Below are 72089 nucleotides of genomic sequence, written 5' to 3' on the forward strand. Positions count from 1 at the left end.
GAACAATTATTTCAAGAGAATCGCATCACTGTTTTGGAGCTCCTTCCGCATCAAAAAATTGAGATATTTTTTCACCAACTCCTGCAAGACTTTTCATTTTCTTTATGCCTTACATTGTTGTAATTGTACCATCAGCCTCTAGACTTATGTCACTGAGGAGTGGGTTGAGATTCTTCTATGCAGGCCAAAGAATGAGAAGTCTTCTACAAATTTATTTCCATAGTTATACTACCCACTCTCTACCACTGTGTGACCATTCTTCTCATATTGTTGGTTCTCTCATAAGAAACACTTTGCAGAGTAGCAGCAGGTCCTCCTATGTGGGATTTCAGTGGCAACTTATTTGTGAAACAAATGGCCATTGCGTTTTCTTTTTCTTTCATCTGAAGAGAGGAAAATTTCAAGTAGAAGAAGATGAAGGAGTCATTCCAATATTTGGGACTTTATGAATGATTGTAGTCATGATCCAGAGGTAAACCTTAAGCTTTTTGCACACCTCATTCAATTCTGCACTAACTGCTACATTGGATCAAACATAATTTGAATCATTTAAAAATAGTTCATATTCTTTTCCTTTGAGCATTTTGCACACCTCATTCCAGTTCTGGACTTGGTCTGAAAGGGCCTGAGTATGAATTTTAACTTGTTGGCTATCTAATTTACTTGATGATACATTAAAAAACTCTTGCACTTCCAATGTTTTCTTTGGAATAATATAATACTATATGACATGTAATTTTGGAAAAGTTCAGAGCATCTTGAGACACTACTTCAAGACCTTTCAGGTTAGTAAGCAAGAATGTAACACTGATTACTGGCGTATATGTTGCTAACAAAGCTTCCTCTTGCTTTGAATGTACATGTGCTTTATGTGTGCTATTCACTTTCTTTGTGAACATTCATTCTTTGAGTAACTAATAGATCAATCCATATTATAAATACTTTCTAGCATTTGCAATAATGTCAAATCCTTTTTCTTTCTCTCTTTCACAAAAAATACTACTTCATTTGAACTAATATTTGGATGGCTATTCAATAATGTTTCAAACCACCCACTTCCAGATCTTTGCATGGATAAAGTTGCAAATAATTGCACTGGTGTACAAGCAGATTCCTCACTATTGTATGTTCTAGGTTGGGGATAGTGTATATATACATTTTCCTATGATACTGCAGGTGATATCTGGCAAGAGCCATTTATAATTTTCTCTTGAGAAGGAAGTACATATTTGATTTTAACATTTTTATTACTTTTCTTACTAAAAATAAAGAATATGTACATCCAAAGTAATGTTGTGAAAGCCAGTAATATCATTCTCCCTAGGAGGTGATTTCTTGGATGTTTTTCCCACTAGAAAATCCTTGTACCATGGGCAAGTACAACTAAATTAGCATCTACTTTTAGACCATTCTTCACTCATGGATTCCAATTCCTATCTGCTATCCTTTCATTATTTCAAAGTGGAATAGAGACTACCATGGTTTTGTATTTGCAACATCAGTTGCTTGCAACATATAGTATGATAAAAAAAACTATGATGTAATCCAATCATATAAGATAATTGGCAAATAGGCAGACACAAATGACATTAAAATAGGACTCTAAGTCCAAAGCGAAGTGATTTATTTTCCTCTTCTCACCCTTGCAAGCTCCACTTTCTCCACCTTTCTATTGCATAGATTTTACCAAAATCACAAAGTTCAACCTTCCTAGGCAAACTATTATATTCAATTTTTTTTTTAAAACAATCTCCCATCAATATTGTTCCCTACTATAGGAGAAAGATTACTGCCCTTGTATTCAATTGAGTAGGTTTTGATCAACAATGGCATTGGATTGTACTAGATATTAGATAAATATGGGAAACATTTACAAGAAATTTGCAGTATATCCATCAATTACTAAAATTTAAAATATGGTTTGCACTTGATTTTGCAACATGTGAAATTCATAGAAGATTTCATGCCTTTTTTTTAATGTCATAAAAAACATTTTTTTAATATATCATTAACATAGTAATGTATCCTAATCCACATATAGACAACTTCTAAATCTATTTTTGTGAATTTCGCTGTTTGCTGGAGGTTATTGTTTCTACAAAGATTTCTCTGATAAATGAATTAATGTAATGCTATAAATCCTAGAAATTGTGGAGGTGATTTCAATCTTTGGTTTCAGGTGAAAGGAAAGGCTATGCAAGGTTGGAGATCTTTTCCTCCAGCTGCTAAACAGATGGACACTCTAAACAATTTATTGTCAGTAGGTGATCTTGTGTTGCTTTACTTTGCCATCACAAATGAAATGTTTCAAATTATTAATGCTAAAACACTGCAACACATTAAGCCAGGTGATGCCATTTTGTTTCATGCAAGTACTTTCTCAATTTATTGCTTTCTTAATTTTGTCAGCCATTTGTTTCCATTAGACAATGTTGAGTTAGTGTCATGTTTTCATCATATTAAGTACCATTGTTTTTATGGCAAGGCTACTTCATCTCAATTTGGATTTTAGATTGTGATTTTATTTATATTAGTTATAAATGCTAATAGTGGAGTGTATGTTGGCTGCAGGGGCTTTTATTGTGAATAGCAGTAGCAGCCATTTGGTAGATGATTGTACATTAAAGAAACTTTTGATAGATGAAACTGTGGCAGGGTGTGCACTAGATGGTGCAGAGGGTCCACAATGGATGGAAGCTTGGGTATGTGATTTATGCAAGTCCTTAACTTTTCAGATTAATGCATTTGCTAAAGAAACAAATTCCTATATCTAAAGTTCAAATTCACCTTTCAGTTTGTTTCAGACAATTTAGGAATTCACTCATTTCAATCAGTATCAGAAAGTGAGTATAGTCTATGTAATCTTGTTTTGGAAATGTTATTGCCTTCCAAATGTTATCTATGTCAACATCTTTCTAGAAGTCTTATCCAGTGAGGTTGAGTGGCTACTTGAATTGGTATGGAAAATTCAAAACATTGATGATTGGCTTAGAGAGTGATCATATTTAACAACTTTACACACAAGTTTAAGGAGCTGCAAGTTGGACATTAGCATTAATATGTCTAAATTGTTGAAGATGGGCCCTGTGGTGTCTCAATAGCCTTTCGCATAGACTAGGGGATTAAATATTGAGCTATCCCATCCAATTGGAAATGAGTTTTTACCCCTTTTTCTTGTTGGTTTTTTAAGTGTTTAGGTGTGGTTCTTTCTTTGGAGCTTTAGCTATCTGCCAGATCTTTGATTCCCGTTAACTAGTGATTTTGATAATCGTTAAGCATGACTAGAGACTCATAGAGAGGTGGTTGTACTTAATATTTTGCCTGCCTTTTTCCATGGTAGGGTTCTTGCATCTCCTACATCTTGAACTGCTTCTACTACCTCTGTTATTGGCTCTGTTGGGTTTATAGGCAGCTCTCAAACTAGTGGAAGGGGTGCTAGGGTAGTGCTTTGGTGACTTAATAAGATTTTCCTCTACTCTTTATTTCTTTATGCATGCACAGTAACAAAATAACCAGTGAGATTGAGGTTGCACCAACTCAGTCTTTTAGCCAGTTAGCTGCATCACAGAAATTGATGCTTTGGTGATTTTTGTCCCTCTTAGCTTTTGTACTGAATAGAAATCATGAAATCCCTTTATGCACTATTCTCTCAATTTGAAGGGTAGTGGATTTGGTTGTTTTAATACTAGATAAAGTTTAGAGGGTAGTCATTCATCGTTTATATTGTCTACTAGTTTCCTCCAATTCTTTGGATAAATAGTTGAATACTTTATTTAGATATTGTTTTGGTCGTCAATACATATTATGTTAGAGTAGTGGTTTTATGTTTCCCAATGTTTGTCACGGTCCAGTTACCCTGATTATTATAGGAAAACTAATTTTCAAATTGTAAATTAATAAGAAAACATCATGAATATGTTGAGATTGAGAATGTGTTATTAATTTTTTTTTTTTGATTAATTATTATTATTATTTATTAAGTGAGGAGATTCAAATCTAAGACCTCTTGGATAAGATGCCCACAATTTACCATTGTGTTGTAGGCTCTTGCCTTTCATTTCGATTGAATTATAAGAGTACTAAATTTAATTCAATCTGCCCCAAGCTAATGTATAACTATAATTACAAGCTTAAAATGTATCAAATCTTTTCAAATTTCGTTGTAACTTTTTAAAAATGCTTTTGCTACTTTACATTATTCCTTTATTTTATGTCATTTCTCTAGTTCCTAAATTACAGTTGTTTCAATTTATTTTTGGAAGATTTTTGGTGATTTATTTTGGATTCTATTTTTCCTAATCCATCCATATTTTTGTTCTTTGTATTAGAGAAAATAGACTCTAATAATTTCTTAGTTGACAACTGGAAAAATGGATCCTTTCTCCAGTGTTGAAAATAATTACTTCGATGTATAAACAAGGGCCATCTACAAGTCAGCAACAATCCTCTTTCCCTTGGTGCTGAAATTAGGCACTCTCTTCTTTCTTTGCCCTATACCCAGGTCATCTTCAAAATCACAGGAATATACCCATTTCCCAAAATTTTAGTTTCATCATTCTCTGTTAGTTTATGATTTTTATTTATTTATTCATACTTTTAGATCTAAATCACATTCTTCACATAATGAAGTATGCAAGAGTAATATACATGATATGATATAATTTTCTCTTCTAGCTTCCTATAAAAGTTGGTCATTATTTCTATTAGAGTGAATGAAAATTGGATGCATGCCCCTTTCCAATGGACACTGCCATTTCTTGCAGCCATAGTTTTGAATATTTTCCAAATTTAATAAAAGTCTGAGGTATTTGTTTTTTTTTTTATTGATTCAGCATATTAATTTTCGGTGATGAGGCTCATAAGAGAACTTTATATTCTCAAATAGCTGGAGCACCTATAGTTAAAGATGCTATCTTCATACCTACCTCTTTCAAAAAATTTATAAACTTAGAAAAAATAGGTTTGTCCAACTAGTGTAAAATGTTCCAGTTTGTTTGACGTGGCTAGCATTAATAAAAATATGACATAAATGAACCTCGATTTATTGAGCATCATAGTTTCCTATTTTGAGACTTTTAAATAGTTGTTTTCTCAAATTATTTGAGTATCAAGAGTTGAAAATGCCATCATTTAGAACCTAACTATTTAAGGATCTGACTAACCTATGGTATATTTATTTGCCCAGTTAGATGGAATTTAAGATGTCTTGAGTTTCTTTTAAGCAACTAACATTTCTGCCACCCTTAGAATTTTGGAGTGAATTGGAATTCTTGAGCATAAGCAGTCCTCCATTCAAAATCTTGACACACTAGTAAATTAATTCTTCTTGAATCATCTTACATTTCTTGCTTCATACTATTGGAAAATCTCCACCAAGGCAATTAATAGATTCTAAATCTTCTAAATTATCTAAATGTAGTATTGTTAGGAGTGAAGTCTTTATATAAACCTTTTCATTAACTCACCATTGGTTCTTGGGTCAAAGTGGTCTAGATTAGGAATCTTGATGAAAATGAGACGCAAACATTCAAGGAATTATTTTTTGAAGTGAGTCATTCAAGACTTGAAATCTCCCTTTTCTTGAAGAACACTTAATTGGAAAATGTCACACATTTGTTTCATTTGATGTATTTCTACATGCTTGATAATTTAGAACTTTAAATATCAAGTATGGTAACGATTGTGACTTACTAGTTTTGCATTCTCTTCACTTTCTCTATGATCTATATTTTAGCTATATCTAGTTATTTCAAAGTTTTCCCATTTTTCCCATGCTTCAGAAATTCTTTGGTCTCAAACATTGCTGAACAATTAATCATAAAATTAATTTTTTTTGTTCAATGTGCATCAAGTACTTATGTTTTGGCTTACTATGTTAAAGACAAAGTTTGATAATTTCCATACAGTATCTACACTATCTTGAACATATATAATATCAGTTCTAGTATAGAACATACATGCTATTTATGTTATTTTGAACATGTTACTAATGACAATCAATCAAACATATTTCAAATTATATGCAATGCAACAAATCATTTTGATGATATGTTTCTAAGAATGTTCCAAATGCTCTTTCTACCATTATACTTGACTTTTATGTACATTACAATCATCATGATTCTAATGGTAACAAAAAAATTTATATGTGTTCCTCTCAATACATTACATATATAATAATGTTGCAACTAAAGCCTTGTTAGAATAAATGTTTTTCCTAAAGTTTTTTGTCCTCTTCATGTATTTTAATATTCCCTGCCTCACCCGTTTCATTCTTCCACTTGCAGAAAGCATCAAGTTCAAATGCAATTGCCTCAATTATGGGAATGACATGAATAATCAGGTACTCTATTGTAGAGATCCCTTATCTAATGTGATTTTTTTACATGATAATGTCTCCAAAACTCCTTACTCACAAACCTCCTTTGTATATCTCAATGATCTATAGAAAAATCATATTGCACCCACCACCCACCATCTAGAGACTATCAACATTCATCAATCTAATGCAATCACAAGCACATAAAGTACTATTTATTTGTCGATTAGTATTACATTATAGTTTGATTTACACACAAAAAAAAACTAGATTTGCACAAGGTTATTTCATATTCCATCTCACTATCACACCTAGACTTCTAGCTTGTCATATACTACAATTGTTGCTCTTTAAAATAATTTTGCATAAGAACTTATTCTTTCACTTGCAAGAGAATACAATGTTTAGAATTTGAAGCTATATGACTTTTACTATCTTGTTAGACTTGTTGAATTTAATGTCATTACACTTTCATGACACTTATGTAAGAAAAACAATATTGCATCAAACTGTTACAACAACAGCAACAACAACAAGGTATTTACATCCAACTTAATAAAGAAAATTGAAGCAACCTCAATGACCAAAAACTGTATTGAGCTTAGAACTGTGTTCTTTTGGTTAATTGAATTCATGGAAATTTGAAAATACAAAAACTTAAACTGCATTATGTTTAAACATATGTTTTTAATGAGCAGATCTAGCATGCTAATCTCACTCTTCTTTGTGCAGGACTCCAAGCTCTTCATCTAATTAAATAATTATTAACAAGACTGGATTCAAAGTTCTTACTGGGAGAATCTTGTTGTTTACACTAATGTAAAATAGTGTTGACAAAATAGCTAATTTAAACTTTTGCATCAAGTAATGAAGCATGCATCCTTTCTCAACAAGTTGTCTCAAGTATTTTGCAATTGTACTTATAATACTCTCATTTGGACCTATTCATGTAGATCATCTAGGAAAAAATGCTACAAAGTGCTAAATTTACTGGAATACAAAGGTTTGTTATAAAATAAATAAAATTAGTGTAACTAATAGCCACTTGTGATATGAGTATGACCCTCTCTTTTATCACACTTCAATGATTATTATTGGAAAATTACGTGGAGCTTACACTGCATCTACTTGAAATTACTATTGTTGAAGCTTCTTTTATCATTTGAAATGCAATTGCTTTTCATGTGGATTTTCAAAGATTTTATTTAACAAACTTATCACATGTTTCATGTTGTAAATATTGTAAATATTCTCATAACTATCTCATCTATGTCTATCTCAAATAAACTACTAATTACCCCACCACAATGAAAGGCAAAAACTATGGCACTTGCGCCACTTGTTAACAATATTTTCTTTCTTTATTATAATAATTTGAATAATAATATTTCATAGTGTATTATTATTTATTTGATTAACATGAATTTTTTGATTTTTTTTTTTTATTCGTAAGAGGTTGAAGCTAAGATTCATTATTATTATGTGATGTGATTAATTATTATTATTTATTAAGCTTGTGTAGAGTTGAACCCAAGACCTCTCCAATAAGAGGCTCACAATTTACTATTGTGTTGTAGGCTCAAGAGCCTTATTTTATTAACATGATTATTATAATGATCATGATTATAATATTTTCTTTAATTTATTGTTTAACTTTGTATTTAGGCTCTATTATCTTTCAAAGCTAGCTCTGAAAAGGGGACATTACATTATGGTTAAGGATATGAAATTTATGGTTATGATCAACCATCTCAAGATCCATCAATGTATGGTTCTAGTGCTTATCCTATAATTGGGGTTATCAACAAGTGAAGCATAGCCATTGCCTACTAAACTTTACTAGTCCATTATTTCCTTTTGTTATAGGTTTTTTCAAGAAATTTATCATAAACATATTATTTAGTTCTTTGTTACATTTACAAATTGAGCACCACTTTCTCTATTACTAGGAATAACTTAACTATAGAGCATTGATAAAAAAATTCTTTTCATATGCCTTATTTTAACAAATTCCCATTTTTATGTTGTTTGTAGATTAAGGTTCAATAAATGTCAACATCAGGTGTAATGAACACTTTTATCACCCACCTGAGCATAAGGAAGAGGAAATATTTGATCTTTTGGCACCTCCATATGTTAAAAAGTGAGTATTTCAATTGATTGTGTTTCATATTTTCTAATAGATGTGATTTTTTAATGGGGTTTGATGTTTTTATTTAATGAAAAGGTCTATTTTCTTGACATAAATTGCCTAATCATTTGTATCTTTTTTTCTAAGAAGTTAGCATAGGAAACAATACTTGTGTGTGACCAAAGTGCCCCAACTTATATTTTATAAGAGTCTATCACTATAATAGTTTAAATAAGTGTAACTGACATGAAATTTAATTTTAAAATGCTTGAACAAAAGAAGTTAAAATTGTTGAATTGTTATTGATAAGTATTTAGATTATTGTTTTTGATAATAACTAAAATTTGTGTTCTTTGAGAAGAATATATCATGTTACAGTGACCATGATCATGGTAGATCTAATGTTGGGAAGACAAATTTGTCAATTTTTTGCATAATTCTTTAAAGGGTACTAGCTCAATGGAAGAGCACCTACTTTATAAGTAGGAGGATGGTGGTTCAATTCCATCGTGCCCTAATATGACTAAATTAATGATTAAATAAACTACTAAATATACTACCAAATACACTAGCAAATAAATTACCATATATACTACTAAATATACTACCATATATACTATCCAAAAAACTACCAAATATACTACCAAATATACTACCAAATCAACTACCATATATACTACCCAAAAAATTACCAAATATACTACCAAAATTATGAAATAAACTACTTAGTAACAACAATAAATGACTAAATTAGTGACCTAATCAATGATTAAAATAGTTTAGTCATAAATTTGGTTGGGAGATAAATGTCTGGCAATAAACTACCATTGGTCATGTGATCAAAATTAGTCACATATCTACAATTTTTAGTAGTTTATTTAGTAATATATTCTTGTTTTTGTACTAGAGCAAAACTCACTCTCATTTTTTTTCCATACACACAACTTTCTCTGAAATCCATATTAACACATTTCAAACCTAGTAAAACTTTCTTTGAATGAAGTGGTTTCATACCTTTCTCACTCATGTGCCCAAGTCTATTGTGCCACAACGCTGTATCAGAATCTATAGTAGCTATTTGTTCTCCCTGCTCAACTACAACAAGTATTCCTAAACATTCATTTTTCTCAGAAAGAATCAAAGTAGAAGGAATAGTATGACCTGTACAAAGATATAAGATGCCTACTTTCACACCTTTTGCTACTACAAGGGAACCTTTTGAAACCTTCCAATTTTTATAATTATAAGTAACTACACAACCCTCATTACCGAGTTTCCCTACTAAAATTAAATTCTTACTCAGCCTTGGAATATGTCTTACCTCATGTAGTAGCCAATCATTCTCATTATGCAACTTAGTCTTAACTTTTCCCTTTCCAACAATCTAATAGCGTTCATTATCCCTCAAATAAACAAGCCCAAAATCCCCTTGGACATAATCAATGAAATAACCTTTATGACGTGTAGCATGAAATGAAGCACTAGAAACTAAAACCCATGAATCATCAACACTTTCTAAAGATAGAAGCAAAGCATCCTCTTCAAATTTGTTACATACCACAATTTCCTCCTTGTTCCCTTCTAGTTTATCTCCTTCATTGTTCTTTCGAGTCCAACAATCTTTATTCTTATGCCCTGGTTTCCCATAGTACCAACAATCTCTCAGTCCTTTGGATTGAGACCTCTTCCCCTTTGACTTTCCTCTTGATTTCCCATGATTTCTAGAATCATTTCCTCTCTTAGTTGTTCTACCTCTGCTTTGTGCATTCAAAGCACTTCTTGATGTAGATCCACCTGAGGTTTTCCTACGAGTTTCCTCACTCAAAATAACACTGATCACATAATAATATTGTAGGGTATTAGATCTAGAGATATAATTTCTCATAGCCATTACCAAGCCATTCCATCTTTCAGGCAAAGAACACAAAATCAAGAGATCCCTAATTTCTTCATCAAAATTAATACCTACAGAAGATAACTGACTAGTAGCAGTATTAAACTCATTTAAATAATCCACAACAGATCTACCTTCTTCCATTTTCATATTAAATAAATGTTTCATGAGAAATACCTTATTTGAAGCAGAGAGCTTTTTATACAATGTCGCTAGAGTTTTCATCAATTCTTCCATCGTCTTCACTTTTGTAATGTTAAATGTCATTGATGGTGCCAATCATAATTGAATGCTTCCAAGTGCCTTTCTATCTAAAATATCTCAGTCCTCATTTTTCATAGTTCCCTAATTCTAGGATTTTTCTTCCAACAACTTTCATAAATCCTTTTGATAAAGATAGTATTCCATTTGCATCTTCCATAATTGAAATTTCTACCCATTAAAGTCGTCAACCTTCAGCTTACCCTCATCTACCATTGCTCCCACTCAACTACGAGACTTTCCTATAGAGGATAATTGAAAAACAACCTTGCTCTGATACCACTTGTTAGGATCAACCTTATACAGAAATAACAATTATATGCAAATATAAACAATATCAGGAAATAATAAATCACATAGAAGAGAACACAAGACACCAAGATTTAACGTGGTTCACCCAAACCCTAGGCTATGTCCACAAAACAACAAGTTTAATATTATTATGATCTAGTGATTACAGCCTGATTATAATCTGTAATCCCTTACAACTCAATACCGCTACAAGAAGCAATTTTTGCATCACACCTTATGAAAAAGATACCTAATCCTAAGCCCTTTTATACAAGTATTTTTGCCTCTTTAAGGTTACAACATGTCGACCATACGTCAGCCACAATGTCGGCCATTTTCCAAAAAAAGTTTTGAACCCCAAAGAATTATGAAGTATGTGCAGTACTTCTCTGATCACAAACTAACATGTAGAAGTCTAACCACTTGGGAGTTAAGGATCTTGAAGATCTAAGCCTACAAACTGGGAAAGATCATTGAAAACCATAAAATTTATGTCCAACTTGCATATGAACAAGCCAAGGTTGCAAAGGATACATTAAGGTAATCCTTGAAGAGAAGGAAAGAGATGGAAATTCAAAAAAATGACACCCAATACAAAGAAGAAACTATTGAAGAACTATTTGATGAAGGAAATTCTAGTTAATTTGATGCAACAATAGCATATCTATTGAAGAGGAAAAACATTCTAAATGAAGGAGTCAAAGAATTGAAAAGAGAACATGAGATACAAGTAGTAAGGCTATGTGAAGTGACCAAATAAAAGAAAAAGGTTGAGGAAAATAAAGCAAAGGTTGAAGAAGACAAAACAATGGCTAATGAAGATAAAAGAAAAATGATTAAAAGACTTGATGAAAGGATAAATGAACTATAGAAGCTAACCCACAATCATTTTGACATGAACAATCAATTACTAAGTGCAAATCATGATATTGCAAGAAAAGAGCTAGAGATTGCAAATTTAAAATTTGAGGATGACAGATTGAAAAATGAGTTGAAAGATGAAAATAACTTTGTTGAGAGGTTGATCAAACCTAAAGAGGCTATGATATTTCTGAATGAATGGATGAATGCACTAAAACCTAAAGAAAACCTCATGTACATGTGTTCCTCATAATATTCAGTTATACTTTTAGTATTAAGTTTTTGTTTTTCTTATAAATTCTTCTAATTTAGTGAATGTACTTGCAAAGGGAAGAGTGCACTAGGCACATGGATTTCCAACATGGTCGAGCATCTACCAAATGTGTCATCACAATGCACCGTATGAGGTCTAATGTCATGTGACAATAAATAGATTTTATTGTCACACACTCCAAATATTTCAAATCCCCTAAAAAGATGCAACGAGTTAATGTTTTTTGTCAATATGTAATCAACCTACATGAGTCATCTCAAAACATCCATGACTTCCATAATTTGAGAATTGTACTTGCAAAGGAAAGACTATACTAGGCACATGGATTTCTAACATGACTGAGCATCTACGAAATGTGTTATCACAATACACCACATGAGGTCTAACGTCATGTGACAATAAATAGGTTTTATTATTATACACTCCAAATCATTCTAGTACTCTAAAAAGTTACAATGAGTTAATACTTGTTGTTAATATGTCACTTTGCAATCTCTAATGTCTTCCATAAAATCTTGTTCGTATTCGTGAATGTGTACACAAGCTAAAAACTAACAAAGGTGGTGCTCAAATTTTAAATGGAAATATTCCATATACATATGACTTAAGACAATTTTATTTCTCTTATTCATTTTCCATTTCACTATATGATTGCATTCAACTTGTGGTGACTGTAACATACATGTGGTTCTATTTTTTAACCACAATGATCTCTATTGAATTAGTATATGAACATAGTGAGCCGAACCAAAGAATTGTAGTGCATCTTCAACTACGCTTCCATTCATTCATTGGTATAATATTAGATGATGCCCTTAATGCACTTTTTGTATGGGTTATGAATTATGTGCTTCAAGGATTAGGGTCTATTTGGGTGACAAAGTCCTCTCTCCAAGCTCAAAGCATTTGTTATATTCTCTCTAGTTGGCATCCATCTTCCTTTCAAATGCCATGGACTTTCTTCAATCTAATATTGATCTTCTGGTTCATGTTAATCAATTCCTTAGAGATAGATTGTTGTCTGGAAACATGCTAACGAATACTATGGAGGGATATTGGCTATGGTCTAGCTCAAATCCGATTGGTGGAGTCATTCCCATTGACAAGTTGGGGAAGGGCTTTCCATATGATTCGTTGTATGCCACTGTCAAATGTACCTTGGATATATTAGACTTTAGGTTTCTAAATAGGGTTATTTGCAAATATGGAGATGAATTGGAGTGGTCCATGATTAAAGTTATAAAATCAAAAGTCAGTTCTTTGATCTCACTCATGGAACATAGCCATGACATTGTTGGTGCTCCTCTTTTGTTTAATTTTTTTTCTTCTAATTGAGACCCTACATAGAGTAATTATTGTATTGCTTGGAAAAAGGAATAGAAATTTAAATTTTATTAGTATTATAGTAATGCATATGATTGATATCTTAGATAGTCTCCCATTTGGTGTGATTGGGTATGTTTTCTAATGGTGTTAAGATGTTGATTTCCTTCTAGTATCGTATGGTAGTTACTCAGTCTTATATGATTGATTTTGGTAACAATTTTTTTATGGATGTGTTTCCTGATTGGTGAGTTATTTTACCTTCTTGATAAATTATTCTGGATGTATTGTGTGGTATTTCTTTTTTCTTTTAGTAGTCACCAAAATATTTCATTCTATCTATTTGTGGCATCCGTTACATTTTATTTATTATTGAAATGAGCTCATTTTTAAGATTTACTATTGGAATTATTTTTTATTTTCTATTTATTGGTGATTATTCTAAATGTTTGACATTATTGGTTATTCTAGATTATTCTATTCCACTTTTTGATTAATTATAATTATGTTAATGATAATTTCTTCTTAATCAAATAATGATTAAAAAAAATTGACATGAAAAGCAGTGTAAGTGGTCAATGGTGTATTTCAGATTAGCAATAATTGGCTTAAATTTATTAATTTTTATTAAAAATATTCCTTTTATTAATGTTAGTAGTTGCAATGTAAAATTATCAGTAGATGTAAATCATGTTAGATAAGATATTAGTTGCATGAAGTTTATGTAAATTATTTATTTAAAATGGATGTTAAAATTTGATAGACCTACTTTTGTGTATTTTATTCACAATATATATGATATTTTTGTTAATGACATTGCATACTTTGTGTTGTATTAGTTGAGCTTGGATGTTTCATTGAATTCTAGTTTGTATCCTTGTAATGATTTTGGTTGCTTCCTTGCTTATGTTTTTGAGATGTAGAGTGTATTCCTTCTTGGCATTGTCTCTTTGGATGGTTGGGTGTGACTTAGTCCACCTATCAATTTTAACCATAGTTATGGGCATGTATGACCATGCTTTTCTTTTAAGGTTTCCTAGTTGGAAATAACTACAAAGGTGCCTTAAGAACCATTAGTGGAGTTATTGATTGCCACTGAGCATTCTTTGGGCCAATATTGTAGGTGGGTTCCCTAAACTTCTATAGGTTGGCATAGTGTCAGGGTAGAGAGATTCTCCCTTGATTTTTCCTTTCAAATTTCCAATTGAGATATAATAAGAAAATTATAGTAAATACATGATTTACTTTGGGAAACTTCTTATTTGGAAAAAACTTGTCTCCAAATTACGTTGAAGTACACTCATACAAAATTTTATATAAACACTAAAACCTAAAGAAAACCAATAGGAACCACTTCTACAATGAGGTTCATACTCTATACCTAGTTACACTTTAGATAGTGTTTTGTGATTAGAGGGCTAATATTGACTTGATTAGGTGAATTCTTGGGACTTGAATATGGAAAGAATTCAAATTAATGGTATTTGGAGATCAATGAGATAAACTTAAGACCCACCCCACCCCCACCCCCCTCCTCTTTTGCATTCACACATAGGGACATGGTTGGCAAAAATCCTTGACTCTACTAGAGAAAATATATTAACAATGTTATGGAGTGGTTTCATATGATTGATTACAAGTGATAGGTAGTTCTAGTGTTACATGGAATGAAGTTGTCAGTCAATGACAATCCAAAATCTCCTGATGAGATTGAAGACATGAAGTGGGTACCTCATGCAAGTGTTGCTGGAAGCCTCATGTATATATTGGTCAATACGAGACTAGAAATTACACAAGAAGTGGGAGAATTTAGTTGGTTTATGGAAAATTTGGGCAAGTCACATTGTGATGCTATGAAAAGAGTTTTGTGATATTTGGAGGGTACATCACAATAAGCATTATGTTATCAAGGTAATTCAGTGGGATCTAATAGATTGGTTAGCATTCAAGTTTATGTCAATGTAGATTGGGCTAGGGACATTGACAAGAGAAGATCCACCAATGTATATGTATTCATGACAAATGGTGGTGTTATTAGTTGGATGAGCAAACGACAAAGTGTAATTGCATTTTCAACAACTAAGGCAGAGTACATGGCATCTACATGTGCATGTTAGGAAGCAGTTTGGTTTAAGCATTTATGTTTGGATGTTGGTTGTGATGCAAGAAGAATTACAATTCTTTGTGACAATCAGAGTGCAATATGTTTGGTGAAGAATCCTACTTTCCAAGCCAGAACAAAGAATATTGACACGTGTGCAATACCACTTTGTATGTGACATGGTTGAAGATGGAAAGGTAAAACTTGAAAAGGTTGATACTCAGGAGAGTGTTGCTGATGCATTGACAAAGCCAGTGAAGAAAACTAAGTTCAAATGGTGCACAAGTTCCATGGGGCTTAATACCCCTAAATCTTGTTATTCATATTGAGTGATTTTGTACTTTTTCAAATGAGAGATTGTTAAGATGACAAAGTTCACCGTATGGTGGAGGTGAGTCACTGTACAGTGGCACAATGTTGTTTTTTGTGTATAGTGGAAGTGAGATGTACAACATAATAATGTGAGGTTTGTGTACGGTGAAAGTGGTATGGCGAGGTGAGTGCCAGATGGAGTATGAAGGTATGGCTAGTTGTGTAGGTGATTGACGGCTGACAAACCGTTTTGCCTATAACCGTTTCTGTACCGAGTTTTGAAATGAATTGCAATATGTTTTAATAGCTACAAGAATTCATTAAAAGTTTAAAGGATGAAAACCAAGTTGATCGTGAGGGAAATGTGAGCCTATAAAAAATTAAAGTTTCATATGTAATTTGTTACTATAATACAAAGTTGCATGGATTTTTATGGTGGTGGGTTTTTTTCCTAGAAGGGTTTCCCGCGTTAAACTTTGTTTTCTTTGTGTCTTGTGTCTAATATGTTTGATAATTTATTTGCTTTCTCATCTTTGTTTCAATTTTTTTGTTTCTTATTTCCTTGTAATTTGGCATTCAGAGAGCATTTTCACATTGTTGCTTCCCTAACAAATTATGACTATATCTGCAAGTACAAGCACTTGTTAAATGTTGAAATTTTTTGCAATAGTCTTTTTATTTATCTTTCAATAAAAAGCGATGTTGATTCACACCTATAATATGACATATATTATTTTATTATGCATTTGTATCTAAGATTTTAAAAAAAAAATCTACTTCCAAATTATGTATAAATCATAAGGAAAATTCATGCACATTCTTATCTATGAAATCTTTTTTTTTTTTGTAGCCTTCAAGAGTTATCCATATTAATTTTGGCTCTTTATAGTTTGTTAGAGCAAGCATGCATGTAGCAATTTATTGCTCATTTAAAATTGTTTTATCTTTTATTCAGACTTGGAAGAATATTTTTAGAACGGTAAATTGTGAGCCTCTTACTTGTGAGGTCTTGGGTTCAAATCTACTCAAGGTTAATAAATAATAATAATTAATCACAACACATAATAATTCTAATGAATCTTGGCTTCGGCCTCTTACTGATAAAAAAAAAAAAAGTATTTTCACAAAAAAGGGGCCTTAGGACAATGTACAGTTGAACATTAAAAAAATTTAATAATTTTTTTTTAAAGATCATCACCTTAGTTTTGTGTTTTAAATGTAATAATATTTGTAAATTATACATCATATACCTATCTAATTATTTAACAACCTTCTAGATGGTAATGTTATATATTTTTAATTATAACCTAATTTATATTCGATTTGACTATTTCTAACCATTACCATAAAAAAAAATCATAGATCTAATAAATTTACCAAAATAAGCTATCACCGAGGATTGAAATTTGTTTCATATTTTTTTCAATATTCTTCCAATTAAACATCAATATCTATCTTTTCAATTATTTTTTGAATTAAGAGAACATCTAGTTTTTCAATAATTTTCTAAATAAAGTAGGAAAACATATTACAATATGCTTCAACATTTATGTTTAGGAGAATATTACAAAAATGAGATATGCATATAAAAGTGGCAAGAAGTGACTTGATGTGTTTAGGAGGAATTAATTAATCATAAACCAAATCCTAATCTTGTCCATTAAAAAAAATCCTAATCTTAACCATCATTTGTAAGGCTTATCATAAACCATATGTTAGTGTAAATAATTAATTATTATTACACTTTACTTAAGTTTACTTAGGATAATGCATTTTTATATTAGTTTTCATGTAGACAGTTAGGAATATGCATAGTCATATGAGTTGTCTTGTTGACAACACAAGAGTTACCAACTTATTAGAGCACATGGTGTGTACAACATCTCTTTAGAGGATACACCTATGTAAAATTATCCTCTCATCATCGCACAAACTCCTATGCTCAATGGAGGATAATCCACTCTTGGTGGACATGTGCTTAGTTGTGATGTTTATCTCTTTGTTGACTCCTAGTCATATTAGTTGCCTTTATATACAAGGCACTTTGAAGATGTATTCATCCAATCACCTGACATCCATTCTCATTTGATCATATCTTGTCTTTCTTGTGCTATCTCTTGAGCTTCTAGATCTTAGCATTTCCTTCTTGCCTTAGGCAAATTCTTACATGGTATCAGAGCCATGGGAGCTTCATTCCATAGCCATTAGAGAGGATTTTTTTTTGGCAGGTCAAGATTGGAGCTTGCTGGTGCAAATCAGATGTTGGTATCACATTCAGAAGGTCAAAAAATGCCCAAATCGACTTTTGTTTCATCAAAATTAGACATTTGACGTGAAATCTAGAGTCATTTGATTTTTGAAAGGGCAACGGTGGTGATTTAGGAAAAATAATTATAGAGGTGATTTTCAAACAATGACATCTCTCTCATACGGACTCCTTTTTTCAAGCAATTTTTTTTTGTTTTGGGGTAGAATTTCGTGATCTACACATTGGTGCAAGTTGTTTGAGATCTATGTTCTTGATTTTTTTGAAAAATTGCCAATCTTGATTTTTACAACTTCAGAGGCTTTGTTTGGGCCCATATGGACACATATTCAGGTGCTATTTTTTTTTAAATTGTATTTTTTTGTCTACTTTCTAGATTTGGTATCAGTTTGGAGTAAGGTTAAGTAGACATAGTACTTTCAGCATTTGGTCATTTTTTGGCCTATTTTGGCACTTATAATTAAGTAGATCCTTGAGAGGTCTTGTGTCTTATATTGTTGAGTCTGATATAGTTTCATATGTGCTATTGTAAAATCAGAAGTTCACTTAAGGCGTAAATTGGCAAGTGGCTATTGTAATCGCACTAAGTATAAAGTGTCTAAAGCATTCATTTTCTGGGGGGGGGGGGGGGGGGTCTTTGATTGACTGAAAGGGGGGGGAGGGTGTCTCTTGGTGTTGTGTTCCTTTCTTCTTGTTGTTATCTTTCTTTCCTTGCATTATGGGAAATATTAAGGTTCCAAAATTAACACCACATAATTATGCCACATGGTCAGTTAAAAATGGTGTGAATTAATGAATGAAGAAGCTTCTAAATATGTAGATGGATCTCTTCCTTAACTCAAAGTGATATCCGTGCTTGGGAATTGACAGATAGAAAAGCCCTAGGAATCTTTAGGTTAGGGGTTGATGATAGGATCCTTTATTAGATCATTAAATATGATACATCCAAGGAAACTTGGGATGCTCTTAAAAAGCTATATGGGAAAGTGATTGAGGAGGATGTCTACAAGATTGAAGATGAACTTATCTCCCTTGATCCTAAGAAATTTGATTCCATCTAGGATTTTATCATTAAGGTGCATGAGTTGAGAACAAAACTTAATGATTGTAGTAGTCCCATTAAGGATGACAAGTTGATTTATCTAATTCAGAATAAGCTGCCATTAGACTACTCCACATCTGTCTCTACTTTCAACACCTCAAAGGCAATCTTAGGGGCTTCTTATCAAAAACTCACTTTTGATGAATATGCCTAGTTGTTAGAAAATGAACAAGCTAAGTTGATAACAATGGGGATTCTCAAGTCTTCAAAGTCTAAGGCATTGGTGGCTAACAATGAGAGCTCCAAAATCCAACTGGTGAAAGTTCAAACAAAGGCAAGGGTAAAAAGAAGAAGAGGAAAGATAACAAATAAGGGGACACATAAAAGTCACCACCTAGATCAACTCAACAACAAGGCAAGTCTTCTCCTAATACCAACAGAAAAGGGGGCAATAATCAGGAAAAGAAGAAGTGTGCCTATTGTAAAAGAATTGGTCATGATGAACATGAGTTTTATAACAAGCAGATTGATGAATTAAAAAAAATCATGAAGAAGCACAATGTTCCATTGCCTAATGCTTATAAGGAAAACCTGGGTCTTCATCTTCAGATTCCAAGAGCAAATGGCAAGCTTTACTCACACACACTGTTAGTTAGGAGGAATGGGTTATTGACTCAGGTGCCACACATCACATGGGGGCTTCAAAGAGAGATTTTTCTTGGGTTATTGACTTAGGTGGCACACATCACATGGGGGCTTCAAAGAGATTTTTCTTCAATGACACCTTCAGAGGTACCTCACATCTTTGTAGGGGATGATACTAAAGTAAAAGTTGAAGGAGCAGGTGAAGTTGAGATGGAAAGTGGAGCATTCAAGGATGTTACCTATGTTCCTAATCTTGCCTCCAACCTTATTTCAGTCTACCAAATCACTCACTATTGAGGTGGAAACAAGGTTGAATTTCTTCCAGATTCAATTGTTGTGAAAAGCATCAAAGATGATTCTATGGTTGCAATAGGTGAAGCTAAAAATAATTCAAGGCTTTACACTTTCTCTTCCTTTGTGCCTAAATATAATGCATAAGCTTTGTTAATTCATTCAAATACAAAAATAAAACTATGACATGAGAGGTTTGGACATCTCAACTACAAGCATCTTCAATAGCTTAGCAACAAGAACATGGTTCATGGTCTACCTCAAGTCTAGTTCTCAGATAGTGTTTGTCTAGGTTGCACACGTGGGAAGCATCCCATCATTTGGAAAGTCTTGCCATGCACTCACCTTCATTGATGACTATTCTTGTTATACTTGGGTATTCTTCATGGCTCATAAGAGTGAAGTGTTTGAATGATTTCTCACCTTCAAGGCTCAAGTAGAAAAGCAGTCAGAAAAAGCCATCAAGGTTCTTCAAACAAATAATAGAAGGGAGTATGTGAACTCAAGACATAGATTTTTGCACTCAAGAGGGAATTGACCTTTAGGATTTAGTACCATACACTCCACAACAGAATGGTGTTATAGAAAGGAAGAATAGAACCCTCAAGGAGATGACCACTTGCATGCTACTACATAAGTCTCTTAATCAAGTTTTTTGGGCTAAAGTAATGAATTGTGCAAACTACATCCAAAATAGTAGTCCTCATAAAGCTTTGGATGGTTTAACTCCTTTTGAAGCTTAGAATGGAAGGAAACCTACTGTAAAGAATTCTAGAGTCTTTGGTTGTCTGGCATGGGCACAAATACCTTCACAAAAATGAAAGGCATTGGAACCTCAAAGTAAACCTTATATCTTTGTTGGTTATGCAGACTCTCGTAAAGCCTACAAATTGATGGATCCAAAGACTCGTGAAATTTTCTATGAGAGGAGTGTACAATTTGAAGAAAGTTGTCCAAGCTTTACTTCTTTGACTCCTCCTTCTTCCTCCTTTATTGAAGAGAGTGACAGTGATGATAGTGAATTGGAAGATGTTTGTCCATGACCCAAATAGAGGTAACAAATAGATGAGTTTGAGGAAATCCCTTCTAATTCTACATCTTCTTCCACTAGACCAAAATGGGCTCAGTAGACAGTGGATGCAGCAGGACCATTGGTAGGGAATTGTTTAGATACTAGGAGGACATGATCACAATACAACTCACTCTCGCATGCTTATACTATAGTTGCTTCTGATCCTCAAACATTCAAAGAAGCTTCAAGAATTCTAAAATGGGATAAAACAATGGAGAAAGAATACAATTCTCTTATGAGAAACAACACATGGGATTTAGTCTCTCTTCCTAAGGGAAGAAAATTGGTTTGGTGTAAGTGGATCTATCGAACCAAGTTTGCAGCAGATGGAAGTATCGATAAGTATAAGGCAATACTTGTTGCAAAAGGTTTCTCTTAGGTACCTGGTATTGACTACACTGAGACCTTTGCCCCAGTTGCAAAAATGAACTCCATTCATTTGACACTAGCTCTAGCTGCAACTCAGAGATGGGTTGTTCATTAGATGGATGTGAAGAGTGCATTCTTGAATGGTGATCTTTATGAGGAGATTTATATGGACCAGCCACAATGTTTCATTCAAGATTCTACTTTGGTTTGCAAGTTGAAAAAGTCTATCCATGGACTAAAAAAAGCTCAAAGAGCTTAGTATGCCAAGATGGATTCTTTCCTTCTCTCAATAGGGTTCACTAGATGTCATTCAGATTTGAATTTATACATTCTTCATTGGGATGATTCTCACCTACTACTTGTTGTTAACCTCATAATGGTTTTTGACACTTGAGTGCCAACACACTTAATCACATTCCACATTGGAGCCAAGTACACCATGCATGTCGAGCCACAACATGAGCCGAGTCAAGAAGGTATTTAAGTGCCGAGTGATCTTCAGGTGCCGAGCAACTTTTAGATGCCGAGTGAAGATCAAGTGCCGAGTAAAGTTTAGGTGCCGAGCAACTTTCAGATGCCGAGTAAAGTTTAGGTGCCGAGTGAAGAACAGATGCCGAGTGTTAACAGGTGTTGAGTAACATAAGGTGTCGAGTGATACAATTTTGTTTAGGTGTTGAGCTATCCAGGAAACAACATGTGCCGAGTATCAGCAATACTTCAGGAGCCAAGTAACTCAGAATATCAGCATAAGAGTTTGTACTTGCACAAATTATAATGTAAACCATTTTTATAGTCGACATAAGGTAAATCTCGAAAGATTTAATGATGAGATTGAATCTTTTATTTTTTCTATGCAATCTACATGCAGCCAATAAGAAAAATGATGAAGGCATGCAACCAATAGAAGAAGTGCAAATAATAAGCGAAAAATGAAGATTGAATATGGATCGTAGATCCATACCTAACCCTAAATCCTCAAATGTCTTTATAATGAAGATAAAATTTCATTGTAAAATATATGAGTGGACATACAGGGGTGCACAAGAAAAATCTATTTTCAAAAGCGAGGGTTATCTGATCACAAAGGGTCAAGATAAGAGAAAGCGGAAAAGGTGCCTGCATTTAGCAATCAAGGATTGTAATCTATCAGGTTCATTATACCTAATACTTTCTAGCAATTGTATTAGAATGAAAATCCTATGGTGATAGGTTAGCTTAACAGCTACTTTGTAGATCCTTTAATTAGGTGATTAAATCCTTTAATAGGGTGACACTTCATGTAAGTGTTTGTAAAGCCTCTAACCAGGTCACTATTAATACAGTGTAAAGCCTTTAACAAGGCAGGCCTTTAACAGGGCAGACCATCAGAAGTGGTTGAACAATATTGCTGCAGTAATTTTTGTGGGTATCATCCCCACCCTAGTTTTACCTTCTTATTCCTAGAGGGTTTCTACGTTATCAAATTCTGGTGTTATGAGTTGTTGATGCATGTGTTTAATTTCATGTTTACTAGATGTATTTACATGCATGCAATTTAATTTCACCCAAAAGTTTTAATGGATAAAGTGGGATACTTCTAATTCACCCCCCCTCTCATAAGCACTCTTTCCATATTTGAATATTCCAACAATTGGTATCAGAGCATCCAGATTCTCACAAGGAAAAGCCTAACAGCTTGGAGGAAAAGATCTAAAGATGGAAGCTTTCAAACTTGGAAAGATCATTGAAAACCAGGTGATAGATGTACAACTTGCTCTGCATAGTTTGGAGGAATTTAGAAACAAGTTGAGAAACTCATTAAAAAAAAGGAAGGATCTATCCATAGCTGAAAATGATATACACTACAAGGAGATTGATACCACCAACATATTTTCCAATGGAGATACTAAAGAGTTTGATGCAGCAATAGCAGAACTGATGGAGAAAAATAAAGTTCAAGCAGATGAGATAAGATCTCTCAAGATGGAACATGAATCACAGGCCATAATGATATGTGAAATTACGGAACACAAGAAAAGAGCAGTTGATGATAAAGTTATGATGGAAAATGACAAAAGAAATCTTGCAAACGGACTTGAAGAAAAATGTACTGAATTGACAAGGATCTCAAACATGCAAATGGATACACTTGCCCAAATGATGAACCTTCATCATGAACTCAATGTAAAAGATATTGAGATCTCTACTTTGAAGATGCAGAATGAACAAATGCAAAATGAATTGAACAGAGAAAAAGAGGTGACAAAGAATCTCAACAAGTCAAGTGAAGCCATCAAATATTTTGAACAGTTGTTGAAATCCCCAAAATCTGCCCATGATACATTAGGACTAGGATACAATAGCACTGAAGTTGGGGAATCATCAAAGAATGCTGAACAAAGAAGTGACAAAGGTAAGAATTCACAACCCACTTGTCATTACTGTAATAAGAAGGGGCATACAACTAATGTGTGCAGGAGTAGATGATTCAATCAATCAAACACACCCAAAAATAAGAGTTTCTGTCACAAGTGCAACATGCAAGGACATATGACACAAAATTGCAGATCCAATGTCACAAGGACTCAAAGATTTGATGAACATTGTTATAATTGCAAAAAGTATGGACATAGAGCGTTTGAATGCAGATCAAAACCTATGTGGACATCAAATCAACCAACAAAAATAGAAGGGAATGAAAGTCATTATCATTGAGATTACAATACCGAGTATAGTTGTCATTATTGTCAAGAATATGGACATATACCACAAAACTGCATAAGAACACATTTCAAAGGAAACTACAAAAGATGGCTGAATCAAACTACATGTTTCAGTTGTTTGAAAATTGGTCATATCAGCAAAAACTATCCTACAAGATCAAAGGCACCCAAGACTAAAGAAAACAAAGGAAAACAAAAGATTGATGTCGAAAAGATAAGGGGGAAAATGAACAAGACTTGGAAAAAGAAAGATGAGTGCAACACATCAAGTGGAGGGATCACTTCACCCAATGGGTCAAGTGATCACACTTCATCAAACTAAGCATGAGAAGTACACATGATTGATATAAAAAGCTATATCACACATCAGTCCTAAGACAAAGAAGCTAAGCAAAGTATAAACCTACATGAAACAAGATGTCAAGAAAAAAACTAAATGTTGTTGCCGAGCTGTCTTTAGATACCGAGTTAAACTCCAACAGATGCTAAGCTCCCAACAGCGACCGAGCTGATAACTGATGCTGAGTTGGATAACTCCAATGGAAGTCGAGTAAAGTGGAAATCTAGTGCAAGACGAGTCAGGTCAAGATTTCTTCAGAAGCCGAGTTGGCAGTTGAGCATTTAATGCGATGGAAATAGGGTATATTATCGCGATTTCAATCAGTTTTACTCATCGCGATCAAAGAGAAAAGAAGAAGAAAGAGAGTTGAGCGACTTCATAGAAAGAATCCACCATTTCAAGCATATTACAACCTCATTCAACACGTTTTTCATCGATCTTGAGGTATTTTCATTTGTGCCGAGCTACATAGTTTCGTATCTTTTTATTGTGAAAACCCTAGTTTGCATAAATAGCGTCAAGTTTGAAGAAAATTGAGGTAAAGGAGTCTTTTGAAGTACAGTTAGTTTCAAATGAGGTCAAGCAACCTGATTTTCATCCTATTCTCGAAGTTTCCTACAAAAATGACCCAGCCGATGCTCTCTCCCAAATTCCCCCAAAAGTTGTAATGGTCCAAGACGTGAGAAAATGTTACAACTGTAAGATAGGAGCCCTAGGAGACATGGAAATAAGACAAGCCTATGAGAAATTGTGTGTAGATGGAGTCTTGAAAGATGAATTAAAAATCGTTGAAAGAAAGGGTTTGACCTGAGTTTTAAGCTTTCCCACTATATTCAAAACAAAATGGGTTAGACTTGTGCTGAGCAGAATTCATGGTGGAAATTTGTGGTTAGAAGATATTCCCATAAAATTGACCAAAGAAATCATACATAGAGTAATAGGGTACCCAACCCTAGATCGGTACAAAACCCTGAGAAGTGAATCAAAGGAGGTTATTGAAAAGAACACTGGTGCCTAGTGGAACAAAAGAGGAATGACAATTCACACCATACATGATCCTCTAGTTGAATTTGTTGTTAGAGTCACCGCCCATAAATTCTACCAATCCAGTAGACTCAACAGTGTACCATGTATTGCAGTAGATGTAGGATACAAATTGGTGAAAAAGGATCATACTTATGATCTTGCAGAGCTGCAACTACAACAGATCAATGAAAATCTAGCTGCCATAAGAAGAACAAAGGGCACTCAATGCAAATTTGGAGCAATTCTAGTTTGTATATTCTTTTATATTCAAAATGAGTTTCCTTCCTTTGGCAAAGTGGCATGGAGGAATGACAGAACCATCATTACCCAAATTAATGAATATATAGAGCAAATGGGAGAAAATTTTGATACCTTGATGACAAGCTATTTTGAGGATTTCAAGAAATCCATGAAGCAAAGATCAAGGATACCAGTTTCCTTAGTGGAAAAACATACTAATGATATATGTTTCTTAGTTGACATTGATTTTACCTATATGCAAGTAGTAATACCAAGAGTAAGATGGATAAGGCCATTTGGATATGAAATTAATATTGATGAGGCATTTGCAACAATAACTGCATTATTGGAAGAAGAAACAGATAAAAGTGCTCCACATTTTGGCACTTATGATGTGGTAAGATCAAAGATAAACATGGAATTAAAAACTACTTCCACATTGAAGAAGAAAGACAAATTATTAAAGAAGATTAAGAAGAAATATGGTAAAGAAATTGAGGTTGACGCAGAAGAAGAAGAAGATGACAGTGATGATGAAGATGAGAAAGAACAAGGGCCAATGGAATTAACCCAAGGTCTTGGAGAAGACAAAGAGGAAGAAGAAGCCAAGGAAGCACCAACTGAAGCTGAGCCAAAGAAGAGAAAGGAAACAAAACAACCTTCAGCTAAGCCCTGATCAAAGAAAGCTGCCATACCATCACCTCAAAAGCCAACAACACGAGCAACAACAAGGGCCTCCACTCAAAAAGCCAAAGAAGAAGTTACAAAGAAGGAACAAATCAAGGAAACACAGGAAGATCTGAGGAAAAGAAGAAGATATGTGGCTCAACCTGACACTGATGAAGAAGACCAATCTGAAAGGGTAAGCCATTCTTCAGTTGATACCTTATGTAAAAAGATTGGAAATGGTGACTTAAGTAATTTAAATAAAGTTGATTTCAGTAAATTTAATAAAGAAGAACATAATAGAATAGAAGAAACAATTTATGGAATGATGGCACAGTTCAAGTACACTCCACCTGAACTAGATGGACAATTGCCAAAAGAACTGCCAATTTCTGTTTGAAAATGGAGAAAGAGATGAGGGAATCAACCCTAGCAAGTGTATTGCCGGATTTGACTAGGGAACAAGTAAAGAATGCAATCAAAAGGCATAATAATAGGTTTATACCTAAATACAGGGCATTCTTCATACTCGAAAATAGGATGGAAGAAATTGTTCAAAGAACAATAAAATCATGGAAAAACTTGTACAAAAAGATTGAAGATTTTCTTGAAGAAGAATACAATGAAGAAGCTACTGCTCCACTAGAAGAAAGGAGAAAAAAGAGAGAAGAGAAGACAGTAGTAGAGAAGGAAGAAGAAGAGAAGAGGGAAAATAAAAAAGAAAGATGAAGAGGAGGAAGAGACACAAAAATAGGATATAATGGAAACAGCTCAACAAGAGCAACAACCAGATCAGAGTGTGCAAGACACACAATTGCCACCCCCTAGCCCTCCTCAAGCATCCATCTCACCTGCAGACACTGTAACTATTACTGATGTTCCTGATACTTCTAGTTAGAATATCAATCCATTAACTATAGAAGATCTTAAAAGAATTCTTGACTAATCTACACAACAAGCAATATTATGTGCAGATCCAATATTGGTCAGTATGGATGAATTGAAAAAACTAGTAGAAAGTACAGTCAAAGATAAGGTGAATCCACAAGAACCACCTTCTATCATCTCTACAACTACTAGTAGTCAATTTCAAATGCCAACTAGCATAGTTGATGCTGCAATACAGAAGCCAAGTGCAGCTGTAGAAAAAGGAACAGAACAAACATGACAGACTATTACATCTGATCCTACAACACAAACACAAGGTGCACTTCCCAAGATTACAATAATTGATCATGGTAGATAGAAGGAGGAGAAAACAGTGAAAATCCCTAAAGAACAGGAGGCAATACAAACATTAATAGATTTGCCTACCTTGGGAACTCCTTCACACCAGCCATTGCAAATATTTGTACCAAGATCTACCTCTACCAGAGTTGCAAGGGTACTTCACTATGGAGACCCCGAATTAGATGAGGAGATAGTCATACCAGGCTATGACTCAAAAACAATAACCATTGATCAAATCAATGAGGTGCAGGATGCACTGAATAGGAGGAAAAGACAAGAGATACTCAGGAAGGAGTATAAACAAAAGAAAACACTATATGAGATTACAGACATCTTTATGAAAGCCTTCAGTGTGCAATCACCAGATGAGTCAAAGCATATCATGGAGCAATTAACAAATATTGTTGACCAGGTGACAAATGAAGACCTAGAAACAAATGCAAAACTTATGGAATGGTTAGAAAGAAAATTTCAAGGGAAAGTGAATGAGAAAATATCAAGTCAAATTGCACTTTCACAAGTTGAATTGGCAAAGCTTATTGACAAAGTGAAAAAGGTACTTGAGAATATATTCTCATTGTACAAAAAGTTGTGTGATTTTTCATACTTCACACAAGAAACAAGCCAAAAGATACTGAGCTTGGAAATAAATTTAAACATTTCAAGCATACAACTACCTAAAGATCCAGCTCAAAGTGAGAAGCATTTTGCTCAATCGCTTCACACTCACAAATAAATAGCTGTATTAACAGCAGATGAGGCTAATATCAAGGCCAAATTAATATAGGTCTAATCCTCCATTACCCCAAATTTAGAGACACTCCATAAAGAGCAAGTATATGCTGAAACTATTCTCAAGAAAGACCCAAATATTTCTACATCAGATGGACTTATTCATCTTGCTGCCAAGACTGCCATCCAGCATAAGTCACTGGAAATTTCTTTGAACAATTGGGATGCAGCTCTCAGGATGATTATGGAGGTAAACAACACATTTTTGGCTAAATATGTTCTTAACCCTTAAACATTCTTTGACATAAGTGTCAAAAAGGGGGAGAAAACAGACATAATAGGGGGAGATATAGATATTATGAGATGAATTAATGGGGGAGAAAAGATAAGAGGAGGAGCATGATATACAAACAAGGCACAATCAACTCAGGGGGAGTTACAAATTTTTTTTTGCGGTATATATTGTAAGATTGTAAGTTACAAATTTTGATCAAGTTTTCTTTAAACTCTGTATATACCAATCAGATTAGTAAATGTACTTATAAGGTCAGTTAAGTGTTTTTGTCACTCATGTCAAAGGGGGAGATTGTTAACCTCATAATGGTTTTTGACACTTGAATGCCAACACACTTAATCACATTCTACATTGGAGCCGAGTACACCATGCATGCCGAGCTACAACATGAGCCTAGTCAGGAAGGTATTCAGGTGCCGAGTGATCTTCAGGTGTCGAGAAACTTTCAGATGCCAAGTGAAGATCAGGTGCCAAGTAAAGTTCAGGTGCCGAGCAAGTTTCAGATGCCAAGTAAAGTTCAAGTGCCGAGTGAAGAACAAATGCCGAGTGTTAACAGGTGCCGAGTAACATAAGGTGCCGAGTGCTACAATTTTTTTTTAGGTACCGAGCTATCCAGGAAACAACATGTGTCGAGTATCAACAATACTTCAGGAGCCGAGTAACTTAGAATATCAGCTTTAGAGTTTGTACTTGCACAAATTATGATGTAAACCATTTTTACAGCCGACATAAGGTAAATCTCGAAGGATTTAATGATGAGATCGAATCTTTTATTTTTTCTATGCAATCTACATGCAACCAATAATAAAAATGATGAAGGCATGCAACCAATAGAAGAAGTGCAAATAATAAGCGGAAAATAAAGATTGAATATGGATCGTAGATCCATACCTAACCCTAAATCCTCAAATGTCTTTATAAGGAAGATAAAATTTCATTGTAAAATATATGAGTGGACATACAAGGGTGCACAAGAAAAATCTATTTTCAGAAGCGAGGGTTATCTGATCATAAAGGATCAAGATCAAAGAAAGCAAAAAAGGTGCCTGCATTCATCAATCAAGGATTGTAATCTATTAGGTTCATTATACCTAATACTTTCTAGCAATTGTATTAGAATGAAAATCCTATGGTGATAGGTTAGCTTAATAGCTACTTTGTAGATCCTTTAATTAGGTGATTAAATCCTTTAACAGGGTGACACTTCACGTAAAGTTTTTGTAAAGCCTCTAACCAGGTCACTATTAATACAGTGTAAAGCCTTTAACAGGGAAAATCATCAGAAGTGGTTGAACAATATTGCTGTAGTAATTTTTGTGGGTATCATCCCCACCCCAGTTTTACCTTCTTATTCTTGGAGGGTTTCTGGGTTATCAAATTCTAGTGTTGTGAGTTGTTGATGCATGTGTTTAATTTCATGTTTACTAGATGTATCTACATGCATGCAATTTACTTTCACCCAAAAGTTTTAATGGATAAAGTGGGATACTTCTGATTCATCCCCCCCCCCTCTCATAAGTACTCTTTCCATATTTGAATATTCCAACACTTGTGCTTTATGTTGATAACTTAATCATTACAGGGAGTACATCATCAATCATTGATAGTGTCAAGTCTACTTTGCAGGATAGATTTGGGTCTACTTCATTATTTCCTTGGTATTGAGATACAACAATATTCATTAGGGATCACATTATCTCAACCCAAGTATGCTCTCAATCTACTTGCTTGATTTCACATGAGTGACTACAAGGCTGCATCTACTCCATTTCTTTTAGGTGTTAAGTTAGAAGCACAATGTTCCACTCCACTTGTTGATGCTACTTTGTATAAACAATTAGTTGGAAGTCTCATCTACTTGACACATACATGCCTTGACATATCCTTTGCAGTTGGCATGGTTTCTCGCTTCATGCAAGAGCCGCATAAACTTCACTAAAAGGTAGCCAAACACATCTTACATTATATCTAGGGTACACATCCATATGGGATATGCTATGCAGCTAGTACTGGACTATAGTTAGTGGGTTATATAGACTCATACTATGCAGGGGATCTTGATTCTCGCAAAAGCACTTTAGGATACATGTTTCATCTTGGTTCTAACCCTATTTGTTGGCAGAGTAAAAAGCATAATACTATTGCTTTTTCATCTATTGAGGCTCAGTATTGAGGAGCTGTCACTGTGGCTACATAAGCTATTTGGTTACAACACGTTCTGAAGGAGTTTGGTTTTCACATACCTAGACCCACAATCATACATTGTGATAATCAGAGTGCCATTTAAATCTCAAAACATCTAGTGTAGCATCAATGCACAAAACACATTGAGGTTCATATGCACTACATTAGAGAGTTGATTCATGAGCAAGTCATTGCATTGCAGTATTGTCCTATAGAACAACAAATTGTAGATATCCTCACCAAGCCCTTCATTGAGGTCTAGTATCTTCATTTGCGAGATCTCTTGGGGGTGTGGAATTTTTTACCAAGGGGTGTCACATGACTCTTCTCTTCTTTATTGTACTTAGCTCTCATTTTGGAGGAGGTTTTTCCCATGAGATTTTCCCTCTTTCTCCATTTTTAGAGAGATTGCATTGCATCGCATTGTATGTAGAACATTGCATTTGTACATGGGTACCTAACATGGCCTAATAGCTGGGACCCACATTGCATCTTGCATTTAGCTTTGTGAGCTTAAGTGCATTCCCCTAAGTTGCACTTAAGGGAGGGTGTTCGTGTAAATAATTAATTATTATTACACTTTACTTAAGTTTACTTAGGATAATGTATTTTAATATTAGGTGTCATGTAGACACTTAGGAATATGCATAGTCATATGAGTTGTCTTGTTGACAACACAAGAGTTAGCAACTTATTAGAGCACATGGTGTCTACAATATCTCTTTATGAGATACACCTATGTAAACTTATCCTCTCATCATCGCACAAGCTCCTATGCTCAATGGAGGATAATCTACTCTTGGTAGACATGTGCTTAGTTGTGATGTTTATCTCTTTGCTGACTCCTAGTCATATCAGTTGCCTTTATATACAAGGCACTTCTATGATGTATTCATCCAATCATCTGATATCCATTCTCGTTTGATCATATCTTGTCTCTCTTGTGCTATCTCTTGAGCCTCTAGATCTTGGCATTTCATTCTTGCCTTAGGAAAACTCTTACACCATACTTCTAATCATAACCTTGATCACTAAATCTTAACCCTAACTCTTAGTATATACATAATCCAAACATAAACTCTAGTAATGAAATCCATAAATCTAACCTCTAACTCCAACCATACTTCTAATCCTAGACCTTTACTCTTACACGGTTCTAATAGTAAACCTAAACCTTAACCATAAGTATAATTTTAAATCTAATCACAACCTGAACATGAAACATAATCAAATTATGCAAACTCATACGGACTATTATCTTAACCATAGCCCTAGCTATAAACCTTAATTGTCAACCTTATAATTTAACCTAAAAATTAAATAAACCTAATTGTACACAACATCACAAGCTAAACCCTTAACATAACCCTAAACTCTTATCCTGGCCCTAATCATAATTAAAACCCTAACCCAAAAAATATTACTAGCTGCAATGTAAAATCCTAATGATAATCATAGTCTTAACTATAACATTGAACGACCCTAAATATAACATTAAACTCTAACCATGACACTAACTATATCATATAAACCATGATCTTAACCATAATTTGAACCTTGATCCTAATTAAAATTATTATTATAATATTAATAGTGATATAAATCATTGTCGTGACCATAATCATAATTCTAATCTCTAAACCCTTACCCTAGTCTTAACTCTAAACCCTTAACCCAATCCTAATTTAAAATCTAACTCCACTCCTAATCCTAACCTTAACCCTAAACTCTCACCTTAATCAAATCTCTTACCATAAACATAAACCCTAAATCTAATTATCGACACAACATTCTTCAATAAATTTAAACAATCTCCTTTTTCACTTATCTACATATTAGAATATTATGATTTTCATGCATGTCTCTTCTTTTACACAACATCGAATTTTCGTTAGTAATGGGATCCTTTCCTAAGTAGCAAATTTTTTTCTACATATACAACTTCTAAAATTTTTGCTCTACTTCCAACTTCAATCCATTGAAAATTTGTGTGCTCTTATACCAATTTGAAAATATACAAACAGAGGTTTCACCCATATCTGGAATGCTGCACAATACATAAATCAATTGTTTAATGATAATTCAATCTGTTACATGGTGCCCCCAATTTATGGGTATTTTCTAGTTACATAGGATCTTCTAAGAAAGAACGTCCATATGGAATGCATTTACAACAACAGAGTGATTGCATTACCGTTACATGCAATAACGTACATTTAGATCTTAAAAACTAAATATCAATCCGCCATGGTGGTGAGAACATCAATGTTCAAGATTAACTTGCTGATATCTTTATAAAAGCAACATTTTTGTCCAGTTCTATTAAAACTGATTTGTTAGACCTTCGTTATCATCTACTGCCTCTGTATAGAACCAGGATGCCAACAGATTTTCATGTAATAGTCAAGCATTCTAAAAAATCAGTGTTACATTATATTTAACTGCAACCTTGTGATGTTTTAAGACGTTCTTCTGTTGGAAACGGAAAAGGAGCAATTGGTGACACACAACAAGGCCCCATCACATAAGCAAAATAGAAACTTGTTTAAAATGCAGGAATTTTCTATCTTTAGATCTTCTTCATATTGCAAATAGAATAAAGGGTGAAGAAAAACTTTCAGTAAAAAAGGATACAAAACCCTGTAAACCATTGGTTGTCATTCTTGTTGGAATATTAATTGTGGTTGGTTGTTTCTCCCTGGAGCCAAACACCCACCTACCACCTTGAACGTTCAAAAAATTTATTACGGGCAGGTGAGATTTTGAAATAAAAAATGAGAGGGAAAATAATTTTCTTGAAGAAAAAAGGAATATTTTACCATTCATTTGATTAGAGAGAAGAAGTAGCAGAGCAGAAAAAGAAAGCAAAAGGTGATCAACAGATCAGTTTGTTGCAGAGACAGAAGGAATCGTTGTCGTGCTTGCAGTTGCATGTGATTCTTCCTGTCATTTTGTAAGTTGAATATTTTATTGTTTCATTCATCCTGTTGAAGCAGTGATTGCTCTAGGTGTTATTGTATGCAACCATTAGAGTTGCAAGTTTGAAGTTTTATTAGTTTAAAGTGTTAGGGTTATTTTTAGGGTTTTCTGGTTGAAGCCGAATGCTCCCAGATTTGTAATAGTTTGAATCTAAGTTGAATAGTAAGTAAGCAGGCATACGTAATTCCATTTCTTCTTGTTCATTATATTTGTGAAGTTTATTGTTGAATATTTCAAGCTTTGGGTCTCTAGTTTTAATGATGAAATCATTCATGTTAGAAGTCTGTCACTCGATTTTCTCTTTAGCTTGAGTTTTAATTTTGTAGTCATTACCGAGTTCAATCAATGCCTTCATCTACCGGGCTCCTCTTTGTAGTGTCTACCGAGTTCACTCGGTGTCTTCATCTACCGAGCTCCACTCTCCTGTGGCTATCGAGTTCACTCGGTAATCGATTTGCCTACCGAGTTCACTCGATAATCACACCCTCTTTGGTTACTGAGTTGTGAGCTCTTCATTTATCGAGCTCACTTGATATCCTTTGGTTACCGAGTTGTGTGTTTATAAAGCTCACTCGATAACCTCTCCTGCCACCTATTTTTAGTTGTGTGTTTATCGAGTTCACTCAGTGTCTTCATCTACCGAGCTCCACTCTCCTGTGGCTATCGAGTGAACTCAGTAATTGGTTTGCCTATCGAGTTCACTCGGTAATCACACCCTCTTTGGTTACTGAGTTGTGAGCTCTTCATTTATCGAGCTCACTCGGTATCCTTTGGTTACCGAGTTGTGTGTTTACCGAGCTCACTCGATAACCTCTCCTGCCACAAAATTTATCACTCGGTAATAGTTGCTCTTGAGCAGTTTTTAGGGTTAGGTTGTTTTTGTGATTGAAATTTTTAATATTTCTCATATGGTATCAGAGCTTTGAGGCCTCATATCCAAAGTGAGTTAGGGCATTTGTTTTCTTGGGATATTTATCATGGCAGGAGATGTAGGAAAGATTTGGCAACAACCACCATCATTTAATTGACAGAATTATGATACATTTGCAAAGAAAATGAAAACCATTATGGTTGCAAATGATTTGTGGAAGTTTGTGGTCAATGGATTCAACGATGTGACTGATCCAACTCAGTATGCTGCCCTCACAAATGCATAGAAGACTCATTTGAAAGAGTCAAGAAGGAAGGATGCTAAGGCATTAAGCCTTATTGAAGTAGCAATGACAGAGATAGTATTCTCAAAGATTGCAGTAGAAAATTATGCAAAGGAAGCATGGGATATCCTTGAGACAAACTTCAAGGGGACTGATAAAGTCTGTACAGTAAAGCTGCAGAATATAAGGAGGGAGTTTGAGAACCTTTAGATGAAGGAGAATGAATCAGTTGCAGACTTCAGTTCAAGAACCTCCAATGTGATTAACTAGCTGAAATCAAATGGAGAAGACTATCAAGAGCAGAGGATAGTGGAAAAGATATTGAGGAGTTTACCTCATAAATATGATAATTTGGTCATGACCATAGAAGAGGCAAAAGACCTCACCGTTTTGAGTTTATGGGTACACTTCAAACCCTTGAGAATAGGATCAATAGATCCACGTATTCTTCTTCCCAAGAGAAAGCTTCCAAGGCTCACTCAAATCCAAGAGAAAGGGGGAGAGGAAGAAATGGCTCAGGCAAAAACTCCAGAGGCAGAGGCCGAGGTAATGGAGGACAAAGGAATGCTGCAACAGAAAGCTCAGGAAGAGCAGATGGAGCAAGTAGCTCACAAAATACTTCAAGAGGAGGTAAGAAAAACTAAAACTGAAATAAGAGTAATGTAGAATGCTACTACTGTCATAAATATGGGCATTATGAAAATGAATGTTGGAAGAAGCAGAATGATCAGTCAGGGCAAGCAAATGTGGCTGATGTGAATATGGGAAGTGGACCCAATGCTGCTGCCTTCATCATGTGTAATGTTGGTGAAGAAGGAAGCCCTGAGGTTTGGTACCTTGACAGTGGATGTAGCAACCACATGAGTGGTAATGAAACCTTTTTTTCATTCATTGACAAGAGTTTCAAATCAAAAATTAAGATGGGTAACAATGGAACCCTACCAGTTGTGGGCAAAGGATCTATTATGGTCCGCACCAAGAAATGTGAGAAAAGGGAAATAGAAAATGTGTATTTCGCCCCTGGTATGAAGCACAATTTGATGAGCATTGGGCAGCTCATTCAAAATGGATATAAAGTGCTGATGGAGAATGACACGTGTGTCATTCAAGAAAAGGATGGGAGTAAGAACTTACTTGCAGCAGTTCAAATGACCAAAAAAAAAATGTTTCCCTTGAGGATTGAGACATGTTTCTCATCTCAAGTTAGTGCTGCACCTCCCACACAATCAGCTCTAAGGAGTGTGATTGAAGTCCCCTCATGGCTATGGCACCTCAGGTATGGTCATCTTGGCTATGCTGGTTTAAATTTGTTGTTAAATAAAAGAATGGTAGAAGGTTTGCCATGAATAGGAAATTCATGTGACAAGTGTGAGGCTTGTATTTTGGGTAAGCAATATAAGCTTCCTTTTAATTCTAGAAATTCAAGGAGAGCTAGATATTCATTAGGGTTAGTGCATACTGACCTAGTCGGTCCTATGCAAGTTACTTCCATTGGGGGGAGTACTTATTTCATGACATTCATTGATGATTTCAGTCATAGGACATGGGTGTATTTCTTAAAGAATAAATCTGAAGCATTTGATAAATTTGTAGAATTTAAAGCCCAAGCTGAAAGAGAATGTGAATATTATATCAAGGTCCTAAGATCAGATAGAGGAGGGGAGTATACCTCTAATTCTTTTGTAAATTTTTGCAAGAAACATGGCATAAAAAAAGAGCTCATAGCCAGCTATACACCATAGCAGAATGGAGTGGCTGAAAGAAGGAATAGGACCATTGTTAAAATGGCAAGGAGCATGATGAAAGAGAAAGGTCTCCAAACTGAATTTTGGGGAGAGGCTGTGGCTACAATAGTTTACCTAATTAATAGGTGTCCTACAAAGGCAGTCCGTGACAGAATTCCAATGGAAGTTTGGTCATGAATAAGATGGATAGTTGAACACTTAAGGGTATTTGGATGTGTTGCATATGCACATGTGCCTAAAGAGAAAAGGCAAAAATTTGATGACAAAGGTGTAAAATGCATTTTCACAGGGTATAGCCTAGAATCAAAGGCATACAGATTGTATGACCCATTGAACAACAAGATGATGCTTTCAAGAGATGTGGAATTTCTTGAAAATCAGTCTTGGTATGGACAAATTGATGAATCACCAAGCACTTCAAGTAAAGTGCCAATTATGAGTGAAGAGGATGTTGATGAACAACACGAAGGAGTAGATAGAAGGAAAGGCAAGCAGCCTCAGTCATTACCGAACTCCTCTAGGTATGACTGAGTGTCAGGGCCAAGAAGCAGCAACAAAGATTCTAATTCCACACTCTCCTCCCTATTACCAAGAAAGACCAAGAGTCTTAGGGAGATATACGAAGATGAAAGGTATGAAGATTATGATGAGAGTGTTAATTTTGCATTATTTTTTCATAGTAATCCAATATATTTTGAAGAAGCTGTTAAGGAGAAGAAATGGTGTAAGGCCATGGATGAGGAAATAGATGCTATACAAAGGAATGAGACATGGGAGCTAATTGATTTGCCTCCCAAGAAGCAAGTGATTGGAGTGAAATGGGTCTATAAGACCAAATGCAATGCTGAAGGCAAGATTGATAGGCATAAGGCAAGGCTAGTAGTCAAGGGCTACAAACAACAGTATGGAAGAGATTATGATGAGACTTATGCCCCAGTTGCAAGAATGGAAACCGTGCTTGTTGTTATAGCAATTGCAGCTCAGCACAAGTGGAAGGTATTTCAAATGGATGTGAAGCCCACCTTCTTTAATGGTGTATTGAAAGAAGAAGTGTATGTGGAGTAGCCACCTGGTTATGAAGTTGCAGGTGAAGAGAACAAGGTATATAAATTGAAGAGAGCTCTTTATGGGCTCAAGCAAGCTCCAAGAGCATGGTACAGTAGAATTGACTCATACTTGATGAGCAATGGCTTTAGCAAAAGCAATGGTGAGCCTACTCTCTACATCAAGGCATCAAATGGAAATGTGTTGATTGTTGTCTTGTATGTAGATGACTTAATTTTTGTTGGAAATGACAAGGCTCTAATTGGTGAGTTCAAAGAGGTCATGAAAAGTGAATTTGAAATGACAGACCTAGGTCTCTTGAAGTACTTTCTAGGCATAGAAGTAAAGCAAATGCATGATGGCATCTTCATCTCTCAAGAAAAGTATGCAGGGCAGATCTTGGAGAGATTCAAAATGCAGAATAGTAAGGCAACCCCCACACCAACAACAATAGGTTTGAAGTTGAGCAAGGAAGACTCTAGCAAGAGAGTGGATCCAACACTATACAAGAGTATGGTTGGAAGCCTAATGTATTTGACTGCAACTCGGCCAGACCTGATGCATGCAGTAAGTCTGATTTTCAGATTTATGGAAACCCCAAGGGATTCCCATTGGCAAGTGAGACAGAGGATCCTAAGGCATGTGACAGGTACCAAGGGATTTGAAATTTTGTACACTGCAAATAATGATTTCAAGTTGGTTGGTTACACGGATAGTGATTGGGCTGGAAGTTTAGATGATAGGAAGAGCACTTCCAGATACATGTTTCATATGGGATCGGGTGTAATTTCATGGGCATCCAAGAAGCAACCCATTGTTGCTCAATCTACAACAGAGGCTGAATATATAGCAGCAAATGTAGCAACATGTCAGGCTATTTGGTTGAGGAGAATCTTGACAGATTTGAATGAAAGGCAAGAGGATGGAACCACAATTTATTGTGACAACATCTCATCAATTGCATTGTCCAAGAATCCAATCTTCCATGGGATAAGAAAACATATAGAGATCAGATATCACTTCATCAGGGAGTTGGTGGAAAATGGGGATATCAAAATAGAATTTTGTAAGTCTGAGCAGCAGCTAGCAGACATTTTTACCAAGCCATTAGGCATTGGGACTTTTGTACACCTAAGAGAGTGTCTTGGTGTAGTTGATTTGGATCAGTAGTGATCCTTGTTTGTTTGGCTCGGGATAAAGCGGGAGTGTTGAAATATTAATTGTGGTTGGTTGTTTCTCCCTGGAGCCAAACACCCACCTACCACCCTGAACGTTCAAAAAATTTATTACGGGCAGGTGAGATTTTGAAATAAAAAATGAGAGGGAAAATAATTTTGCTGAAGAAAAAAGGAATGTTTTATCATTCATTTGATTAGAGAGAAGAAGTAGCAGAGCAAAGAAGTTGCAGAGCAGAAAAAGAAAGCAAAAGGTGATTAGCAGATCAGTTTGTTGTAGAGACAGAAGGAATCATTGTCGTGCTTGCAGTTGTACGTGCTTCTTCATGTCATTTTGTAAGTTGAATGTTTTATTGTTTCATACATCCTGTTGAAGCAGTGATTGCTCCAGGTGTTATTGTATGCAGCCATTAGAGCTACAAGTTTGAAGTTTTATCAGTTTAAAGTGTTAGGGTTATTTTTAGGTTTTTCTGGTTGAAGCTGAATGCTCCCAGATTTGTAATAGTTTGAATCTAAGTTGAATAGTAAGTAAGCAGGCATACGTAATTCCATTGCTTCTTGTTCATTGTATTTGTGAAGTTTATTGTTGAATATTTCAAGCTTTGGGTCTCTGGTTTTAATGGTGAAATCATTCACGTTGGAAGTTTGTCACTCAGTTTGTTCTTTAGCTTGAGTTTTAATTTTATAGTCATTATCGAGTTCAATCAGTGCCTTCATCTACCGGGCTCCTCTCTGCAGTGTCTACCAAGTTCACTCGGTAATCACACCCTCTTTGGTTACCGAGTTGTGAGCTCTTCATTTACCGAGCTCACTTGGTACCCTTTGGTTATCGAGTTGTGTGTTTATTGAGCTCACTCGGTAACCTCTCCTGCCACCTATTTTTCTTTGGTTACCGAGCAAAATTTATCACTCGGTAATAGTTGCTCCTGAGCAGTTTTCAGGGTTAGGTTGTTTTTGTGATTTAAATTTTTAATATTTCTCACAATTCTCTAAGGGTAAAGCAGGACTGTTGAAGAAGGCCATCAAACTCTTTGTTCTCTTCCATGCTGAAGTTGCATCATTTTTTATCTTTTTATCAATCTTTTTGGCTTTCTCATTTCTTATATAATCTCCGGGTTGAATGTTAGAATTTAACACATACATAATGCACAAATAAACAGACACACCATTTCAGATGATATCTTCTTTAAAAAAAGTTCATAAAAAACAACACATTGCTTTTATAAAATTTGAGGAAACAACTAAACTGGCTCCACTAAATCTTGTAAATTTTTATTATCACTAGATCTAGCAATACATCATGGAACAATATACACAAGACCTCTATTATCATTGTTTATTATAGATACCATTTGTTGCTTTTGATCTTCCATATATTCAAAATTTTCTATGAAATTCCATTTTTGTTATATAAGTGTAGTAGATCACAAAAACAAATTGCAATGGCATTTGAAAATAAGGTCAAGAAAAAAAAGTTTCATTAAAAATGGTTTCTTACCTGAGGTTTTAAATTCATACAACTTTCCTGTCATTTGCAGAGAGAAGGGAGAACTTGATGGCCTTTTCATACAGTCCTACTTTGCCCTCACAGAAAATGATTTTTTTTTTCTTATCAGACATTTTAAACTAAAATAAGATAATACCTCAACCACTACCAGCATGTTATATTGCTTGGCATGACACAGATTTATACTATTACCGATATTTTTAGTTGTAATTATTATTTTGGCATTGTTACATTTATTACAATGGAGAATGCTTGTTATTTTGTGGTAGTTTTTATTATAATTAAATTTACTACGAGGGGGAATGCTCGGCTATAGTTGCACAAGATGCCTGCCATCGCCACAAATCTGCTGTACCAGACGGCACCAGTTGAGTATTAATGGAATTGGGTCAGTCATTGAAAACTGTATCATATTCTATTTGGGTTGTTGCAGGTAACTCAAAGTAAGCTGATGGGTTATAAGGTACTGTACTGGACGGTGTAGATACTCTCCTAGCTCCATGAAAATGCAATCGAGGTTCTCACTGGAATTGAAATGGTCAAAGAAACTGTACTATTTTCTACTTTTGTTAGTTTAGGCTGACTGATGGTACTCTTGCTGTCTCTTGCTTATCAATTCAAATTCAGATGGGATCAATTGATTTGATATTATCCAGATACAGCCTGGATCAACTCAATATTATCCAGATACAAAAGGGGAATCGACTGGAATACGTAAAGTACACTAATCTTGAGATAGAGATTATGCGGCTTGAGCATCTAAACATCATCCTGCTCAAATTTATATTGATGGACCTATTCAACAGAAATAGATGTTGAAGTTCAACAAAAAAATTTAATTAACTCGCTCTAGGTACTATTAATTGTTTCTGATTTTCTTTTAAAAAGTGAGACAATCAGTTCTCGAAAAGGGAGATTCATACTTCTTAGTTAATATGAATCATATTTATTAATTGTTTCTCACATTATATTTCATTTAACTATAGATGATGAGATTATCTTCTTTTTAAGTTCTACTACAAACTTTTAAGATGATGGACAATCTTTTAAAATAAGATTCAATAGATATATATTTGAATTGTTAAGATTTTGTAAATTAGGTTGCAATTTGAATAAGTTTAACTATGGAGGAAACTTCATCTTTAAGAAAATTCATTGCAGTACTAGGGTGGATTCTTGTGAACCACTACTCATGAGCTATCACTCAATGAGTTTGACTCAAAAAACTACACAATTTTCCTACTTATCAAGACATGCATAATTATTATAGTATGATTAAGAAACTTAAGTTCTCCTTGATAAATGATATGTAAATAAAGTAATGTTTTTATAATATTTGTAAACACATAAATTATCACCTTTTGTCAATTTTAAAAATATATTAAAATTGCCTAAAATTGTGAATTTTATGATTGTCCATATTTAAGTTTATTTAATTAAATGCACACCATTTTAATGTTTTTTATTGAATCAACAACGAGGGGGCTGCATCCCAATTACAACAATGAACTAAAATATACAACAACACTAGGACTAGAGCTTTGAGCCATTACAATTGAAAGCACCCAAATACTTGTACCACCCAAAATCAATAAAAAAGAAAAATGGAATAGAAACAAGAGACGCAATGTGTCATAGTTCCTCCCTAACGCATAATGGTTGTAGAGGTGTAGATGAGTGAGAATCTAAATTAACATTATGAATGCATTAATTTTTGCCTAGAAATGTACTTGTGATCTGATAGGATTGCTCATATTTTGTTGTTAAATTCTCGTCCTAGAAATGCACTTGTGATATGATAGGATGACTCATATTTTGTTGTTAAGTTCTCGTGCTATATTATTATATCTTTGGGCATTTAAGCCTAAGAATAAGATGCCAAAGTTTCCAATATGGCACTAAGTACTTAATATCATACTATGATCAATACATATGCTTTAGACAAATTTGCACCTTCTAAGTTGACAACTTAAATTATGTGCAATGAGGAAAGATATCCATACCAATATTTGAATTATAGAACTTGAAGAAGTGATGAAGCATTTGGAGTATCACATTATATGTTTAAGCATACTATGCATGCTACTAGAAAACCATAAATAGTTGGAATAACTCCCCCAACTATGTATTATTCTCATCTTGATTATCAAATGGAACTCACACTATTTTTAATCATTAGCACTGGACAAAAACTAGGATAGAGATATAGATAGAGATAAATAATAGTATACAACAATAACAACATAAACATATATGCAGAGGAAAAAATGATAGATAATATAAAGGAGGAAGAGGAAGAGAGAAAATAGTAAGATAGAGTGATATCAACATAAGTTGTGTGAGAGAGAGAGAATTAAATATAATTTTTTTTCTTAATTAAAAAAATAGTCAAAATAAAATCATGATTATAATAAAGAATTAAAATATATTATATTTTAATTAATAAAACTAAGAATTTAATTTTTATATTAAAACTCACATTTCTATAAGAAAAAATGAAATATATTGAAATATAAAAATATTTTATAAGTAAAACTCATTGTTCAATTTTACACAATTAGAGAAGGTTTACTATTTAATGTTTTGTATTTCCAAAATTTTAATAAAATTAAGTAATTTTTAATTATGAAATAATATCTATATAATTTAATATGTACATTTATAAGTAATAAATAGATGTAATACATATAAATTTGATGTTGATGAATAAATATGATTTAATAAATAAGAAATAAAATATAACTATTTAATTTTAATACATAGTTTATAAAAACCTAATAATAATTTAAATATCTTTTAGAATTGAATTATTTCTATTTTGTGATTATTTCTGTAGTATGTTTTTTGATATAAAATATAATTATTAATTTAATATTAAAATATATATTTAAGTTTTAAATGTATTTAAACTAAATGATAAATTGTTTAAATAAAAAATACTATAATTTAAAAATTGTAACACTTATCAATTATACATATTACAAATACTATTATAAAATATAATTAAAAAATAATATTGATTAATTTATTTTTATAAAAGTAAAATAATAGTAACAATTTAACCACTTTTATTAAAAAAGCAAAGTTTAAAAAAAATTAGAAATTCAAATACAAAGATATAACATATTGAAATTATGTTAAACACACACACACACACACACACACACACACACACACACACACACACACACACACACACACATATATATAGAAGCATAATTTGAACTTATGCATTACATGAAGTTTTAGGAACAAGTTATATCAAATAGTCAAAAATAAACATCAATGTAAAATTAATAATGAATATATTTAAAATAAGAAATTGAAAATATTTAATAGATTGCGATAATTAATATTGATTAGAAATGTTGTGTGAGGTGGAAGATAAAATGATTTGAAAAAATAAAATCTTATCAACTTGTCACAAATGTGAAAAAGATAAAGTTATAATTAATACATTCATTAATACAAGATGAAGTTGTTAGAAAATATTTGTATTTTTTGTTGAAGAAAATTAATTTTCTCCCCCACCCAAAAAAATATGGACCAATAGAATGAATGAAAAATATGATTTATAATATATTGAAAAATTAGAAAAAGATATAAACATTTGAAATCTCATATAATCTTTTAAATTCTTGGATTTGATTGGTTAGTGTTAATGTCATATTTGGAATGACATGAATGCATAAGTATTCTTGCCTTGGTAGGAACTAATAACAATAACAAGGAATTGAGAGATTGCAATAACAATTTTTTGCATTATCATCAACTCATGAATTCAAATAAAATTGGTCAACAATGTGCATGCTTGTACTATAGGCATACATAACTAATTACATATCAAAATCCAAAATTATTATTCATTTGAACCTCTAAGGGTTATTCTACTACTAAGATGCCTTATCAAGGATCAATTACATCAATGTTTAGGATATCCACAATCATCAAGTTGGCTAGGAATGATCTCAATTTCCATAGTTAAAATTTAAGAAGTGTTACCAAATATAGGCCAATACCTAAATCATTAAGAACTCATCCAAAAATATTTGAAATGAAGTGTGGGTCATAGGGAGGTTGGCCACAAGTATGTGAACATCATGAAATAAGCCAAAAATATTCGTAAATCATGGAAATGGTTCCTAAGTCAACCATGATATTAGGTGCATTAGTAAATGAATCAACATAGGAAGGCGCTTAAGGAACATAGAAATTGAACTAATTATGAACAAACTAAAAGAAAATATTTTTTGTTGATACATGGTTTCCAAGAACTAAGAATGCTCTTGTATCATTTTTATACAATTTAATAAAATAGAAGGTGTTTGTTTCAATAGATTATAATTGTGTTAAATTTTAAATGTGAGTAGAGAGTCCTACTTTTGATTTACGTCCCCAAAATAAATTTTGCCCAAACTTGAGGGACAATTGAGATTTTAATTCTGAAATAATTTCCTTATTAGTGCCTATAAACAACATATCGTCTATATAAAGAGCAATACTAAGTATCCAATCACCTTAAACTTTATAATACACACAGTGATCAAATTTAGATCTCGAAAAACCTAAAGACAAAACATATGTATCATATTTTTGGCACCACATTCTGGGTGATTGTTTCAAACCGTACATAGACTTTTTTAATTTATATACCAAATTCTCTTTACCTTTTTCTGCAAAGTACTCCAGTTGAGACATGTATATCTCTTCTTGAAGATAACCATGAAGAAACACTTTTGTCACATCAATCTGCTCAATTTCAAAGTCAGGTACTATTGCAAGTGATAACATAAATCTGATAGATGTTAGCTTAGCTACAGAAGAAAATATTTCCCCATAATCAATCCCTTCTTTCTGAGAATACCTCTTCGCTACCAATATTGCCTTGTACTTGTCAATCCTCCTATCTGGATCATACTTCTTCTTAAACACCCATTTACATCCCATGGTCTTTCTACCATTAGGCAAAGGTACTAGATCCCAAGTTTCATTCTTCTCCAAAGATTTCATTTCATCCTTCATGGTTGCTAACCAAGGATCTAAATCTGGCATATTGATTTCTTCTTTGACTATCCTAGGTTCATCAACATCCGTAAGCAAAGCATAGGCACAATTAACATTCAACATAGAATAAGTAAAACTCTTTGGTGAATAGCCATACCTATCAGGTTGCCACTTCTCCTGAGTAGATCTCCTCACTTCCTATGGTGAAACTTCATGAGGTTCACGATCATGTTCTTCTTCACTTGTATGATTGCTCGATCTCTCCTCATCCTCATTCTTAGGTAATTATGGATTCTCATTCTTAGCTTCATTTGGAGTTTGAAATACCTCCTATCTAGAAGCTAAATGGATTTGAATTGCTTCCTTTCTCTTCTTAGTCTTCCTAACTATTCTAGTGAGATAGTATTCATCTCACAAAAGATAAAATTCCTATTGTACAACACCTTTTTAGTGAGAGGGTTGCACAATTTGTATCCCTTCACACCAATACTGTACCTGATGAAGATACACTTCACTGCTTTGTTATCCAACTTCAACCTACTCATCTCAAGTACATGAGCATATGCTTCACAACTGAACACACATAAATGTCTTAATGTGGGCTTCTTACCAGACCATGCTTCCATAAGTATCTTGTCAATTAATATTTCCGTATGAGAATGGTTCAACAAGTAACACGTTGTTGCCACTACTTCGGCCCAAAAATTCTATTCTAGAATAGAACCACCCAACATGCTTCTTGCTCTCTTCATCAATGATTGATTCATTCTTTCCACTACTCCATTTTGTTGTGAAGTATAAGGTGTCATCTTATGCCTCTTGATGCCATGAAATATACATAATTTGTCAAATCTACATTATAAAACTCACCACCATTATCCATCCTTAAATATTTAATCTTTCTCCCAGTTTGGTTTTTAACAAGGTTTTTAAATTCCTTAAAATGTCTGAACACTTATAATTTGTTCTTCAAAAAATAAATGAATGTTCTTCTCAAATAATCATCAATAAATAATACACAATATCTTTAATTAGACATAGAAGTCCAACATCCACAAGACCAAATACATCAAAGTGAATATAATACAACACACTAGAAGACTTTTGAGAATTGGAATAAAACGTAACACAATTTTGCTTTCTATAGATGCAATTTTTGCAGAAATCAAATTCAAGGTTACAATCAACCAACCCATCAACCAAGTTTTTATTCTTCAAGGTTTTTAAAACTTTCTTGCCAATATAGCCAAACCTCTAATGTGAGAGCATTTTTTTGTCAGTAGGAAGTTGAACTTCCATACTGTTTGCACCATGGGTTGTGACATTACATTTATCAAACTTTACAGAGACACTATTATGACATATAGGTTTGGAATCTAACTTATATAGTGTTCCAATATTCACCCTTAGCTAAAATAGTAGATCTCCTAGTCATCTTGCAACCACCAAGGAAAAATATTACTTGTACTTTGACATCATTCAAGTTGCTGATAGAAAGTACATTTTGGGCCAAATTGGGTATGTAAAGTACTCTATCAATTCTCTTTACTCTATTGTCAAGGAGCTGGATTCTGACTCTTCCTCTTCCAATGATTTCTAGTGTGGAAGCACTCGCCAAGAATGCCTTTCCACCATTATATGATTCATATTTTGAGAACCACTCTTTGTGAGACGTCATCTGGAATGATGCTCCTGAATCCACCAACCATACATCATCAGAAACAGGCACTGCCAAGGCTACTATGAAGGAATCAACAACACTTTAAGAAGACTCAGTGTTGGAAGTATATTTCTTCTTTTTCCTTTTCTCCTCCTTGCAATACCTTCAAATATGACCTTCTACTCATAGTTCCAAAACTTCACCTTGGACTTCTTTCCAGGAGTGGCAAATCACACCTAAGACTTTGACTACGTGTCCTTCTTCTTACTTTTGTCCTTAGATCTTCCTCATACACTCAGAGCTTCTTTGGCTATCTTAGAGGACTTCTTTCGCATCTCCTCCTACAAAAGTGCAACAACTACTTTGTCCATTTTCAACTTGGTAGTCATACTTTCGATAACTGTTACTAAATGATCCCATGAATTAGGCAATGAGCATAATAGTAGCATGCACCAATTTTTTCATCAATAGACACACCAAAAAATGTTAACTATGCAATCACCATATTGAATGAGTTTAAATGATCTTCCAGAACCGTTCCTCTATCCATCTCCAAGGAGTATAATTTATTCCTTAAGAAAATCTTGTTTACTAAGGATTTTCCCTGATAAGTGTCTCATAATTTTTTACACAAGGAATGTGTGGTTTTCTCTTCATGGACATTCAATAAAACCAAGTTTGCAAGACTCAATCTTATTAGTCCTCTAGCCTTTCGATCCGTTAGTTCCCAATCTTCCTGTTTCATTCTTGAGGGCTTAATGCTAGACACGATAGTCCACAAATCTTAATCAACTAATAGATCTTCTACTTTAAGTTTCCACAATTCAAAGTTGGTGCCATTGAACTTTTTAATCCACTCATCCTGATGTACCTACCATCTCAATTTATAGACAAATTTTTTGCAAACTCCCACTAAAACCAAATTGGTAAAAAAAATCAAACCCTACCTGACAAGGATAACACAACTGACCAAGCTTTGATACCACTTGTTAGGAAAGAAATAGTGCATAAATGCTCTCCGAATGCCAAATTACAAGGACATAAGAAAAATAATAATTTAAAACAAAGATGAACAAGAAAATAAATTATCAAACATATCAGATGCAAGACATAGAAAAATAAAGTTTAACGTGGGAAACCCTTCTGAAAAAAACCCACCACCACAAAAACTTGAGCAACTTTATGTTGCAGTAACAAGTTACATACACAACTCTAATTTTTTACAGGCTTAAATTTTCCTCACAATCAACCTGGTTTTCATTCTTCAACCTTCTAACGAATTCTTGCAATTAATTAAAACATACTGCATTTTGTTTCAAAATTTAGTACATAAATGATTATAGGCAAATCGGTCTACGAATCATCAATCACCTGTGCAACTAGTCGTACCTTCATACTCCATTTGACACTCACCTCGTCGTACCACTTTCACTGCACACAAACCTCACATTGTTGTGTTGTACATCTCACTTCCACCATACATAAAAATAACATTGTGTTATTGTACCGTACAGTGGACTCACCATACAGTGAGATTCCTTGCACTATACGATGCACTTCATCATCTTAACATAATTGATAAATAATTAATTATATAGTTAGTAAATGGTTGCATAAAATATTTTTAATGATTTTAAAACTATTTTATATTAAATTTTAATTTTAATTGATAGTTATGTTAGTAATACTTATTTTACGTGTATATATTAATAAAAATATTTAAAATTTTATATGATGTTTAAAATTTAATTTTAAGACTTGTATTGTAATGCTATTAGTAACTAGTTATTAAAATTAAAATAATTATTTAAGACATGGACATAAATTAAATTGTCTCTAATTCTACCTTTACATTAATTGCTACTTTATTTTATTAGTGAGATAATTTCATACCAAAAACTATGTATTTGTTCATTGTAATTGATTTTTTCCCTCAAAACATTCAGTAATATCATACACATGAAAAAAGGTGGAAAATATGGAATATGGAGGATGTCCGAAAAAGGGCTCCTATAAGATAATTTGATATCAACCAATAAGATTTCAAATAAATATTTTATTATTATCAAAATTTATAAAATAAAAATATAAAAATAATAAAATATAAGATTATTTTGCAAACAAAACAAATAAATTGATATGATTGGTCAAAACTAATTGACTAATTAGTCCAAGTGAATGCAATAGTATTTGCCTATGACAAGTATAATAAGAAAACAACAATTTATATTTATGACCTCAAATTAGTTAGTCTAATGCCTTGATAGCTAGAAATAAATAAGAGATTGTATCCTTGATTCTCATTACATAAAAATTTAAATACACCGTGCTATTACTCCTAACCACCTTGTGGTTGAGCAGTGTGCTCTTTGTGAGCAATTGCTCACTCTCATTGGCCTTAAGGAGGATATCTTTTCTATGATGGATGATAGGGCTCCTAGATGTGATGGTTTCCCCTGTGAATTTTACAAAACCTTTTGAGTCTTCACAAGGTCTACGTGGAAGCATTTCAATCTAAATATTTAGGAAATATTATCAACAAAGACATTATCAAATTCATACCTAAAGCCGAAGACCCTAAATATATATGAAATTGAAGGCCTATCACCTTGTTGAATGTCTCCTACAAAATCATATCCAAAGCCTTGATAGTTAATATTTGACATCTCTTACCCTTGGTTGTTTCTCTTGAGAAGACATGATTTTTCAAATCTCGCCATATCTTGGACAACATCATTGTTGTCTAGGAAGGCATGGATGAGTCTGTAGGTCTAAGAAACAAGCTCTCTTTCTCAAAATTGATTTTGCCAAAGCTTATGATTGCACTAAGAGTGTTAGGGTTTGGACATATCTTTCTTCAGTCTCTAGAGATTGTTTTTGGTGATGCTTCTTCTTGCATCACCATTAATACCAGTAAATATGAAGCATTTGGCCTTTTTAGATCTATTTACCAAGGTTTTCCTTTGGCTTCTACTTTGTATACCCTAGCTGCTAAAGGATTTGGATACCTTCTATGCCACTCCATCTCTTGTGGTCATGTTTTAGCCATTTCTCTTCCTGAGTCCTCCACTCAACTTATCAATGGATACTTTGCTAATGATTCCTTCATTGCTCTCATTGAGGGTAATCAGATAATTTTTCTAATGCACTCCAATGTTTGGATTTTTTTGTTTGGCTTCTAGGTTCTCCATCTAGTGGCACAAGACACTTTAATAAACACAGTCCTTCCTTCCTGCCCCAACATAGCTTTCTCTATATGTTGAAAACAATTGGTTAATTGTGTATTATATTTTATGTTACAAAAAATGTCATATCATTGCCAATTAGTGTATACCAAGCTCACTCGGGCGATGAAGACAGTTTCGTGTATTTATCGAGTTCACTCAGGTGACAAACAGAAGTTTGCAAAAGGTTGAGTGTTAACTAAGCTCACTTGGTTAATGAAGGAAATGTTGGATGGAACCAGTGTTAATCGAGCTCACGTGATTACCAAAGGAACTTTATGAATATGCAGTGTTAACTGAGTTCACTTGGTTAACATAGGAAAATCATTTATGAGTTAGTGTCTATTGAGCAAGGGCGACTAACAAAGGATTTTCTCATTTTGGCATATTGAGTTCAATTGATCTGTTTATTGGTTCTAGCCGCCTGAGGAGATGAATATTAATTATTCTAAGTTGTATTCAAGCCGACTTGACTATGTGTAAGATATAAATATAAGGTCAAGTTGAGGATTGAATGTGTGAAACTATTAGAAGATTTGAAGATGATTAGAGGAAGCAAATTAGAAGGATACGAAGAATATCCTTGTGGAGATGCAAAGATACATTTGACCAGAAAGGATCACATATACAAGCAAGAATTGAGATCTGTAATTAGAAATTTAGTTGCATTAGAAATTGGGTCATCTCATTGTTACTCTCTAACCATTTTAGCAACTTGATCTAAATCTCTTAACAGAGTTGGCTTAACAACTATTTGTAAATCCTCTAACAAGGACACTCCTAATAGGGTGATTAAATCCTCTAACTGGGTTACACCTAACAGTGTGTTTTGCAACCTTTAACAGGGTTGGCTCCTAACATGGCTCACTTCAAAAGAGTGAAAATCAATAACTAGTTGCATTTGGTGAGTTTTTCCAAATTGGGTTTCCACATTAAATCTTGGTGTCACTTGTTTTCATGCTATTTATTTAATTGGTATGAAACTAAGTTAAGGTTAATCACAAATAATATCTTGAGATTATCATGTTAAGCATTTGCCAAGTTACAATTGCTATTTTAGTGCTTATTGAGTCACAACATTTTCTAGTGTAAACCAAGTGCCTATGTGTTTGTTAAGCATCAATATTTTTAGTGAAGTTTATGTTCTATGTTGACATCTAAGGGATCTAGAATTTATTTTTGTGATAAATGATTCACCCCTCCCATCTTAGTTACTCCTCTTATATTTCCAACAATTGGTACCAGAGCTTCTTGTTTCTTGTAGAGAAGGTTTCAAGGACCTAAGTTAAAGATTAGGATATCTTACCGAAGAGAGATTCCCAAGTTGAACAAAGATAACTTCGAGGTATGGCAAGAAATTATGAAGTTTCTCTTAGAAATCATCAATGATTTAGGTTTAAAATATTTGGAAAATTGTTACAAAGCTCCTACTCGAACATTGGCTGTGGAACATATTGATGAAAAGAAAAATCATAACATTACGATGATTGACATTGCATCAACTCTTAACTATGTTGAATTTGATGAGGTCAAAGGATGTGTTGTTGGAAATGATTGAAAAGATCATAAGGAAGATTTTTGGAATGATCATATGGAATTGGTAAAGAATGTTCTCAATCATTGTTTTTTCATTGATGTCAAACTTGCTACTTGCAGGAATGACAAGTGCTTTAGTGATCCAAATACTATCAATTAGTTGATTAACAAGGAGGAGGAAATCAATAAGATGTAACTAGAACACCTAGATAAAGGTTGAAGTTATGATGTTGGAATGAAGTAGAAGGATCAGTCAAGCCATTGATGAAATAATGTACTGATGACATACTCTAAGACATAGAGAATGGGCACACTGAAACATATCAAAGATATAAGGTTTTAGCTAAGACATCTGTAAAGCCTAACTAAAGTTCACTAGAGAGAAGGAGTCGAGCAAGCTAGTAGGTGCCAAACAAATTCCTAGTTGAAGCCAAGCAAGTTCAACTTCAAGTGTCGAGTGAACTTCAGATGCCGAGTGATACCGAGTTTATCAAGTGTCGAGTAACATAGAGATGCCGAGCATCAGTAAACCAATAATGCTGAGTTGCTGCATTATTTCGATAATCAAAGATTTGCCAAATCTAAGCTGACAAGGTTGTTATCTAGAAGTCTGTGAATTAAATGGAAGATAAGAATGATGAGCTGGTGGCATAGAACACCATGTAGAACATTTTTGAGGTTACAACTGGAACCTAGATGAAGTCTCTAGATAAGAACAAGATATGAGGTAGATACATTGTATCCTACCTAATCCATTTGAAACCCTACAAATTGGAGAGGGAGAATTGAGCAGAAAAGAAAAATTAGATTTTTATTTAAGGAGTCATGAGGTCATGAAGCAAAGAGAGAGAGGTGGTCAAGCATGAAAGCATAATTGCTGAAGAAGGTGCTAAGGAGAAGAAAGCACAAAAATACTATTTGGATAGATGACCACAAGGATTATTGCATTGGCATGATGAGTAAGAAGACTCAAGGAGACGAAGCTTGAGAGGAAGACAAGCTGTTAGAGCTGAAATGATTAAAGCCAAGCAATAGGACTGAACTGAAGAAGTGATCTAAAATCTGTAATTTATGTTGTAAGTTGTATTAGATCAAAAAGCCATTATTGTTACTCTCTAGCAATTGTAACAGATAGTTTAAATCCTATGGACTTAGGTTGGTTTGATATCCATGAGGTAAATCCTTTAACAAGGTGACATTCCAAGTGAATGTTCAGAAGTTCTTTAACCAGGCCCATTCCTAACATTTTGGTGAAATCCTCTAACAAGGTCACATTTAACAGTGTGTTGTAAGCCTTTAACAGGGCATCACTTTAGAAGAGTGAAAATCAAGTAGCATGTTACTGGTGGTTTTTCCCAAATTGGGTTTCCACGTAAATCATTGTGTCATGTGTTGATCTTGCATGTTTTATCTCTACATGTTGATTTACTGTAACTTGCTAATATGGGAGATTTAAGTTTGGATGAATGAAAAGTGTATGGATTCATTAAAAGTAGTGAAAAAGTGTTATTAGGACATTTGGACCTTGGTTAACTGATTCACACCCCCCCCCCCCCTCTCAGTTATTCTAAAAGAATTCTAACATGTGCTACTACTCATGACATATGGACCAAACTGAAGGATGTCTATGGAGGTGATGATAACATAAAAAGAGCCAAAGTAGAAAGCTTGAGAGGTTAGTTTGATTAGATGAAAATGAGAGAGGATGAAAACATTGCAAAATATGTTGAGAGAATCAAAGCTAGTGTCATTGCTATCAAAGCCTTTGGAGGAACAATTGAAGACATCACAATGGTAAGAAAGGTACTTAGAACCCTTCTTCCTATCTATGAAATTAGAGTGTCTATTAAGATGTGATCCAAATAACAAGATAACTTTGGATACCCTAGTTGGAAGATTGACTATATTTGAACTAGATAACTATGAAAATTATACTCCTAGTTCTAAAAATATTGAGTCTACATTTGAAGCCAAGTTATCACTCAAGAAGAAAGCTAAACAGTCAAAAGGAAAACAATCTATAAGTGAAGAGGAAGACAATTCTGATAGCAATCTTGAAGCCATTGAAACATTGCTTGCAAGGAGGTATCCCAAAGGAAAAGGAAAGTACAAAGGTAAAATTCCTTTTATCTATTTCTCTTGTGAAGAAGCTGGACAAATTACTGCAAGATGCCCAAACAAAGAAGACATAAATGAAAAGAAGCACATCAAGTAAAAAGGCAAGAAGGATTTCAATAACGTCAAGGACCACAAGGAAAAAGCTAAGAAATCTTGTTTTATGGTTAAAGATTCAAATAGTAGTAAAGATGATGAAATGGTATATATTGCTGTAAAAGATGAAACTGATGATGAAGGAGATAAAATGGAACTTATCTCTCATGTTAGAAAAAATGATACATGGATTATTGATAGTGGTTTCTCATATCATATGATTGGTGAAAAAATAAATTTTGAACATATGGAACATTATGATGGTGGAAGTGTGAGATTTGGAAATAATGAACCATGTTGCATAGAGGGAAAAGGTTGTATCTCACTAACCAATGAACTTAGATGTGATAATCCTTATTGGGTTGAAGGACTAAAGCATAATCTACTGAGTGTAGCACAGTTGAATAACATTGGATTCAAGGTAGAATTCATGAATGGGAAGACCAAGTTGTTGGATGGAAAAGAAAATCTCGTTAGGTTTGGCAAGAAAACAAAAGGTAATCTAGTCTACCTAGATCTCAATGAAAGTTCATGTTTTATTGCTCAAGTAGAAGAAAGATGGTTATGGCATAAAAGGCTATGTCATGTGAACTTTGATAATCTAATCAAGATAAGAAAAAAAAAAAAGATGAGAGGTATTCCTAGTTTGGAGAAACCTAATATGGGCCTATGCAAAAATTGTCAAATTGGTAAGATTGGCAAGACAAGTTTCAAAAACAAAAACTATTATTCTAAAGAAGTCTTGAAGCTAGCTCATATAGATTTATGTGGATTTGTTGGAATAGAGAGTTACAGTGGAGATAAGTTTTTTTTTTTTTAGTTGATGATTATTCTAGAATGATGACTGTAATGTATTTGAAAGATAAGTTGGAAGCTTTTCAAAAATTTAAGTGGTATCTAGCAAGAGTAGAGAAAGAAACTGGAAAGAAGTTGAAGTGTTTAAGGTCAAATAGAGGTGGTGAATTCATTTCCAATGAATTCAATAAATTTTGCATTGAAAAAGGAATTAAGAGACAAGTATCAGCCCTTGGTACACCACAATAGAATGGTATAGTTGAAAGAAGGAACAGATCCATCATAGATTATGCAAGAACCTCGATGATAGAAAAGAATGTTGCAATTAAATACTGGAAGGAAGCAATTAGTACTACTGTGCATACCTTGAATAGAGTACAATTGAAGAAAGACTTAAATCAAACTCCTTGTGAACTATGGTATGGCTAAAAACCTAATGTAGGTTACTTGAAAGTATTTGGTTGCAAATGTTGTATCTTGAAGGAATCTAGGAAAGGTAAACTTGATGTCAAAGGTGATGAAGGCATATTCCTAAGATACTCTTGCAAAAGTAAAGTGTATAAATGTTTGAATTTATCAAATCATAAGATCATAGAAAGTGCACATGCAAGAATTGATGAGTTTATAGAAAAGAGTGAAGAATTAAGAAAGAAATAAAGAACTTGAGGATTACAAAAAGTTTATCTACTATGAACCTGACACATTGCCAAATCCAATTAAAAGTCAGCAGACTTCACTCCCCAATTCCCCAAAATCTCCAAGACCTACCAAGTTGTAACCAATTCAACCTAAGTCACAATCTAAAGGACCCGAGTCATTGTTAAAAGCTATTGAGATGTTTCCAAAGAAAATCGAGTCTAATGGACCTGAGTCACAAACAATGGGACCTGAGCTTGATATAGAAGATCATGGCGAGGCCAGTGGAACAAATTCTAAATCCAAAGTACCTATGTTAGGAAGATATGTCAGAAGCCACCATGCACTTGATCCGATCATTAGAGACAAGTTAGAAGGAACAATGGCAAGAAATAAATTGAAAGGTACATGTTTACTTGCTAAATTAGAACCTAGATCAGTTAAAGATGCTTTGGATAATGAAAGTTGGATTGAAGCTATGAATGAAGAAATAGAACATATAAAGAGGAATAAGATCTGGACTCTTATTCCTAGACCCAAGGATAAAAATGTAATTGGCACTAAGTGGGTTTTTAGAAATAAGTTGAATGAAGATGGAGAAGTTTCCAGAAATAAAGCAAGGTTAGTATGCAAAGGTTATTCTCAAGGAGAAGCTATTTATTGTGGCAAAACTTTTTCTCTTGTTCATAGATTATAAAGTGTTAGAACTTTCTTATGCTACACATAAAGGATTTAAAATTTATCAAAAGGATGTAAAATCTACATTCTTGAATGGAATTCTTGAAGAGGAAGTTTACATAGAATAACCTGAAGGTTTTGTGGATCCTAGAAAAAGGGATTGGTTTATAAATTACACAAAGTGTTTTATGGTCTCAAGCAAGCTCCCAAAGCTTGGTATGAAAGACTTCATAACTACTTGATAAAGATTGGTTTTCAAAGAAAAAATGATAACAATAGCTTGTATATTGAAGGACCATAAAAGAAGATTGTGTTGGCAAAAATATTTATGGATGACACTTTATTTATAGGAAATGATGATTTATGCAAGGCATTTTAAGAAGAGATTAGTAAATAATTTGAGATGTCTATGTTTGGAGAGATAAAATTCTTTGTTGGATTACAGATCTAGTAGAAGAAAGATGGTATCTGCATTACTCAATCCAAATATATCAAGTAGATAACAAAGAAGTTTAGAATGGAAGATTCAAGACCAGTTGGAACACCTATGTTTATTGGACATAAAATTTCCAAGAATGATGATTCTAAAGAGGTAGATTAGACCACATATAGATCAATGATTGGAAAATTGCAATATGTAGTGCACACAAGGCTTGATATGACATTAGTAATTGGTATGGTGGCAAGATTCTCAGCAAATCCTAAAAAAAACCATATGATGGAAATCAAGAGAATCATGAGGTATCTGAAGGCCATTGAAGAATATGGATTATGGTACAAGAAAGGAGGAAATCTACATTTGAAAGCCTTCATAGATGCTGACTGGGTAGGAAGTGCTGATGATAGGAAGAGCACCAGTGGTGGATCATTCTTTCTTGGTAAAAGACTAGTGTCTTGGACAAGCAAGAAGTATAATTGTATGTTCAAGTCTACAACATAGGTAGAATATGTGGCAACAACAGTTAATTATTCCAATGTTGTTTGGTTCAAGCAACTATTGATAGGTATGAAGATAGAAATCAAGGATCCAATGGTTATATTATGTGATAATACCAGTGCAATTAATATATCAAAGAATCCTATGATGCATACCAAAACCAAGAAAATTTCTATATAGTATCATTTTCTAAAAGAATTGGTGCAGGATAAAGAAGTAAGATTGGAATATGTGAATACTAAAGAACAAATTGTAGACATATTCACTAATTCATTACCTAAGGATGCATTTTTGTATCTAAGAGATAAGTTAGGGGTCATTCCCCTATCTAAAGCTCACTAAATGAAGTTTAGTGATGCATCAACCAGAGCATGTTGAAGATCAGCCAGTTGATGTAGTATTTAAAAGGGTATATTGCATATGAATCAGTACATGAGGTGCATTGATATTCTATGAATATTTTCTTTGGCATGAGATGTCAAAGAGGGAGAGTATGTTTTCATATCACAAAAATTTTGTTTGAAGATGTCAAAGAGGGAGAACTTGGTCTAATATAAAAAATGCAGAGTTTGCTATAGAGGAAGATGTTGAAGAAGTAGAGTTTGCAGACATAGGGAGAAATTGAAGGTAGAGGGAATTTACACTAATAAAGGAAGCTCTCATGGATGAGAATTAGAATGAAACTAAGGATATGTTGCTTACTTGATTCTTTCTCTAAAATTTCATTATATTATGACATGCCGTGTTGCCATCAATGCCAAAGAGGGCTATTGTTGAAAATAATTGTTTAATTATGTATTTTTTTTGATGTTACACAAAATGTTATATCATTGAAAGTCAATGTATGCCAAGCTCACTCAATCGATGAAGACCTGTGTCTATCAAGTTCACTTGGGCAACAAAGAGAAGTTTGCAAAATATTGAGTGTTAACTGAGCTCACTCAGTTAATGAAGGAAATGTTAGATAGAACTAGTGTTAACCGAGCTCACTTAGTTACCAAAGAAACTTTGTAAATATGCAGTGTAAACTGAGTTCACTTGGTTAATGTAAGAAAATTGTTTCTTAGTTAGTGTCTATTGAGTAAGGTTGACTAACAAAGGATTTTCTCATTTTGGCATATTGAGTTCAATTGATTTGTTTGTTGGTTCTAGCCAACTAAGGAGATGAATATTAATTATTCTAAGTTGTATTCAAGACAACTTGAAAATGTGTAAGATATAAATATAAGGTCAAGTTGAGGATTGAATGTATGAAAGCAATAGAAGATTTGAAGATGCTTAAAGGAAAAAAATTAGAAGGATAAGCTAAATATCCATGTGGAGTTGCAAAGATACATTCGATCAGAAAGGATCAAGTATACAAGCTAGAATTGAGATTTGTAATTAGCAATTTATTTGCATAAAAAATTAGGTCATCTCATTGTTACTCTCTAACTAATGTAGTAGTGACCTAAATCTCTTAACAGAGTTGGCTTAACAACTATTTGTAAATCCTCTAACAAGGTGGCCTTTCTAGATTGAAGTGTTTAAAGACCTCTAACAAGGCCACTCCTAACAGGGTAATTAAATCCTTTAATAGGGTTACACCTAAAAATGTGTTTTTTAACCTTTAACAGGTTTGGCTCCTAACAAGGCTCACTTCAAAAGAGTGAAAATTAGTAACAAGTTACAATTGGTGGTTTTTCCCAAATTGGGTTTCCACGTTAAATCTTGGTGTCACTTGTGTTCATGCTATTTATTTTATTTGTATATGACTAAGTTAAGTAAGGTTAACCATAGATAATATCTTTATATTTTCATGTTAAGCATTTTCCAAGTTATAGTTTCTATTTTAGTGCTTACTGAGTTACAACATTTTCTAGTGTAAACGAGTGCTTGTGTGTTTGTCGAGCATCATTATTTTTAGTGAAGTTTATGTTCTGTGTTGACATCTAAGGGATCTAGAATATATTTTTGTGATAATTGATTCACCCCTCCCCTCTTAGTTACTCCTCTTATATTTCCAATACTATACTAGTGGAAAGGGATCCAACATGGTGAAATTTTCCATTTTTGGGTATCCCTTTTTTTTTTCAAGATTCTACCATGAACCTTTGGAATGTTGTGCTTGATAAAATATCTAAAAAGTTAGATTATTGGATTAACAAGCCTCTCTCTTTGGTTGGTAAATTCCAAATTAATCCAAGGTTTTGGTTGCTACCCATGTGTATTATTCCTCCTAGTGGGCTCCATCCAAAGCCTCATACTCCAAATTGGAGAATCTTCTAAGAGATTTCCTCTGGGCTTTAGATTCTGAGCATCATGGCTCTTACTGAGTTTCTTGTGATTATTGATTCTTTCCCAAAGAATCCAACATCCTTTGCCTTATTTCCACTCAAAATCAAGGTACTTCTTTGTGTACTAAGTTGGTTGTTAGAGCCCTTTTTGGGGAGGAAGCTTAGAAGATTCTTCTTAGGCATTGTATCTTCTCTAGTTTTCCTGTTAATAGGATGACATGGAAGTGGATTGGGTTTCAAATCCTTCTCATCACTTTGAACTAGTGCAAATCTAAGGCTCTTTTAAAAAAAAAAAGAATTTAGAGAGCATGTGAGGGTGTCAAGTCATGTCTTTGATGGGAGGCTAATGGTTTCCAAGATGTTCTTTCAATGAATCAGCACAATTGGTGGTGGTTACCCTTTTTTTCTATCGAGGGTGCACAACTTGCTAAGATTCAAGGTGTTAGTGCATTGCATTTTTTCAAACATGCCACTAGGAATCCCAAAGACCTATTTCTAGAGTCTTCATGAATATGAGATCATGGGAAGATATGTGTGCCCAATATTGTCTGCTCACCTACATTGACAGACTTTTGACCTCCTAGTCTCTGTTCTACCTCATCACTTACTTCACAAGTTGGCAATTCAACCAGCCAAACCTTAGTGGAAGGAATGGAAGTGGTATCTATGCACTCATCTTGTCAATTACAAGAAAAAAATGGGATATTATTGGTTTCCGCCTCATTTTCCTATGGTTGAGGCTCTCAACTAGTGTTGGCACCTCTAGTCCACAAAAAAAATTGGAGATACAAATTTTACACACTGCACACTTTTCTTGGTATGTCCTCTTCTAGGGTTTGCCTCTGGGTCCTCAGCTCACACATTTGGGTATTCTTGACCCACATTGTCCATTTTGTGGGCAACTCGAGTCTTTCTTATACATCTATTGGTTCTATGATAGATCTCAACAATACTAGCTCTAGATACATGAATTTCTTAAGCATTTAGGTAGGAATCATTTTCATGGAATATGGTTTTTCTTAGGGAATCTACCAGATACCCTTTTAAATTTTCCCAGGTTTGGCATGCTTTCAAGTTGGAGATTCATTTCACTCTTCGAAAAGATAGACATGATGTTCTTTTTACACACAATTTTTTGGATATAAATGTTTTTATGTATACTAAGGCTTGCATATGTAATAATATAATGCTATAGATTCAAGTGCATGATAACGAAGTGGATCTAGAGTTTTCCCACCTATAGGAGCTTCTCAATCATTTGGGTAATTCTCAATGTATGATTGCCCAGGTGATGTCGGATTCGACTTTGATGAATCCAACTCCAACCTATGGTCATTACTGGGGGCATAACTCCTCAAACCTCCACTCATAGATGCCGCATTCACAGGCCCCTCACCACTCTCCTAGTGGGTGAGATGTTCACCATCATCACTCTAGCTCTTTGTGACATGGCTTGGGATGGTCCCTGATGCTCCTCCTACTGCTCCTACTATTCCTTGTTGGTCTATGCTTGTTATTGACCCCAAATGGTCATTTTCCTACTTGGACCTAGTAATTTCTCCTTCTAGGGTAGAGGGAGAGGACAAAGAACAAGATGTTTCTACTAATGACAACTAGGCTTTATTGAAAAAAATTAATCAATTGTATATTGTCATTGATTTTACACAACTGTCACACCCTAATCGAGCACAACTAGTAGTAACCGAGCTTAGTTGGGCACTGAAGAAGACTCCAGTATCAACTAACAAAATTCACAAGGAACCTAATTAAAAGGTTAATTCAAGCTGACTTAGTGGATGTTAATTAAAGATTATTCAAGCCGACTTGACATGGGATTTCATATATATGAAAGGTCAAGTTGTGGATTGAAGAATGTAGTTTTGAAAAAGAATACATAATGTGAATTAAGAAGGATATTTGATTAAGGACAGAGTATCCAAGGAGCCACAAAGAATATTTTGATCAAGGAAGATTCAAAGGATAAACTAGAATAGTGATCTTAATATACAAATCAGTTGCTTCATCAATTAGGTCAATCATTGTTACCCTCTAACAATCATAGTAGTGAAGAAATCTCTTAACAAAGTTGTCTTAACCGTCATTTGTTTAAATCATATAATAGGGTGGATTTTCTAGATTGAATTGTCTTAAAACCTCTAAAAATGCCACTCCTAACATGGCAATTCAAATCCTTTAACAGGGTCACATTTAATTGTGTTTTTTGTAACTTTTAACTGGGTTGGCTCTTAACAAGGCTCACTTAAGAAGAGTGAAAACTTGTAAGTAGTTGCATTAGTGGTTTTCCCAAATTGGGTTTTCATGTTAAATCTTGGTTTCTCACATGTTCATGTTGTTTGCTTATTGATTTATGTTTTTGCAACTAAGTTACTAAAGGTTAATATAAATTAATTTCATAAGATTTCTTTGTTAACCAAGTTGCAATATATATCTAGTTCTAACTGAAAAGTGCAAGATCTTGACTTAGTAAGAAGTTTGTCAAGAAATTCAAGTGACTTGGAGTTATTTTTATGGTAACTAATTCACCCCTCCCCTATTAGTAACAAGATGTTGCTGGTGATGATGGGTGGGCTCCTCTTGAGCCACCATTGAACCTCACTAATGCATGGGGTTTTCATGATCAAAATGATCCACCTCCCTTGGTTGGCACTTCTTTAGCCTCCTAAGTGTAGTTTTAATGTTTTTTTGATGAATAGTTAAAATTTTTGGCTCTTCCATTTGAACTCTCACAGGGTGATCTTGTATCCCCCGACCCCCTTTTTTGTGAATATGTAACTTTAATATTTAATTAATAGAGAAGGGACTATTCATCAATAAAAATAAAACAAAGTAAATATTACTATAAAAGCAATCTGACAAATATCTAACTAATTGTTAAACTCCATTGATGAAGCCCTTCTCTTTTACATACTTTTCAACTCAAGAAGACTAGCCTTTTATCTAATATTAAAATCTATTTATTATTTGAAATAATTTAAAGTAAGAATTCCTAGAAAAGAGAGGAATTATTTAACTACTCCCCATTTTAACATATTACTCAACCAAATCAATTCTAAATGAATTAGCATATGTGATATTATCAAAATGAAAAGATGCACCTCAAGAATAAGTGGTAAACTAAAATATTATCAAAGGGGAATATAGAGGAATCATTCAATTACCCAAAAGATGGTGAAATCTAATGAACAAAGATTTGATAATGGATCTATGCTTTTCAGACAACAAATTGTTACGAGTGGAAAAGGTGTAAGAGATTAAAATTAAATTATTACACAATAACATAAATATGATTGTCGCAAAAAAATCCACATTAAAACACTCCCATTGGTGAGACATAAGGTTATAGTATCTCAAAATAATTCTCATAAGTTGGCATTTCTTACAACCTCTTAAAACTATAAATTCCTACTCATTCAAGAACACATTTTCATTTACAAGATTGCAATAGTTTCCATTCTTATTTGAGATACAAATAGTAACCAATGCATATATAACAATAATGTTAGAAAAAGGACCACTTATAGAAATAAATGAATACTATAGTTAGATTCAAACATTTGTATGCTTTACTTATGCTGGAGTATCCTAGGAATATGCCTTCATCACTTTTGACATCAAATTTACCTTTCCTAGTCTCCTTCAAAATATAACATTTTCTACCAAATACTTTCAAGTAACTTAAATTGGGTTTGTAGCCACACCATAGTTCATAAGGAGTATGATTTGAGTCTTTATTCAACTATACTCTGTTCAAGGTAACTACTGTACTGATTGCTTCCTTCCAGTATTTGATTACAATATTCTTTTCTATCATCAAGGTTCTTGCACAATCCAAGATTGATTTGTTCCTTCTTTCAACTATACCATTCTATTGAGGTGTACCAGTGGTTGACACTTGTCTTTTGATTCCTCTTTCAGTCCATAATTCATTGAATTCATTAGAAATGAATTCACCTCTTCTATCTGATCTCAAACATTTAAGCTTCTTTCCTATTTCCTTCTCTACTCTTGCTAGATACCACTTAAACTTTTGAAAAGATTCATACTTATCTTTTAGATACATTACTATCATCATTCTAGAGTAATCATAAAAAAAAAATTAAAGTACTTATCTCTACTATAGTTCTCACTGCCAATAGGTCCACAAAGGTCTGTGTGAACCAACTCCAAGAATTCTTCAAAATGATAGTTCTTGCTCTTGAAACTTGTCTTTCCCATCTTAGCAATTTGAAAACTTTTTCATAGGTCCATATCAGCTTTCCTCAGACTAGGAATACCTCTTACTCTTTTGTTCTTGCTTATCTTGATTAGGTTATCAAAGTTTACATGATATAACCTTTTATGCCATAACCAAATTTCTTCTACTTGAGTAATGAAACATGAACTTTCTCTAAGATCTAGGTAGAATAAGTTACCTTTTGTTTGGTTACCAGACCCAACTAGATTTCTTTTTCCATCTAGCAGATTGGCCTTCCCATTCATGAATTCGACCTTGAATCCAATTTTATTCAACTGTGCCACACTTATTAGATTATGTTTTAATCTTTCAACCCAATATGCGTTACCACATCTTAGTTCATTGGTTAGAGAAATACAACCTTTTTCTTTTATGCAACATGGTTCATTGTTTCCAAATCTTACACTTCTACCATCATAGTGTTACATATGTCCAAAATTTATCTTGTCACCAATCATATGTGTTGGAAATATATGTGATAGGATAAGTTACTGAGAGGGTAGGGGTGAATCAGTAACCAATAAAACTTAATCCTATATTAACATTTAATTCTTCATGAGTATTCTGATCTAATTGCATACATGAGAAATTGAAAACATAAAAGCATTCATAACACATTTTGACACAAAATTTGGTGACCCATAAAATTTTCAAATAGAAAGTAAAACTGGGGTGGGGATGATACCCACAAGCTTTAGTATTGTAGTATAAAGTTGGCATGTTAAGGCTTACAATGATCACTTCTTATGATCTACCTTGATAGGAGCAATAAAGGACTACTAGGTCCACCTTGCAAAAGGATTTACAAACATTCAATGAAGTATGCACTCCGTAAAGAGATTTACATAAGATAGTTGAGTCTACATTGTTAAAGGATTTGATCAATCCACCTATTAGGATGAAACAGTAGTTGATCTTTGATCTACAAACTGGTTTGCTGAATGAGATTCCTTTGAATGTAGTAATCACCTTGTTGTGATAGATAAATCTTTGTTGCTCCTTATACTATTGTAGCCTTTTTAATTCTCTCTTTTGCTCTTCTCTTCTTATTACATTAATTTCATACCATACATTCAATGTGATCCAATACATTACATATATACCAATCCAATTATAAATTACAAAGTCAAGCACAATACAAGTTTACATAAAATACACAGAGTTGACCAACTACAGGAACTTGGGTTCTGAAGACTAGCTTGGTGAGGTTCTGATACTCGACATCCACTATCAATGCCCAACATCATCATGCACTTGGTAGATGTAGAAGCTCGGTCCATATCGATCACGTCCAAGTATTTTTGAACTTGGTCTACATTGGTGACTCAGTGAATACTGTGAAACTCGACATATAAATTGAGTCACTTGATTTTGATTGCATAGCTTGGTAAATACTATCACTACGAGCTCAGTATAAACTGAGTCACTTGGTTAACACTGAGTTGCTTGATTAACACTAGACTCACATCACATCAACCATGAACTTGATAAGCATTGCACAACTTGGTTTGCATTGAGGAACTCAGTAAACTTACGAAGCTTGATTTACAATGCTAATCACCAACTTGGTAATAACTACTCGGTGCAAACTGAATATTGTCTCTTAGACTTGATAGCAACTTTAGAACTCGGTAGACTTTGAAATGCTTGGCTAACACTATTAATTATACAATATGCTTAGTAGATATATACAATATGAATAAGTGTATGTCACTAATTAAAAACATGTCTGTAATGTCAACAATCTCCCCCTTTGGCATTAGTGACAAAAACACTTATCAGTCAAAACTATATTCAAAATGTTCAAAAACACTTTTTATTCATCACCTTGTGTCTCCAACTTGGTAGAGTATCCTATTTTTGAGATTTTTCAAAATTGATTTTGTAAGAGATGTATCTTTGAGTATCTGTACATGTATTATATGATAATTCTCCTGCATACATAATATACAATATACTTTACATCATTTCACATCTGATATATAAATTTTCTCCCCCTTGATGTATACTTCCTTTTATTCTATCTTCTCCCCTTTACACAATATACATCTTTTTTACAATTTTCTCCCCCTTTTGACATTAATGCCAAAGATATATGCTATCAAAACAATACAGTAATGCCAAAATGTGACAAGAAATCTGCATGTACCTTCAATATTAGTGCCATTGTCTTGTCCCAATTCTCTTGCAACACCTTGCATGTGTGTAATGCAATCTACACTTCTGCTAATAGTTCTATCATGTGGTCTATAATATAGAATTTATTGTCATGGATGAGTGTTTTGGCATGTGCAATATGTTTCTACAATGCATCCATGTGTGGGAGAATCATGCTCTGAATGTTTATCAATGCAACTCTTATTCTAGCTTCTTCTCTCAACAATTCTGCCTACATATCGGTCAAGAATTTGATCTTTGTGTAGTGGATAGAGCCATAACTCGGGTCAAGTTGCAACTGTTGTGCACTTGCCTTCAGATCCTCATCAATATTTAACAATTTATCTCTTATGTCCTCAGTGAAAATTGATGTAGCACAGAGTTTACCAAATAGTGAAGACACATTGTTGCAAGAGGTCTCCAATGAGCCTAGAATAGTAGATAATTCTACATGATGAATAGCAATTTGTTGAGCAATAAGTTCCAAAAATCTATTCTCAAACTTCTTCTAAGCTCTCTACAACAATTTCCCTTGTCCATTTGAATCTTCATTGAATTTCTGGACTACCTCTGCTAATTCATTCAAAATTGGTTGAGAAGTATCAACCTCTGTGTTTAGTGCCTCTACAAGGATATTCGTTGCATCTTCTTGATGCAGGGTACTCCCCTTAATACCACAAACTATAACAGAAAAAAAGAAACAAAAATGAATGCAAGAACAAAATATGAACTTCTTATTATTGCCACAAATGCAAAATTACAAAATTCTCAATTACAATATGCTAACCCAAATGGGTGCCTTCATTAAAGTAATCTGCAAGACAGTGTTGCGAACTATCACCCAGAGCTATCCTAGAAAATCTTCGGGCCTTTCTTCAATAGGTAGTTTTATTCTGCCTAGGAAGGTTCTAGATGCTTAAACTTAATACCTAGGGCTGAAAGACCCTAACAATACACATAGAGTCGGCCAAATACATCTTTGACAAATTATTTTAGAAATTTTGATAGCCCAAATTTCGAAGGCCATAACTCATGAATCATTGATCTGATTGGCTATTATTACCACTTTTTAGAAATGCTAGCTCCTGATCTATAGGCTCAGAATTATGCTAGTGCCCTTCTGTTGAGTTTTTGGACCTCATCTAGGTACTCTAAGGTCTCCAACGGTGAGCCTGAAGATTTTTCTACAAATTTTTCCACCAAAAATCTATAATATTTTCTCTAATACTAATGCTTGAGCAATGTGAATTTTATGGTAGGCTTACATCTGTAAAATGAACCTTCCTGTAGAAAATGAGAACATTCTGAGCTCATATGACAAAATTACAAAAAAAGTAAGTTCCCATAAATAGTAACCACCCTGTCTACTAGTCCTTATTATAATAGAAAAGGATGAAAGTAAAATATTTTTTTTGGGTGATGCAAGATTGCCCTTACACCTAGGATGCTCCTACATCACTTCTATTACCTGAAATTCCTTGCTCCTTTCTTCTCTAAGCCTCTGTTGCTTAGCTTTCTTCTGAAGAATTTCTCCAAAAACATGCATCTGATTAGGATTGAGATTTGAGATGTCCCAATTAGGAATAACAATCTCCTCATCAAGATCTATGTCTTCTTCCTTCTCTTTGCCTTTACCCAAAAAATTTGTACTTGATCAAGAATTGGTCTCAACTATCTTTGCACTTATTAATTGCATGCTAGGAATGGAAACAATTGTATAAATATTAGGATTTGCTAAAAAAGTAGATACTACACTTACTGCCAAAATACCAATAGTAGAAATATCTAGTGTAACCAAATTAATGTAGAGGGAAGTGTTTTCTGCTCAGTAGATGAAGTGCTTGCAACTTTTGTCACTGAAGTACTGAGCTAGATAGGTGCAAGAATTGATTGAGTGCTTGTGTTTACAGTGTTTGACACAATCAATCCTGTTGTAGCTTTCTTTGGGCTTGATGTTTTCAGTGCTTTTTTTAGAGAATGAGGAAGTGAGGCTATGAGTGTTGCAACAATTTTCTTTGGGTCAGTCTCCTCAGTATCTTGAACATTTGGTAAATCTTCCTCGGTAGCTTCTTGTCCTTATTCCTCTTCATCATCATCTACATTGTCAAAATGAGTTCATCAATTTCTTCATCTTTTTCTTGTTCATCATCATTTTCATCCTTATCACTGACATTGACAAAAAAATCACTCTACTTGTGAAGAACATAAGTATTCTTCCATGTGTTTGTAGCATTATTCACTACATGCTCAATGTCATTCAATAATATAAAACAAGTGTCAAATCTCAAAGTTAGTTTTTCTTCATTATTCTTCAGAGATTCTTTTACTTCCTTATCTCTCAAACTCGACATGAGTTGCCTTAGGGTTTGATCATATATATCTTTTGCATTTTTCATGGCATTCTCCCATCTTGGCTTGATCTTCTCCATTAGAACATTCGAAATCTGCTGAGTAAGCTGGTCTGGAGAATACTTCTATTTATCCATTTTAGATATTATCAAGTCTTCTTTTTTCTTCTACTCCTCTATAGTGCTAGTCTCATACTTGAGTTCCTCAATTATGTCCTTCGTTTCATCTATTTATACCTCATAACCAAGAGGTTTTACCCATACTATTCTTGGTCTAACTACCTAAATATATACTTTGTCACTATCAACCATAAAACAAACATCATCTTTGTAATCATCAACTAGTTTCTTTGGTATCTTGAATCTGTTATTCATCTTCTCTTTGAATTCATCAAAGTAATTGTCCATAATACTTACATAGTTCTCTCCCATTTCAGCTATATATTCATTAATCTGATAAAGAACAGGTACATCCTTCATCCATACTATAATAACTTTAGATGGGAAATATTTTTTTAGATAGAAAAATAAAAAACTCAAAAGTGAACTAAACTTACAAGGATTGTTCTTGGAAGTTCTTATACTCTCCATGTTCTTGTTGAACTAGTTCAGCAACAACTCGGCAAGGTCAAGTGATAGATTATTCTTGACCACTTTGTATGCTAAATCTACTACTTCATATGACATGCTGTTAAGTTTTCTTAAACTATAAATCTTGTGAGCAATAACATGTATTCTAACCTTTAACTCCATGTTTGTGACACAACTAGTATTCATTCCCCTTCCATCCCACTCAACAAGGGTTTTCTTCTCTAGTTCAACCTAACCTAGGGTTTGGTCATGTTGACTTTCACCAACATAGGAAGACCAGTGATCCTATGGATCATCTTCTTGGTTATCAAAATTGGTTGTTCCAACCACAATTGACCATTTTGTACATGGCTAAGAATGTATCTAATCCATTTTATTTGAAAATCCCATGGCATATGTGCAATGTGAGTTAAACCTTTTGCTTCAGGATGTTGATGTTTTGGTTTCAACACACCATTCACACTTAACTCCTTCAAAGATTCATCCATTTCAAAGATCTAATGTCTTGAATTAAAATGTGAATGAATATCATTGATTTACAATACCTTTGGTGGAATTTGTGATTGAGCTCCACTTGGATCAAGGGTTTCCATGATAGTAGAACTCAGCTTAAAATATGGCACCTTCCATTCCATACCTCGCACCAACATATCTGATCCTTTCTTTGATTTGCTACTAGTGGATACCATTGATGCTTGGTAGGGTTTGAGTGAACACATAAATCTTCAATATTAATTCTCTCAAATTGCTTAAATACTCTAAAATTCACTTTGCACAGATAGCTCTAAAAAATTTGTGGTGAGAAATGACTTTGATTTCACCCTTTTCATCAAATTTTTCCATAAATGCCCTAGTACAATTGTTCACTCAAATGATAGACTATCACCCACTTCACTTACATTGAAATATCGATAGAGTCTTCCACAACTCAATAACCACACAACAAATATAGTAGTTCCTGACCTTGCTCAGTAGGGTCTTACAACTCGACCTCACTCGGTAAGGTCTTCAACCCAACCATGCTTGGTAATGATTGGCATCATTTGAATACTTAGTGATCCTTTTGCATCTTTTATGTTCATATAGATCTTTCATTCTGCTGGCTGGAACTAATGTGAGATATCTTCTTTAGAATCCTAGTACTAGTTCTCCTTTGAGAGATCAAGTAGAAATGTTGGAGTCACCTAATTCTTGAGTAACATGTTCATCATTGCTTAAACTTTCATTCTTAGAATATTTTGGAACCCATTGCTATCTCATTTACTTTTTGATGTTATTAGCTTTTGCCTTCTTTTCATCTTCAACTCTTCCAGTATTCATATAGTTCTTGGCAAGATGACCAAGTTCTACACAAATGAAACATCTTTTGGTAGTATCTCTTGTCCTCATATGAAGTTTCACACAATTCATTCCAATGTGTCTGAATTATCCACATTAATGAGATCTGTACCAAGTATTATAGTCCCAAACAAATATAGCTTTTACAATCTATTTTGTTGGGTTCAATATCTTAGTTTTGCATTCAGAAGATTTGTGCCCATCCTTCTTACATTTGTGACATTTGCCTTCAAATCTAGGTTTGTTCTTACATTCATTAGCCCTATGTCTATGCTGATTGCAATTGTAGCATTTTCCATTGCTCCAACATTTGTTTGATGTATGACCTATCTACCACATGATTGCAAGTAGGTCTTTGATTTTTTTGAGCTCCTTGCTTGGATGATTCACCTTCTTCTATATATTTAATTCCTGCTTTTCCTTTTTGTCTATAATGACTTTGATCATTCAATTGGTTCATGTTTTCTTGAGATTTTATCATCCTTTCATTGGTTTTCTTTTTAGTGTTTAGAGAATTCTGCAATCTTTCATTCTCTGATCTTAGATTCATGATTTCTTCATTTACATTTGTGAGTTGATCAATGAAGTCAGCTTGCTGAAGGGATAGGTACTAAATTTCATTGTTCTTTCCTTCTATCTCTTCTTTTATCTTGTTTTTCTCTTCCATGACTTCACATAATCGAACTAACTAAATTTCTTGCTCTCTTCTTAGTTTTCTTACTTCTTCTTGAAGTGAGTTGTTCTTTTCCAACAGTTACTTGATTACATCATTACCTTTATCTGAATTACTTTCTGAATGGATGTCTTTGATTCTTTCTTCAATGTAGAGTTGATCATTCATCTGGATTGCAAGATATTTTCTTGTTTTTAGAGATTGAGAGAGTTTCTCCTTTTCTTTCTTGAGTTGACCAATAGCTAGTTCCAAATTGAGCTTCTCATTGTCAATAGCTTTGTCAAGTCTGAATACCTCCATAGATTTTGATCTTTTCTCAAGCTGTTAAACTTCTTTCCTGAGAACCACAAAGCTCTGATACCAATTGTTGAAAATATATGTGATGGGCTAAGTTACTAGGAGGGGAGGGGTGAATCAGTAACCAATAAAACTTAATCCTTTATTAGCAATTAATCCTTCATGAGTATTTTGATCTAATTGCATACATGAGAAATTGAAAACATAAAAGCATTCATGACACATTTTGACACACAATTTGGTGACCCAGAATCCTTCCAAATAGAAAAGTAAAAATAGGGTGGGGATGATACCCACAAGCTTTAGTGCTGTAGTATAAAGTTGGCCTGTTAAGGCTTATAATGATCACTTTTGATGATCTTCCCTTTTAGGAGCAATAAGGATTGCTAGGTCCACCTTGCAAAAAGGATTTACATACATATAATGAAGTATGCACTCGGTAAAGGTATTTACATAAGACTGTTGAGTCTACCTTGTGAAAGAATTTGATTGATCCACTTGTTACGATGAAACAATAGCCAATCTTTATTCTACAACTTGGTTTGCTAACTAAATTTTTTTTGAATGTAGTAATCACCTTGCTGTGATAGATAAATCTTTGTTGCTCCTTATATTGTTGTAGCCTTTGTAATTTTCTCTTTTTCTCTTCTCTTCTTATTACATTATTTTCATACCATACATTGGATGTGATAGAATACATTACATATATACCAATCCAATTACAAATTACAAATTTAGCCACAATACAAGTTTACATGAAATACACAAAGTCGGTCCAACTGCAGGAACTTAGGTTTTGAAGACTAGCTCGATGAGGTTCGAATACTTGACATCTACTATCAATGCTCGGCATCATCAGGCACTCGGTAGATGTAGAAGCTCGGTCCATATTGATCACTTCTAAGTAGTCTTGCACTCGATCTCCACTAGTGACTTAGTGAATACTTTAAAACTCAACATATAAACTGAGTCACTTGATTGTAATTGCATAGCTCGATAAAT

The 72089-nt window shown here is 33.7% G+C and overlaps 1 pseudogene; it reads right to left on the reverse strand.

Annotated features, from left to right (window-relative positions):
- Positions 1-529: 529 nt before the first annotated feature.
- LOC149564731 (uncharacterized) lies at positions 530-45493 on the reverse strand (annotated as a pseudogene).
- Positions 45494-72089: the final 26596 nt, after the last annotated feature.

Source organism: Cupressus sempervirens, chromosome 3, assembly GCF_028749045.1.
Source record: "Cupressus sempervirens isolate cs-2001-9-10 chromosome 3, ASM2874904v1, whole genome shotgun sequence".
NCBI lineage: Eukaryota > Viridiplantae > Streptophyta > Pinopsida > Cupressales > Cupressaceae > Cupressus > Cupressus sempervirens.